Genomic DNA, 72,089 nt, shown 5'->3' with positions numbered 1-72,089 from the left:
AGATGGTAATAAGTTAGCTATGACTTATCAAAGATTATGACTTATCACAGATACTTATCAAATGCAACAAATAAAAACTCAGTAACTTTTTATTATCCTTTTATCCTGATAGTTCATGCTGGCTTCAAATCAAATTTTGAGAAGTATAGAGAAGATGATATCATTTTTTCAACCCCACTGTTCTTGGTAGTCACCAAATTTAAAGCCAGAGAAATCTATGCTTCAAAAACATGCACCCGGTGAGAGAAAACTAAGAGAAAATGTAGTGTTCTTTGCAGCTGTAAATACAATGACTGAAAGAAACGTGATGGTGATGTCATGTATCTGTGGAAGAGCCACAAACTGGGGGTGTAATCCAACGCAGTCATAGGAACATTGAATAATAGAAACTGTAAGGGACTTCTGGGGATTGTTGGGTGCAATCCCCATGCCCACAAAGCAGGGTCAGTTTAGACTTGGCTTTGCTTCCTGAGGAGATTGTACAGCCAAGTTATGAGTATCTCCAAGGACAGAGATTTCACAGACTCTCTAAGCAACCTCTCTCAAGTATTTAGCAACTTCCATGGCGAAACCAAATTTCACACTTACAACTTTTCCCTTTGTTTCACCAGTGTATTTCCCTAAGATTTCAATTCCATTCTCCTAAGAGCAGTGAAAGGTTGTGACGATGTTCACAGGGGTCTGAGAATGAGGGAAGAGACAAAGATCTGACTCCATGTTTCAGAAGGCTGATTTATTATTTTATGATATATATTACATTAAAACTATACTAAAAGAATAGAAGAAAGGATTTCATCAGAAGGCTGGCTAAGAATAGAAAAAGAAGGAATGATAACAAAGGCTTGTGTCTGGGACAGAGAGTCTGAGCCAGCTGACTGTGATTGGCCATTAATTAGAAACAACCACATGAGCCAATCCCAGATGCGCCTGTTGCATTCCACAGCAGCAGATAACCATTGGTTACATTTTGTTCCTGAGGCCTCTCAGCTTCTCAGGAGGAAAAAATCCTAAGGAAAGGATTTTCCATAAAAGATGCCTGTGACAGAAGGTAGCAATAGGATCCACCCTCAGACATCTCCATTCCTCTGAGTCTGTCCACCTTGTCCTAGAACATAACATGTGTGAGCTGCCTGCCCATGCAGCTGCCTCTTGCTCAAATGTGTCAATGTCCTTGTCACCCATGGAAACAGGGAGATGGACACTGCTCCTGATGGCCTGCCACAAGAGAGAAGCAGCATCCCTTAGCTCAATTTGCTGGATCAGTCTTGCTAACAGAGTCCAGAGTCACTGGCTGTGCTGTGGATGAGCTGACTGTGCTCTGTTTGTCCCCAGAACCCTCTCTCCCATTGCACAAAGGTCCTTTCTAGCCCAGCCTGGGTTGCCAGCAGCATAATTTAGGGTTGCCCTCAGATTCCTGCGTCCCCCTCAGAAGTGGCCTATTCTCTGCAGGTATATGCAGAGGCTGATCCCATGGCTTTAATTCATCTGTAAGAGCCTCAATGAGGGATGTGGGACTCCAGGAGCTCTCCAAAATGCAGTTTATTGTATCCAAGAGCTTACAGCAGCCCAGGGTCATGGGGGACAGAGCTGTGCCCACAGCTGTCAGCTCCAGCTGCACCCTTAGTTTAGGTTACAATGCTTTCTAGACTTTTCTTTGCTGAACATCTTCCTACAGTAGAACCAATCTATACCTTAACTATTACCTATAGCCTATCATAACTCCTGTAATTACCATATTCATGTCACTGTTCTCCAATCACCAACAGTCAGTACATTACAGTTTAAGCTAGAAGTTGGTTTTCAGTTTTCTTGCAGTGGAAAATTCTGAGACCTTTTTTCTACCTGCAGCATTTGCTGCCTTGTTTGCCTGTGCTCTCTTTGTGCTTGGTAAAAACATCTTCTTGTTTGGGGTGGGTTTATCCTTTGCTCTAAGCCATAAAAACCCCTTCTAACTAACACACCCTTTGCTCCTTGGTTATCCAGTGAGACTGGCTCAGCAATTCTTTTCTTCTGTATCAAAACTTGCTTCCATCTCTATTCCTTCTTCAGACTCTACATTCAAAAATCTTTCTGCCAAGCATCCATATCTGTGAGACTTTCTTGTCAAACCTTCATCCTTCCCACCACATCTGTTCTTTACAACTGTACCAAGCTATCAATGTTTTCATTATCAGAAGGGTCAAAGAGTGTGAAACTAATGTCTGGCTTCAAGGAAAATAAATTATTGTTGAGGAAGCTACTTGAACTGGCCCTGATTTTAACTGCTCTGTATCAGCCTGATTCAATCAACACTGGATGGGACTACCAATAACATTAGTGGGTTTGATTGAATTGCAATGCTTCAGACAATTGTGAAATACCTTCTGAGTAATAAAATGTTCTGCTTTTTCTCCTCTGCTTCATTTTAGTTTCATCTGTTTAAAAGGAAAATATTTTTTCTGTATCAAAAGGAAAGAAACAAGACTGCAAATTCATTAAATCTGGTTAAGTGACAAGGAAAAACAACTGGGAACTGGTATTAGATACGTATAGGTCTCTACCTACTTTTATAGTAGAGCAAGACTTGAAAACTCAAAACTATTACAAAACTAATAACTCACTGATTTTTTGTGAAAAAGGAAAAAAGCAGTAAAGGATAAGAATCTGATTTATTTTTGTTTCAGATGTGCTTTTTAATTTTCTTTTGTTTTCCTTATAACTAGGATGTACACAGCCTTGTGTCTTTCTGTCAATGTTCTTCCTGAAATTCTTAGACTAAATGCAGAAAGGGCTTTTTTCCTGTATGCTATAAACAGCAGTGTGACTAGAGTGAGAACAAATCTGCCACACTAGAACCATTTTGATCATGCTCAGGAATCCCAGTAGGCATTTTGGTTTTCTGTATCCTTTACTTGGAATGAGCAGGAATGAAGATGTCTATCTCATCAACCCAAATATATTTCCAATCTGATTCATCCTGCAAAGGAGATTAGAGCATCTTAATGCTCTGCTGCTGCTTTTCCTTCAGTGGAGAGAAGTAGATGATAAAATAGATGTTTAAATCCTCATTACTTAGTATCTAATAGTAATCAGCAATTTAAATAAGATTGTTCAAATATGTTACAGGTGGTACTTGTGCCTCCTGCCAACTCTCACTGCACATTAGGGTTTCAGTACTTTCTTTAAAATGCCAGTATTGAGATAAAATGCAGGATTTAATTTTGAAGCTTACAGTGTAATCCAATGTATTTATTGAAGCTAAATTTGTTCCAATCAATGCTCATTGGTTGTAGGTGCTCTTTGAAGTCAATAGAATTTCTGCTTTAATCCCAGACAGATTCAAGCATATAATCAAAATTAACTTTTAGATAACTTGAAACTTAAATCTACGCTATTAAAAGTGTATATATATATATGTGTGTGTGTGTGTGTGTGTGTGTGTATGTATATATATTTCCCCTTTTTTAACATGGCAACATTATTGGCGGTTTCTTTTAACAGCTGGGCCCCTGAATTCATAATCACTTCTGAGAATATCTACCTGAACAACTCCTATAAAATGTGTGGAGTTCTTTTCATAGTGAATGGTCTCCTTTGAAAGTCAGTGATTAAGCACAATTCACCTAAGGAAAATAAAAACCCCCTTATATCTTCCATGGTTGTGATGCACAAATTAACTTTTTTTTTTCCCAAGACACAACACTACTTTTAATATAAACATTAAGCACATACTTGATTTCTTAGGGTTTTTTAAAATATTCACAGAAATTGCTATTCTGCAACTCATGAACTGTTCTATGAAGAGTTCTGCTGGAAAGAAAAAAGACTTAGCATGCAACAAAGTGGGTTCTGTCTTTCTAACTAGTTAGTTAGGCTTTTGTTGTGGTTGATGTGTGAGAAATGCCGTGAAGCCTTATGTCCTGTAAAATACTAATAAAGGATTTTGAAAGTCTGTGTTGCTTTAAGAGACACAACTCAGGATCCTAATGGGTGCTTCTCTCTCTGAAAAAGATCCCTGCCTTTAGCTATTGATTAATTCTTTGTAATGAGAGCTGTGCTCAGTCAGGCTTTTGGGCTGTTAAAATTCACCATTTGATGGTACACATAACACTCTGTGTTGAACTGAGTGTGGAGTGAATTAAAATTATTAACAAGTCTCCCCTCTGCAGACCATTAGCTAGGTAATAAATCATGAAGGGACACCACAGCACGATGAAACTGTTACAGCCCACAGTTGTTGCAACACATGGGGCACTGTCAGAGCACTTTAATCTCCCTCACGAAGAATAATTTATTACAGCAACATCCTCTGAACTTCCCTCGTTGATATAAAAATTATTTGGATGAAGCATTTGGCAAAGCAATGTTAGCATTGCTAAGGAGGTTGCATATTTTAATTCCTTTCATTAGTACACATCAGTACCTTCAGTAGTGAATACAATTATCTGATTTTGAACCAAAAATACGGTGGAAGCAAAAATCTTGTATTTGAGGCAATTTGACAATCAACCTATTTCATTTTAATTTTAATGATGAGAGAGAAAAATGTGCATACTTGAATTCGTATAAAATTATTTATTTGACTTTAAGGACTGCTCCAGTTATCCCACTGTATACTTGAAACCATGCAAAACATGCTTCTGCAAGGCAGAATACTTCCCAGCTTGGGCAGAAGATGTGGAAGCGGGAATCTGATGGCACTTTGACACACCTCTGTTTCTCTGAGAACAGGTGGAAAGAATTTAGCTATTATATATACCTAAATTATATATAGCTATTATAAATAGCTATATATAGAATTTAGCTATGGGTTATATTTTTGCCCCTGACGAGGGGGAGAGAATGATGCATCTGACTCCATCTTATCAGAGGGCTGATTAATTACTTTATTATACTATATTATTCTATACTGTGTTACATTATATTACGTTACATCTGAACTGAATCTGCCGAGCACTCACCCTGCTCACAGTGCCCAGAATCTCGTGGCTGTCACCCACAGTCCCCACACACACACACACACACCTGGCCCTGGCAGGCCAAGGGACAGAACACCATCACTGTGGGTGAACAATCTCCACATTGCATTCTGCTGTGCCACAACACAGGCACAGCAAGTGATAAGAATTGTGTTTTTCCCTTTCTCTGAGGTTCAGAGATGTGAATCTCAGAAATATTCTTGGGAAGAATTGTGCCTTGCTTTTCTCTGTGAAGAGAAATAGGGTGACATTAAGCCATCCTTAAAAGACTCCAGTGTCACCCAGTGCCCAGACACTGCACTGAATGCAGCTGCCATGGGTGGTGTTCTGAGGTCCCCAGGATGAGGTGGAAGATGAGAATTTGACTCCAAGTTCTCAGAAGGCTGATTTGCTATTCTATTCTATTCTATTCTATTCTATTCTATTCTATTCTATTCTATTCTATTCTATTCTATTCTATTCATATACTAAAACTGTATTAAAGAAAGAGAAGGATACAGAGAGAAGGCTAGAAAAGAATGAAAACTAAAAACCCAGGACTGAACAGAGAGTCTGACACAGCTGGCTGGGATTGGTCATTAAGTTAAAACAATTCACATGCTGGGTAAACAATTCTCCAAATCACATTCCAAAGCAGCAAAACAGGGAGAAGCTGAAGCTTCCCAGGAGAAGACATCCTGGTGAAGGGATTTTTCAGAAAATATCACAGTGACAGCCATGGGTGGCTCAGTGCTGGATCCTTACAGATCCCCACAGAGATGCTCTTTGCCTGGGGATGGCAGAGACATTGATCTGTCAGGCCACAGAGTATGTGGGTCACTGTATTTGCTCTGTCTGGGCTGCAGGAATTGACTGCTTGGACGAGGAGAACATGGCAGCTGAGAGCACTGTGTCAAGAATTGCTCCTGGTGCCTGAGCAGTCAGGTTTCAAACAGCATCAAAATGGCTTGGACTGATATCTGTCCTGTATTATTTCCATATGTTGCCTCTGCTGAAGGGAAAAACCAGAATATCTGCTAGGCCTTTGGACAAGAAGAAAATTGGCTCAGAAATCTTTGCCACCTTTTTCAGTATTAGATGAAAAACTGAACCGCACTTCCTAAGTAGGCTGGCCAAGCTCAGATGTGATGAGGTATTAAGTAAAAAAAGCTCAATGTAGGCAACTGAGAAATTACTTTTGTAATCTAAATATGCAGTCTTTGATTGTACTGGGCTTTTTGCTTTGGTTTTTGGCTTTCTGTGGAGGGGTGAGTGTGGAGCATAGCACATTTGCTCCAAAAGGTGTACAGAAAATCAGATGGAAATTTTTTATCTCCTATATAACTTATAATTCCACAACTGAGTGGATTGACATTGACAGTTCTGCATAATCTTTTGAGTATAAGGAAATGCCAATAGTCTGTCCTGAAAATATTGAAGAGCCATGTATTGAAGAGTCTCTTTCCCCAGTTCCATGCCTACAGGGCATTTGTTATGTGGCCTAATGCAGACAGGCACCAGCATGCAGGGCATGGACACCAGGGCATGCAATAGTAAACATGCAATTATTTTCATTAATACATGTGTTTAAACAGTCTCATTCAATGATGCTGTGAGCACCTGTTCTGTCCAGGAATGTGGCATTTCAGGACCCTAAAGGCCAGACATGTTGGGCCTGAAGGGCTTCCAGGGAAGAAGGAATTGGAGATCAGTGTTGAACAACACTGGTGAGTCAGATCCAACACACAAACATAGCAAAGACATCCACATATTGCCAAATTTACTCATAAATGCTGTACTACTCATTTAAGTAAAGTTATACAAATATATGTCTGAGCAGTCATTTTTGTTCTTTTTTTCTCAAGTGGTCAGCTTCTAACAGTTTTATTTTCTTAAGTGATTATTTTAATAACCAAATGTCTCTTGCAACACCTAATTCTGTCTACAAAGGCATGTGTTTTTCAAATTCACAAGGAATTAATTTTTTAGAGCTTCTGGTTGCAAAGACCATTGGAATTCTTGGCCCCAACTCTCTCAAACAGACCCAGTTGGGCAAAACCCGAGAAGCAATTGTGTATGGATACTCAATCAGATTTTTTAACATAATGGCCAGGATATGCTTAACAGAAATACCAGAAACCTGTAAAAGAGTTACAGCTATTCCTGGTAGCAACAGTAAAACTTCAAAAAGCCTTTCGTCTACCCTTGTCCTATAATTTCATCTTCTCTTTCTCCTTTGTGTATATATCTCAGACAAAATGCTAACAGTAAAATCATTCCAGACATGTGTCTTCCATTAACTTGTTGAACTCAAGAAACTTACAACACTCCATTAAAATGATTTCCCCTCTCCCTAAGATGCCCTGTCACAAATCATAGAGCAACTGTAAGCATTACTAGCTTATTCCTGAAAATACTGTAGCCCTGAAAAAAACACTGAAAATCCCTTTCCAAAAAGAGAAGTTCAATTCTGAGCTGTAGCTCAGAGGCATTGCAGGCTCCTGCTCTAAATTATCTTAGATGAATTTGATAGCCTGGGGTTGTGTTAGTAGAGATTGATTGAAACATTAGTTGGGTTTAATCCTGCTGCTTGGGAAAAAGGAATATAAATTGCAAGCACAATGGTAGCCCTGAATAAGATGATCAATACATAAGGTCTCCCAGAAATCTGAGGTGTTACATTTTACATTAAATTATTCAATAGAATCTGTGCCAAAATTAATATGATCCATATCAGAAGGGAATGATTAATGTTTTTATGAAATTTTACTTGAGCAAGTTTAAGTTCATTTTTCAAAACTGTGATCACACTTGCTATTTTTATATGGCTCCTTGAAAGTATTTCCCCAGAATGAATCCCATGAATTTTCTTTTGTGTGAATGCAATAGAACCTTCTAGTTAAAAAATGATGAACAGTAATTAGGACATAAATTATTTAAAGGTCTTGTAGTTTAAGCAGACATAAAAACTGGCAGGCAATTAAATCCATGGTGAACTCCAGGGGATACTGGTGGAAACAGGTGGAAGCAAGTATTTTATGAGATCTTAGGACAAGCTTAGGGCTCAGGAGATGGTGACATGTGGATGAAAACTGGCATTTTTCAGTCTAATGCTGGCTTAACAAGATGTATAGGAAACCTTATTACACTGGTGTGGATGTCCCCTGTGGGCCAGAGTCAGGCTCCACGCTCAGAGCTCCAGATGGGAACAGCCAGCCCCCCTCTCCCAGTTTTCTCTGGCTTCCATCCCTTTATATGCACAAATATCTGTGCTGTGCAGTGGCTTTGGAGCCTGGCTTCACAGCCACTGTGAAACCAAGTGGAGCAGAGAGCATCCTGACAAATGAGCAAGGCTTGCAGCATCAAGGAATTTAGAGGAGGGGATGCTGTGGCTCTGATGCTTTGTACCCATGCTGCCCACATAAAAACAGGAAACTTAGGATAAGTAAATATTGCCAAAATCTCTCTGTCTAATCAAAAAGCAAACCTAATTTTAATATTTTACAGCAAAAATGTTTTCTCATATTCATTTTTTATGAATATTATGTTTTTATGTTATCTTTTTGTTAGAACATCTATTATTTAAAATTTCATTAAAAATTATTTTATACTAACTTGTATTTCTTTTAAATAAATGTTCAACCACAAATCTCTTTTTATTAGCTGCATGAACATACAGTGTGTACAAATCTATACACTTTTATTCTCCTTACATATGTTTTGCATTTGCAGTAAACGGCAGGAAATCATAGGTGTGGTCAAACAAGCTGGGTTAATAAACGTATACATATTTAATATTTTCTTTATACATTGAGGCAAAGGTTTCCTTAAGCTGCCTGCCTTTATTTGTGTGAGCAAGATGAAGATGTGCAAGAACTGACTACAAGATGCCATGAAGCTATACAATGATTCTCTTCAGATTGCTAAATCTGTCTTGTTATTTTAGAATATTTCAAGAACATCATCACTTGGTGGGTTTGTTTGTTTGTTTGTTTTCTGATCCTGGGCCTGCCAAACAACAAATATGACACAGATCTTGCAACTACCTTATGTGACAGCACTTTTGAAAGCATTATTGAGACTCTGCTGGATGTATTACTGCCTTAATGGTTTCTGTTGGTTTTTTTTTCATGCTCCCAGGAGAGTGGAAATTGCAGCTCAATAATACAGGTTTTTAATTACTTCTTAGCACACCAATCCAGTGAGGTTGTAGACCAAAGATGGTTGTTCTTTTCTGAGCAGGTGGAACACTCTAAATGCTACACAGAAGACTGAAAATTCAGCCTGTAGAAAAATGGAGACTTCAGCAGTTATTCCTGTTCAATTTAGGGAAAATGTATCTAAAATTCAGAATTTCTTAAATGAAAATCCTGGGAAAACAAATATTTTGAAACATTCTATTTTGTTTCCACTCGGTGTGTAAGAAAAACTACAAACTTTCAGATCAGAAGTGCCAAAACAGGTTGCTTTATTCTCGACACCTCTTTTGACTTTTAACTAAATGATATTTCAATGAAAGCAGAGTATTCCAGCTTTTGGCTGAGAAAGGCATTGTTAGGCAAAAATATTTTCTTTTTCTTAAAAGACAGCATTATTTCTATTTGGTTTAGTTGGCCTTGCTAGAAAATCCCTTCTCCGTCATGTCCGGACTCTGCTATTGGAAGCAAGCTGAAAAACCTTTGGGTCTGACTCCACAGAAAGGCTCTGTGGCAGGTGTCTTCAAAGGACTGCATAATTTCTCTGTATTTATCAGTTTCTCTGGGTCTGGATTGAAGGCACTTGAGACAGTAATTCATGTTTGGACTCAGGTGTTTATTATTTCTTATCAGTGAAACAGTCTCACTACAGTGAGTTCAGCAGCTTTTCATTAGAAGGCTCAAAATGGCCAACAATCTCTTGTTCCAAAGTCTTTTAAGACTAAACTATCCAATTAAGAACTGATACCTGGATTATTTTCCCTTTTAATCCAATGACTGATCCCAAAGAGCTGCAATGGGGACTTTTCTGCCCAATTACAAAATGCCACCCAAACCCATGGAGAAGAAGGAAGAAGAAGCATGAAGAAGAAACCCAGGATGACACCCTGTGCCCTCCATCTTGCTGCCATCCACAACATCCTAAAAATCCCAAACCTCAATTTCTCACCCAGTGATACACCTAAACTGCTCTCTATAATCTATTTCACACTTTGGTGGATTCCAGTCTGTCTTGAAGTCTGGGAAACTTTCTCCATGGATGAGGGTCAAAGTCAGTGCTGCCCTGGGGGTCAGGGCACCCCAGAGCAGACAGAGAAATATCCCCTGTGGTGCCCTGGATTTCCACATGTATTATTTGTGCGTGCCTGCCTACAAAGCTGCAGTCCTGAAGCATCTCTGTAGAACTCTGAAAATAATGAACTTTCCCTCCATAAAAAGCTTTTACCAGTCCTAGCATTTCTACAGCTTGCTGCATATCAGACATCCCCCCTGGTAGGCAGATGTGATAATACATCAGAGGCTCTGGACTCAGCTCTGGGAACACCCAAACTGGAGGCAGTTCAGGTCTCATCTCAGGGTGACCAAGAAGGGGTGGAACCCTAATGAAAGTGGTATGGCCTGAGCACATTCACCTTAGGAAACTGCAAGAGGCAGCACTGAGGTTCATTTGAACACCTTCTGCTGAACTGTCTGCAGTGCAGTGAAAATGGAACCATGCTTAGCAGTTTTGCTGAAAAAGAAGCCTTCTGATTCAGACAGTCCTGTGAGAGTCACCAACTTCTATTGAAAATAAAATGCCAGTTTCAAGTCCCCATACATCTGGAAGAAAGCTGGACAGCATAATGTAATGGCATTGTTATGGCCCAGAAAGTTAAAAGTGAAAAGTCTCATCACAGGCAAACAGCTGATTAACTAATATTTGACTCACAAAAATTTTTACTTTTTTCCCTGAAATCACTCAGATTTTCGTGCTTGACTAATGCTTTGTGAATGCTAAAGATTAAATATTAAATTCTGGATCCTCCGATCCTGTATGCTCAAACATTGTGCTAAAATATAATGATCCTTAATGTGGTGAGGGTTCTCAAAAGCAGTAATCCTTCCTTTAGCAGAACTGCCCTGGTCCATTTCCAGAAGGCCTCTCATCTTTGGAGCCAAAGGTGTACTTGGCCCCTTTGAAAACTTTGCTGTGTTGCATAGAATATTCTTATACTATACATGTCTTTGAAGTATGTTATAGCCCAAAAACATTTAAAGTCATTTTCTTCATGTTTTGAGGTACCTAAGCAATGATAAAATCGATGAGGACCTGTAGAAGGGCAGATTTAGGCACTATACTATGCACTATACACAATGAATTGCAAAATTTCATGATGCAAAATAACACTGTAAGCTATTGGGGCACTGTTTCCTGTTTATAATCCACATCTGATTGCTGTACTGCAGAAACAGACTTAAAAGCTCCAGAACCCCCTAAAGAATTTATTATTTTTAGGTCTTTGGAGGCTTTGTGATCTTTAAATCCAGCCATATTTTTTTAGCTAAATCTGGTTGTGTGTAACTGTTAGTAACAATGAAATATTTTTAATACCTAAAAGAAGCTTTTAGTTTGCATTACAGCTTAGCACAGCATGCACAACACATAGCTGAGCAAAAGTAGTTTTACCACTCATGAAAACAGTCCTATATTGGACAGGAATTCCAATGATAAAGTCAGTAGGCTTACCAGCACTTTTATTTCTTTGCTGTAAAATGAAAATACAGCTAAATACACAGATAAATAATGCTTAGTATTGCTGGGGAAACAATTTCCTTTTCAGCTTTTTATACATTGCCATAAATCTTAAGATATAGTTTTCAGAGTTGCACAGGGTATTTGACTATATCCTTCTTATTTAAATTGCAAATGAACATATAAATGCCAAAGGCCTGGATTTTTAAAGCACCTTGAGGGACTGCTAATCTTATTCATGATTCTTTTTCCCATTTAGGGAAGAAAATATTTGAAGTTAGGATACTAGCAGTGGTGTCCAGAAATATCACAATCTTGAAAGTATTTTTCTCTCTGTAAGACAGAAAAATATCATAAAAGTATATACTAGTGACTAAAAAGCCTCATTTATAAATTAAACAGTGGTCACTACATTGCTAAAGCTACTATGGCCTGTAACTGTGATTAGGACCCCCTACACCAAGAATTGTACATACAGTGTAGAATAAACCATACCCCCAAGAAAGCATAAAATCCCAGAGAAATGCAGAAATGAAACATGAATGAAAGCATTGCCCTGATAAGCTCACATATGGAAGACTGAATGAACTGCTGTGGAGGCTCCTAAAGCACCACATATTAAAAATACTTATTATGGCTTCATCCTTTGTGCCAAGATTTACTTCATTTGGGAATTTAAGTGCCACGTAAAAAAATTGGTTACTTTAAAAATAATGAGACATTTTATTTCTATTTAATAGGAATCCAATAAGTTTGACATCTTCACTGTTCAACAGAAAGCCATTTTATATTCAGTTCCACTTAGAGACTGCAGTGGCAAGGGTTCCTTGGGTCTCATGATGCCAGCCTGGCAGATCCTAACTTGTTTTCTTTGCCAATGTGTGGAAATCACAAAGTTACCTGGGACTGGCACACCACAAAAAAAAGTCAGGCTTAGTGACAATGTGCTGTGCAAAGGCAGAAGTACTGACCAAGGAGCTGTAAAATGCCAAGAGGAAATCATGATGAGAAAGACGTAGCTCGAACTCATGTCATTCCTGGGAATTAAAAAGATGACAGGCACACTGATGCATTGCTTCCCACAGTTCACTCCTGAACTCTCCATGGGAATCAGGCATTGCAGCTTTTGCTTTCTGACTTGAGGCCAATCTTCTTTCAGAACAGAGTAGAATCAGGTGCTCAAAAATTAATCTAATAACTCAGTATTAGTATTAAAAATTAATCTAATAACTACAACTAATGTAGGCTACAGACTTGAATTCCCTTCCTTCCTTCCTTCCTTCCTTCCTTCCTTCCTTCCTTCCTTCCTTCCTTCCTTCCTTCCTTCCTTCCTTCCTTCCTTCCTTCCTTCCTTCCTTCCTTCCTTCCTTCCTTCCTTCCTTCCTTCCTTCCTTCCTTCCTTCCTTCCTTCCTTCCTTCCTTCCTTCCTTCCTTCCTTCCTTCCTTCCTTCCTTCCTTCCTTCCTTCCTTCCTTCCTTCCTTCCTTCCTTCCTTCCTTCCTTCCTTCCTTCCTTCCTTCCTTCCTTTTTTCCCTCTCTTTGCTTCCCATTTCTCATTCCCCTTTCTGTTCCTCTCTCCCTCCCTCTCTCCCTTCTGTTTTTAGCCACCAGCCAGTAAAACCCTGTACAATAATCCATTGTCAGCCTCCGTTGCCTTTGCTGCCGCAAGCTGTGCTGAACAATTAAAAATTCATGGAGGTCTGCAAGAGAGAGGGCAGGTTTGAGACAAGGGGAGAGCCTACAGTCCAGTGAGAGCATTAAGTCAGGGAGGGTGAGATTTGCTTCTCCTTTCCAATCAATAAGTAATAAAAGAATTTAATTATTTATTGAAGTAGATATTAGGAAGCTGATCTCTCTTCTCCATGTGACACCGATATGTTACTATTTCTGGCCCTCATTTCTGGAGCGAATTATTTATATATATAAACTGCCTGTGAGACTTTGAGTTTATTTATGTGGTGTCACACGTAAGGGGAAGATTGTTCCACATTCATGTACGCTATGATGGGCTCAGAGATCAGCACTACCATTTAGAAACAAGGCATTGGAATCATAATATAGAGATGCATGCTATGTCCAGTGCTCAGCAAAGGTCAAAAAGAAAATCAAACATTTGAAATTACATTAATAGGAAAAGATAATGAAAGAAAACAGTATTAAACCATTGAATACATCCATGGTTCAATACCAGAAGTGTCATGAACAGTTATGGTCCTCTGACCTCACAAGATATATACTGGAGCTAGAAAACCTTCAGAGACAAGGAATTCTAAAGAATAGAATGACTCAAGCAGACAATGACCTTTAACATGGAAATTAGGGCAGCTAAATCAAGACAGAAGTCTTCAAAATCATGTGTAGGATAGTGAACTGTCATTTCTCTTATCCAACATAAGAAAATCAGGACCATCATATTAGGGTGGGAGAGGCTGACAAAAACCAACCAAACAAAAAACCTGAAACAAACAAAAAAATCCCAAAATATTAAAAGCAAGAAGGAAGTTATGGTTGTATTAGGCCTGTGAAATTGTTTGCTTTAGGGTATCTTGGATGACAAAATATATTTTGCCAAGAGGAGACTAACAAGCCTTTGGGAGGGAGATTAATTGATGATTACTAAGTGGACAAATACCAGCAGGTTTTGGGAATTTTCCAAGCTGAAAATTGTTGGAAGCTGGAAGAGTATGACCAGGGGAATTACTGCATATTCCTGCCTTCTTTGAGCTCTTCCACAGGAGCTCACTTTCTCCACTGTTGGAGTCGGAGCAGTAAGATGTGGTCTGACAAGGACAGCAATTCCTGTCCTCTGTGATCTTCCTTGTGCATGGATCTGCTTCAGCAGTAAAGATGAAAGAACTGGAAAAAAATATCCTCATATCCAGAAAAGAAAGGGTAGATGTCTTGCATCACACTTCAATGACCTTCAGGACATGCACAAGAACATACAAGAAGCCTATATAACTCTATGGAGCTCAGTTTCAATCTTTCAAATCTCAGAATAATTCTTTAGTCATTGTCCAGCAGAGTTTGTTACTGAAAATTCTGTGGAATAAACGACATAATTTTGTTACCTGATAATTTTGTAGCCTAAAAGCTAACAGCAGTAAAACTTTCTGGTGTACACCCATTGATTTGTTGAAATATGTGTGGGTCAAATGATTCATCTTGATCCTCACAGACGTTTCTCATACTCTTCAAACTCAGAGGATGCACTTGGTTATTTAGAGATTAAAACTTTTTTTTTCACCACCAGAAAACATATGGGCAAAAAAGAGAACAGATACTGTTGTACCTGCCAGTCTGAATCAGCAGTTATGGAAAGCTGCCTGCTGTTGCCATACTTGGTGTGGACCTGAAATCCAAATAAAGACATACACGTTGATTCCAAAGCACAAGCAGACCCAGTTTTAATAATCACTTGGTCAGAAACATTTGGAGCAAGCCCTATTTAGTCTGAAGATTAATTCTTAGGAATTCTACCTTATAAATTCACTGTAAAAGAAAGCCAAAGACTATAATTTCTTCAGCAGAATCCAGCTTGCTAAAGAAAACAATAATAGCATCACATTGTGGATGTGATGTTGAGAAGCCTGCATTAAGAATATTTCCCAAAAGTATCTTTTTCCTTTTAGAAGTAATCTCACATGTTGCAAGGACTAGAGATAAACTTGTGAATCCAGATATGTACTCTGGTGCTCTTCAGACAAACACATTGCATACTCACTTCCATTACATGATCAAGCTCCATCTTAAAAATATTAAGGTTTCTTTCCCTCAACAACCATACAGAAAATTGCTTTAGGATCTTGTTGGTCAGACAGTTGGACAACTGATTAACTTCTATTAATATAAACTAGTTTATAATTTAATTCTTATCTTGCACTGTTTCAGGCTTCAGACACTTCCCACATTTGTGTTGCTGCTAAAGGATATTGAGATACGATAGATTTTCAGATTTCTACAATGGTAGAATGTATTCCTAAACATCAGTAAGTGATGAAGGGAGGATCCCATTTACACTCATTTTTAACATAAATATTTAACCACTTTCTTCCTAAAGTCTTTAGTACCTTAATGTTCACTGTGGCTGATTTGAAAATCTTGTGTTATTTATAATCTTTGTAATCTTCATGGAGATTCCAAGATATATCTCTGTAGTGATCTGACTGATATTATTTCCATTCTTTTAAGAATTAATTTTGCACTAGGTGTAAACCAGTTGTTGTCAACATACAGAATCAACACACAATTTTAAAATACTTTAAAAAGTATTTTGAACTTACTGACATGCCTTCTGGTTTGGGTTTTTTTTTTTGTCAATTCCCCACTAGTTTAATGTTTAGTCATAACTACAATTTTTATTCTGGTAATTTGTGTCTGTCTATCATTCGAAGAGCTGGAATGAAATACTGATTATATCTGACATGCCAGTAGCATTTCCCCTTCACTGAGGGTTCTCAGTGTTGTTGTTCTTATTGGAGGACCTCATCTTTATTATACTCTCAGGTTTTTGACCAACTTATAAATTCTAATATCCTCAAAATTATCCTTGAATATCTCATTGCAATAGTAAATAGTTTGTGTTTTCTTCATCAAAGTCATTATATTCAATTTCTTTCACAATCTGCTTTGTGGTAAAGAAAGAAAGGGGCAAACCTCCAGAGGTGTTTTTCAAGAGCAGAGGAGGTTTTTCACATTGCAAACTGGCAGTGACATTATGCAGTGCTGTAGGAGGTGTTCTTTTCATGGACAATGCCCTGGTGGCACACACCAGTGGAGCAATGGCAGCAGCAGGGGCAGCTGAGGTAGTAGCATGTTTTTAGTGGATGAAACACAAGAACTTGCCAAAACTGTGAGAATGTGACCCACAGGAGAGCTTGTTGCCAGCTTCTTCTCTTTTCTAATTTTTTCTCTTTCTTCTTCGTTGTATTTGACATTTTCCTGAGACTCAGTTTTGTAACTCTGATATGGAAAACAGACAAAGAAAATAGGCCAAAAAAAAAGTTTCAAATACTGGAAAAAGCATTTGTGTAGTGCTTACGACCCTCCTTGTCTTCAGTTGCTGGTAGAAGCTGAAGCTCTCCAATTCTTGCACAGTTGTTTGTACACAGAACAAAATACTGTTGATTTCTATCCCTAATTAGAGTTGCTTTATTTTTCTCTCCCAGCCTTTGCTTGAAAACGAATATCAGCCTTGGCTCTTTGTAGAGAGCAGCAAAAGGCTACCCATGGACTTTGGTGCTCCCCGTGCTGTGAGCCATGCAAAAGCTCAGTACCTGCATTAGTGGAACAGCACATGTGGGGACATGGGTGAACAGCTATTTCCACACATGTAAGCAAATATTTAATGAAGCAGTTTTTATTTTGTCTGTCCTATCATGTCACACACCAGGCGTTTTCTCAGATCAGCCCAAATGAGAAGTTTAGAGAGAGTTTTCTGATAAAAGATTGCTTCACAGGTGAAGACAAGAGCTCTGTTCTCAGATGGTGAAGCAAGGGCTACCCCTTAGGTTGAAATGCTGTATTTTGTTTGAATAACTGGGGGGATTTTTTCACATGTGTTTAGGTTGTCACTGAAGACTAAAAAACGTTAGCTAATGAAAGTTATTACTTCCACATTTGAAAAAAAATCCAGAATTTCAAAATCAGATTCATTCTGCTGTTTCTCTGTGACTGAATGAGTTTATTTTAACACATGCAGACACCTTTTTACCCTGTCTGTCAAGTGCTTTCAGGCCTATTTTACAAAAGAAATAATTGGAGGTTTTTGTTACATTTATTTTCAAGGTATGAGCAATACTCTTTGCTCTGCTAAAGAAAAAAAAAATTCTGTCCTAAAATTTTAAAATCTAATTAATCATTTCTGCTCATTTAACTAGTTATGTGCAAATGTGTTTTCACTGTTACAGTTGTACAGCTTGAGAAGTCTTCACATAATTTTTTTCTCTGCTAACACTTTCACACCTGATGGAATTAAAGATGTACTGTACAAGGACACTTATCTAAAAATTATTATCTGTTAATTGTGTGCATCCATGCATGCCTCTTTAAGGAAATGCTCTGTATCTCTGCAACAGTTTCTGACTATCATGTGATGCAGGAATTACCATGGTAACTGCTTGGATGCATTTTTTATTGTACAGCACAATGAGAAGGCAAGAAAAGCTGTGAAAGTTGGTGGCAACACAAGTTACTGCTGCCCTTGGTTTGTGTAGCAAAGACCTTTTAGCACTCATTGTGATAAAAGCATTGCTATTATCTTAGGATAGAATGTTTCTGTTTTATACATGAAATCCAAATTAGGCATATTTTGTTGCAAAATTAATTTGATTTTTTGTACATTTGTGATTTATGGCTCCGAGAAACGCATTTGCTTGCATTTAGGAAAGAGAAAGTGAAGAGGTCCTTTGCTCATTAATCTCAAGGATAAACTATTAGGCTTTCTGTAGTCTTCTGTAACATTTGTATGGAAATTAATATATTTCTCAAGGAAGGAATTCACAGACTCCTATCCCTTAAGGGAAATATATATTTCATGTTTAATGCTCTTTAAGAAATATGAACGCAGAAAATTCAGTAAAATTGCATTTTCTTATATAGGATTACCATGCTTGATAAAGCATTTTTCTTTGAAATGCTGCATTTTGAGTGAGAGGTGTAGAACCTGAAATACAGATGTTGATTTTTAGGAGATAATGGCTGTATATGCCCCTAATAATATCATTTTAATATCTTGTAAGAGTTGCTTTGTGTGAGTGCTACCAGGACGGAGCAGCAGCCTGTGCATGTAATCTCATTCACTGGCAGTTGTTCTGATCCCTCGAGGAGCATTTGTTACTCACTCACTGCATAGCTGCAGAGCTAAGAAGCTCAAAGAGGTCTATTGAAGGGCCCAGTGAAATCGTGTTTCTTGCAATTCACTGCTGAAAGGAGAACAATAAAAATATTATAAATGGAAAAACAAATCTGTGCCTTAGAAGGGAGGCTCCAAAATGGAGACAGAGAAATAATTTTCCCCATTAAAACATTATTTAGAACTGGTTGTAAGTCCTGTGAATTGTTGAACATACCCAACACTCACAGCCTGATGTTACAGGAGTCCCATTTACAGAAATGAGTGTGGAGAATGTATTTCCCTGCAGCTCAACCACAGACTCTAATGGGTCAAGCGCTCTATGAGAATCAATAATTAAATTGGGCTGAAATTAATCAAACTTCAATCCAATTAATCCAAATATAGGTCTATATTTAATTCCTCATCAAAAACACAGTTCTCTAGTGCTAGAAACTGGGAACTGTCTCTAGCTCTGCCTACCACATAAATTTGTCCTGGTCCTTTCAGTTTGCAGTTTTCTGAGCTTAGTTTTTCCAACCCATGATGAATGCTGCTTTCACAGTGATTTGTGCTTGTACTGGTGTTTCATATCAAGATTGTTACAATTTCACATATGCTACTTGAAGGATATTGTCATAATAAAATTTAAATTTCACGGGTTCCACAGTTGCCACATCTGAAGGTAGAACCATTGCCTCCATGTAAATTCTAAACAGGCAGAGGGCAAAGAAAATGAAATAACAAAATATTACATCTTGCCTGAGTTTCAACAAAGAATTCTGATCTTAGAAGTAAGCTATCTTTTGCTCCCAGTGTTTCTCCCCGTCAATATCCCAGTCTGCCACCTGCTAGATTGAAAAGCCCCACAAAGCTGCATTATTTTCCAGTACTGAGCCATGAGCTGATGTCACTACTTGTATAAGACAACAATCAAGTGAGTTTTGTCATCAGTTAGTTCCAGTAATGAAATTATCTATGTTCACAGTACTCACTGGCAATGCACCTCTGCTCAGGGGGTCTCTACTCTGTATTTATTTCTATGAATTTTTTTTCCAAACTTGCGCTGATTTTTGTTTGGAGAAAAAGATTTTACTATTAGTTTATTAATATATGTCTTCTCCTCCCACTCAAGAACTGTTAGAGATAGTGACCTAAAGGGAAGTATTTGAGCATCAAGTTGCATACCCTATGTGCTGATGCTCTAGAGGGAAAAAGGAAGCTCCATGTGTCTGATGTTTTCTCCAGTATTGATCATTCTCTCAGTCTGCAGATCCTCTTGGGAGGTTCACAGTGATAAAAGCTTCTCTGGACAGAAATGCTTTTACTGAATATTATAAAACAATGTCAAAAAAAAAAAATTAAAAACTACCAAACAAAAACATATTAAAAATACTGTTTAAATAGTGATTTTTTAGGACTTAAAATATTTGAAAAAGCAGAACTTAAAATAGCTTTAGAGCTCTTAGCAATGTTGTTCTTCTGTACATTTTGTGGGTAAAATCAGCACCACATATATCAACTGATCCTTAAAAAAACCTTATCATACATGTATAGAAAGATATACACACTGACATTCCAGAAGCATGTCTACCTCATCTATTTCCTAAATATCAAGTGCTTAATTAAAACATTCTTTTAAGAACATTTCTACAATATATTTACTGTGTATCTGGTATCTTTAAAAGGAAAAAGGTGAGAAAATCTCGTATTGTGTGAGGTTTTAGCAGACTTTGCCTTGTACATTGTCAGGGGGGAAAAAATCCTTAGACAGTATGTTAGTGCCACTAAAAATGACAACATAAAATTCTGTATGTTGTAATCCTGAAAGGGGCTCAATCTGAGCCAAAAGCATTCAGCTTTCTCCATGTCTTGCTGAAGGAACAGTGCTCTGCCAAGCCAGGTAAGAAATTTTGCATATGGTCTTCATCAGATGACGAAAGGATAGAAATGTTTCCTGGTGATCTCACAGCATATCCTATTTCCCAGTCTTGACAGTGGCTCCCAGCAGCTTCCACAGGATCTCTGTACAGTATCTGATGTGGCTGGAGTCATTGTGCATATCTGTTTGCACACTGTCCATATAGTAGGACTCGTTGGCTAATTATGACACTTTTCAGTATTTTTTCCTGAGAAGAAAAGATTGCAGCAAAAAATTAGGATTTTATAACAGTGCAAGCTTTGGGTAGAAAGAATATAGAAATATATATATAGAATATAAAAAAATAATTTATGAACAAAGGAAATTAATTTGGTCCAAAGGTTTTCCTCTGTATGCAATTAATCTACTTCCTAATGGAAAATATTTTCAGAATATTAACAGAATGTTTTGGGTTGGAAGGAACATACAAGGATCATCAAGTCCAACTTTTAAGTGAATGGCTCCTACTGAACTCACAACCTTGGTGTTATTAGTACAATACTCTGACCAGCTGAGCCCATCTCAGGGCCATGACATATCACATACTAGTGACATTTTCTTTTTTATTATTATGTTTCATAACCTTTTCTAAAGATCGCTAAATGTTATTTCAGGTCCAACAATATATATTAAATATGTAATTTTGTTTTTACATATTTTCAGTCTGGTAATTCTGGAATAATAACAAAAGGAAATCACTTCACAGGGGTGGCATTCAACCACCTCAAGTAAAACATCATCCCCTTTTCCTAGCAACTTGCTAACAATCCTCTGCCTCAGCCAAAACACATTTGTCAATTAATGGAACTTTTAATTAATTAAAAGTTGGTTTTAATTAATTAAAAGTTGGTTTTTCTTCATCTACATGAACTGTTTTCTGTGTAATCAATTAGCCAATGATCTTTATGAGAGCACCAGTGCTACATTAAAGAGCACCCAACCAAAACTGAAACAGTGATGTACATGTAACAGCATAGCTATGCCATAAAGATCTCCAAGATGCATTTTGGAGATACATGTCTCAAGCTAATAACCTTTCATGTTTCCCCATTTCATCTGCATTTTGTCCTCACATCTGCCTCCACTGGGAGCAGTATTCATATTCCAAACCTGGGGCAGATGTTAGACCCTTCCCATTATTATGATTTTATTTTTAAAAAGGCAGCTTGCCATAAAACATGCCATGTATTTTAAAATTCTCATGTGAAGGGAGTGATGAGTAGCAGATACATGGTTTGAAGACACAGCTTTTGTAAGGAATCCTTAGTTCTCCCTCACTGCTCCATGACTAATTCTTTCTCCTCCAAATGCCAGATTTGTTACATGAGCAGAGCATATGACTAGGGGGACAGGGAAAAAGTCATGTATGCATGCCTAACTTTGGTGGTGAACATAAAAAAAATAGATTGCTGTTTATTTGCAAGGCCTTTTTGCGCCGGAGTCCTGACAGAAATATTTTGAAATGGAGAAAAGGGAGAAAGATCTGGTTTAATAAGCTTTTCTGATACAGGAGAAACAGGTGTTCATGAGAGAATAAAAATGAAACTCAACACACTTGCCATATTTGATGTTGAATTCTGTTTAAAATTTTCACTCAGGCAAATATTTTTCTTCTGAAAATCCCAAAAGTAATTAATTTTTCTGAAAGGAAAATCTCAATAGTTGCCATGTCAAGCTCCCATCATAGAAACAGAGAATGGCTTGGGTTGAAATGTCATCTAGTTCCAGCCCCCCTGTCATGGTGCTCGTTCTTAGTATATGGAATTCTGTATCTAACCAGCTTGACCCAGAGTGAGTAGATTAGCAACCTTCAGGAATCAGAGATAAAGGGTATGAGACACAAGTCAAAGTATGCAAAGTGTGAATAGCTAGAAGTACACAACTAGACTTTGGAGAGTTTGGCACATCGTGTTGCCAGCTCTTCTTTGATGTTATCAAATATAGTAGCCACAGTGCTAATTTTTGTACACTCAGAAAATGGAGCTAGTAGCCAAATTGTCTCTTTAAAAACAGGTGTTTGAAAAAAGAGATATTATTAACTAAAAGATGGGCAGGCAACTCAGAAACACCAGAGAAAGATAGATTACAAAATTCATACTCCTGCAAACATTTCATTTTTTATCCAAACAAAGGGCAACACCTTCAAACTCTATACTTCACCACTTCACCATCGCTGTGAGATAAAAAAAAAAATTTTATATTCTCAGTTACTATTTATTTTATATTCAGTATTTTTCTCAGTATTTGGTTGTCAAACTGCTCTTTGTCAGGTGTACAGTATGTACAATTTTCCCTCTTTCCTCAGAACCATTCATAATTCATTGCCTGGATTTGACTAACTGCATCTCTCATGAATTTACAAATAAGTGAAATTTCTTATACTCTAGTGGCTCCTTGTGGAGTTGCCTTTTTCAGACTAAACTGCGCATGATTCACTGTTTGTTTAAGGGGTTTTTCTTCTACATTTGCTATAATGTATATAGAGGTTTTGATTCTTAAGTAAATAGCTAGGAAAAATGGCCCAAATATTTGAAGACAGAAGTTCTTTATAAAGTAGTTCAGCAGTTTCATGATATGTATTTTTAAACTGATTTGTTACTTGGGGTTTTCCCTGACTTTTTATTCATTGTGTGTTAACTCATTAAATGTGCATAAATAACATTTTTGTAACTGCAGCTGATACGGGGTCTGTGTTGTAAACTTCAGTCATTTAATTTATCACAAATTGCCCTTAAACATCACAATTAAAATTCTCAAATTAATGCCCTATAAGTTAATTACAATTTTTGTGTTTTGATCTTGTTTTCTATTAAATATGCAGTCAAGGCCCTCCTGGTACATAGGTGCTGAGGAAATGTAGATCAAGGGCTGAAGTACTAGGACACTGTAGTGGTGAGTACTACTGAACTGTAGTCATGGAAAATAATAATTCTGTCTTCAAATTAGGATTTAAATGGGCCGATGACACTGAACAAGGAGAAGAAAATGTATTCATTAGTTTATGCTATTGCTTTGTGTACTGAGTGACATGGAGATGTCATGAAAAACTATATTAATTCATTGTGCATTTTTTCATCATATATGTGGAAAAGAGGCCAGTCAAGGTTGGACATGCAAATTTTAATTCTGATGTTTCCTGACTGCTAGCACTTGCCTTTACAGTCTTCAGTCTTCACACACACACATATAAACATACAGAGTAGCAACCAGAATTTCCAGTGACTCTGTTGCACATGCTCAGTTTGAGGTCTGAGCATCATCTGGGGGCAGCAGAAGACAGGAAGATTTAGAAGGCGGGTTTATTCTTCTGTCTGTGGACTTTAACCTCCTTTAAAGCCTCAAGGGGAAAAAGCGAGATTTTCTTTCCTTTAGGTTATAATAAATTCAACAACACTAAGTAGTAAGGCAATTGCAAGTGCTAATGCAAAGGGCATAAGGTGAGTTCACCTAGAATTAATAGAGTTTTAAAATCAGAACTGCTATTTCATGTAGGCATTTTCATTTCTTCCATTTAATACATAAATTATGTCACATTTTTTTTGTGCCGTATCAGAGTGGAGGATTACCTAAAATATCTTTTAGAATCAATTAAGTCAGAAAAGACTTCTGAGATCATCAGGTTCAGCCTATTACCAAACACCACCATGTCATTCCACTGGGAATTCCATGAAGAGGAATGACATGTCATTTCCAATATGGAAATACAATGACATGTCATTCCATGTCATTCCATTCCCATATTTCCACATGGAAATAAGTTCCACATCCAGTCTTTTCTTAAACACCTCCAGGGACTGTGAAGGTAGGATTGGTAAAAGAGGATCCTCCTGAAAGATGTAAAGTCTAGGATTGCTTGCTTGGCCCGGTACAGGTTAGTTCAAATCATGGGATCAAATCTTAATGGTAAAGTGTGCCTGTATTTTCTTAGTAAAGCATTTTATCTTCTGCAAATATAGTATGAGCATATTGCAAAATTTACCCCAAACTGTGATAACTGTCAAAGTTGCTACTGACAATCTATGTTCTTTCTACAGATAAAGACTGAGGAGAATGACATCTGCAAACCAAAGTGTCCTTTCACAAATGCCTTATTAGGAATATGATGCTGGTTTTTTGTCATACATTCTATTGATCACAAGAAAAACAGAGGCTTAATTAAATTTGTTTTTCTTACTGCAACAAGATAAAAAGTGCTTTTGAGATTAAACTGTAAACTTGTTCTTATTAGTGCCCAAAAGCAGATCAATAATTCATCTCTATTTCTTGCTGTACTTTGTTATTAATCACAAATTAATGGCCACACACACCAAATGAAGTGATGGACTGCAGTATTTTTCCTCAGGAGATCCACATAATTTCATTTCAGATGTCACCAGGTGGCCCCTGCATTGTCCATTCAGGCAACAGAGGCAAAGCCACAATGTCACACCAGGCTTCAACCTACTCTGTAAACACTTTTTGTTCATACATACTGTAACGTATGCTCATCAAAAAAAGGTTTTTAAAGAAAAAATTTTAATTCCTAATAAAAATTACACGGACCTTTTATTCTGGAAGTGAATGAAGTTGCCCAAAAGAGTTTTAATATGTGACAGGTTTATACCCTGTTATTAAAATAGTTAAAAATCAGCAATAGAATTTTGCTAATTGATTTTATTGTCTTCTCTGATGCTTGGTTTTGCATCCTGTTTTGATATTGACCTTTAAATCTCTCCTCTGAATCATCTGGAGTAATCTTTTCTGTCCTGTTCTTTCTCACACCTTCCTTTTTCTACATTTCTTTGTGAGATTTTTGTGAGATTATTCCAGGAAGAATCACATGGTATATGATTTCATTGTAAAGGAAGGGAAGCCAAAGCTGCTTGAAATGAAAGAAGCAATTCCACAGGGAATGGTTAAGCCATGCTACCAACATCCTGCTGTTAAAAACTTGTTTATGACTCCCTGTTTTATTTTTATAACATAATCGAAAGTGATATATTTTCAAGATTAAATCAATCAATAACAAAATAATAAATTAAGCATTTCCAGGCAGGGCCTTCAGATCACTTGTTAGTCAAACCAGGAGGCTTTTTTTCTGATATTTCTCTGGGCTGTTTAATTATTTATGGGATTGTCTTTCTCGCATGACTTACCTTTTTTACTACTGACACAAATTTAGGTGAGCGTTAAGGCAAATTACCTAAGTGATGCTGTAACCAAAACATCTGGAACATCTGTCATTTGGGCACCATGGCAAGTGGAGATGGAGACATCCCTTGGAGAGCAAGAGCCACACCTTCCCCTCTTTAGCTCTGTGTCACACAAACTTCTGTCTTCTTTGCTTCAGGTGCTCTCACCAGCTCATGCTGAGTAAGGAGTAGAGACAGGAGATTGCAGAAGATCAGTTCAGTGACAGAAGGATTTGAACATTTCTTGGAATGTGAGAGACTGATAGCTGAGGCTCTGGATTCACTGCAGCCACAGCCCCAGCCCAGGGGAACTCTCAAGCTGACCCACTTCACTGTGAAGTCCTGTGAAAATAAATCTTCCATTCTAACAGACAATTAACAAATTCCAGGCGCTTTGAATTTGAGGAAAATACATAGTTAGGGCCTTGTCTCTATTTCTTCTCTGTTAAAAGAGAGCGCAGAGTGGATTCTGGTGAGCAGAAGCACTGTGGAGACTCTCCTAGCTGGCGGTGACAGCTCTAGAACAGAATTTCAGAGCTTGCCCAGTGCCAGTTTCCAGCAGTGCTCGGTGTGACAGGGACAATTCTGAGGAACTCGGGTTATCTTCGTTGTAGTGACATCAAAACACACTGCCTACATAGGAGCAGAAGTGGGCATTTTGGCACTTGATTCTCCAAAGCGTCATAGTCTGTGCAATGAAGTATCAGTTAGGGAATTGATCTTAAATGAGTGCCAATAGTTAAATGTTAAATAGTTATTGTTAAATATTTTTTATTTAAAATTATGATAAATACATAAAATAAAATAAAATATATATGTTTTATTTAACATTAGAAACGCTGCTATTTCAACACAACTCAAATTATTTCAGCTTGTATGCTTTCTGTTAAGTAGTTTTTGTGTCCTCTCAAATTAAATTAATGCACAAGAACAAATAAGCCACTGATGTCCCAAAGGATTCTATTCTAAACAAAAAGTAGAGTATTTACATTTAGTAATATAAACAGTAAATTACTGTTGCATAAGGCTGGCATTGTATGAGCAAGTTTCTAGGCTAATAAAAATATTCTAAGGCAAGAAAATAAATGAAGTAGAAAGTGCTTTTAGAAAACTGCCTTTTCTTTTTACTTATATGAAACACATAGACACACAAAAATATCCTTTAAAATAATTTGCCTAAAAATTAAATTCTGATTTCTTAGATTTTCATTTCTGTCTTTTTCAAAGCTGAATGTCTTCACTATATAAAAATGATAGAGAAGTGTCTTTAATTGGGTATGATTGAGATATATGGAAAAAAATCAAAAGTATGTTTGCTCAAACACATATTTGGGAAGTAGATTTAATGTATATCATTTTTTATGTATTTCATTTTCAGGTTATTTAAAATGAGCAAAAAAATTTAGAGTTTTGTCTGAGATTATTATTATATTTTCATAATCATTGTTATATTTTATTTATTTTTTATTATTATATTTTAAAATTATATTTTATTGTCACAATAGGACACAAAATAAAATGACGCGGACACTGGAACTCCAAGGTAAGAAGAAGGGAAGTTTACTTTCTGACTCCAACATTTATAGATTTCCAAAAGTGACAGTGGATTGGAGGATGAAAGTGCCACCTCTTCAATGACACTGGACAAACCAACAGTCCATCAAGTTTCTCCTCCTCCAGAGGAGAATAATGAAATAATAATAATTTACATAAAAGTGCATGAGAAAGTTCATTACAAGAATGTAAACAGCAGAAGGCTTAGAAGAACTTAGAAGAACAGGGTGACATTATTATTATTATTATTATTATTATTATTATTATTATTATTATTATTATTATTATTATTATTATTATTATTATTATATTTTTGTAATTAAAGAGCATACATCAACAGTATTTTAATGTTCATGCAGTGGGCAATACTGTCTCCAAAGCTGAGCCACTTCTTCACAGTCCCATCACGCTTGCAGTCAAGAAAAAGCCACTGAGAGCCATCACCTTCAGGGTCCCTAAGCAGAGGCAGGTGGTCAGTGTTAACCCCACAGTGCTGCCTTGTGGTTTTCTGTGTGAAAAAACCCCACACATACACGTATGTGCCAACCAGCATCTTTTATACATGCATTCATCATATACATACACACAATATATATACATATACACATATATGCACATACACGTGATGTATACTGCACATCACATGCATCACAGTTCATTTGATGTTTCCTCTATGCAGGGTAAACTCTTTGTGCTTTATTGACTCTATGATCAGACATAACTCCACAGAAAAACACAACTGAGAAGAAAGTTGATCTTACCTTTACTTGATTCAATTTTAATTCCACTAAGCAACTTTACAAAAAAAGAAAAATATTGGAATTTTCTAGATTAAAAATAAAAAGAGTTTTGTTGATTGTTCTGATGTTTACCTTGAAGAAAATTATCATGTTCTCCTCACAAACTCTTTTAGTGCAGGCCCATTGGTGGCGTCTAGCCAGTGTTGGCACACTCAATGGATTATACAATAAAAACTCTAATTAAATGGCAACATTCCAATCTTAACAATGCAATACTTTATCTTTTATATGCTTTCTCATCATTCATTTTCTGCTTCCAAGCATCATTTTTGAAGAGGGTGCGAGTGCAAGGTGCTGAGGGCAGTTAAGGTCTGCAAGTGTCCCTGTGGCCCTGGCACAGAAATGTGTCAGGCACAAGGCTGGGTGCCACAGAATGTGGCAGTTTCTGAGCCCACCTTAACCTCAGGAGAGAGTGAACAGATATTTAGGTCTTTGCACTCAGGTTTTTTCTCCTCTCTGTCCCTTCCATTTCAAACCATTCTATGATTCTCTGTGAAAAACTGAGGAATTTTGTCATCTCCTCTGTAAGCTTTTCCTCAAGTTTCCTACAATGCTTTATTCCCTGTAATTTCTAACTTCTCCATGCATTTTATGTCTGACTTTAAGTCTGTTTCATCCTTATTTTTTACCTACTTTCTTACACATTAAACCGTTGCTAAAAATGTAATTTTGTATTGATTTCTAACCTCTCACCTGTGGTGTTTGAAAGAAACTGTTTCACCTGAACCAGAAATTGCAAGGATTATATGTTTCTAATGTTAAAATTTTACCAATGAGACATTTGCCAACAATAATTTTGAACATTAATTCCCAAACATGGCAGATTTTGTCTAAGCACTTGACTCAGTATAATTCAGCACACAGGCTTCTGTAGAGGCTCATAAGTAAACAGAAAATACTTTTCATTTTTGCTGTGCTTGGGGTTACAGCTGAGTGAAGAGACATCAAGCAAAGCTAGAATAGCAACATAAGACACACTAGCTGGATAGAGAGGACATCCATAGATAACTAATTAAAATATCTGATTGCAGTTCTAGGTCCTTTGATTATTTACTCTTGCATCTCCCAGCACAATGAAAATTATTAATGCAAAAGACACAAATTTCAAGTAGGTACAAAAGCAGCTGCTGTTAAGTAGTTAATCTAGACTTATACTAGCCTTTAAACTGCTTCACAGCTTATCATGAAAGGAACAAAGCATTTCATCTCTCAGAGGCAGCAACTGAGACTGTGATGCTATCTTTCTTACGGTGCAGCTTTGAACTGTGACATTTATTCTGACTTTCACCCTCATTCCTATTCCTAGCTTCATGCTGAAAGAGAATTTAATTCATATTTGCAGATATTCTTTTGTAACTTTTATTCAACCTTTACCTTGAGGCTTTCTTTTTCCCCTTAGGCAAGTTTTTTTAAAATTTGATCAATTGAATTTCATGATCACTTTTGAAAGTAAAGAACACTTTATGATAGCTTTATCTCTGCAACAAAGAGTATGTGTTAACAGGAGGGATCCCACTGAGGGAGATTCAAATATTTTAAGACTTGTCAATTTGACCGATTCTGTCTATATGGAATCATTTGAGGACATGAAGATGAACATCTGAGGTGTTATTGTAGCCCATCTAAATGCAAAGTTTCCTAACAATTTAAATGGAGCCTGGATTCCACCCCTTCCTTCTACTTACCTCGTTGAAAAGATAACCAAGCAACAAATAAAAATGTGAGGAACAATTCAATTTTTTTTTTTTAACATATTAAGTGAGCAGGGAGTACCAGATGGGGAGCAGAACAGAAATTGGTGACAAGACCAAACCATGAGGTGACTGTGACCATGGTCTGATGGACAAACAGGGGCGATTTGAGCTTCTGAGATTTCCAAAAGGGGAGGACTTTACCACACATGTGCAACAGGCCTGCAGAGCAAGCCTTTGAACCTCTGCAGAGGAGAAACCTCTGAGCAGAAAGAGCACAGCTCAGAAGAGGCTGAGGAGGTACATTTTAGCAATGCTACTTTATAAAAAATGAAGTGGCAAGAGAAAAACATAAACCTATTTACTGAGAAGAAATACAGAAGAAATATCTAAGTGAAGGGTCATGTCCCCTCAACTCTCCTTTTTCCTAAAGCAGACAGAGCTGCTGATGCTTGTCTTTGAAGAACCGAATTATTTTCTCCATTTCCCCCTTCTTCCTTCTCTGTCATGTTCCTGATAATTGCTTCCTGCATTTGCACATGAGTAGGAGTCTGTGAAGAAGCAAAAACCTTAGGACCTATCATGCTCCTTCTTCTTCCCAAAAGAATGGATTCTTCTACTCTGCCATTGAAAGAGGAAGTGAAGGAGACAAAGCAGAAGCAGAGAGCTAAAATAAGAATGTGGAGATTCCTTGAGTAATGTAGCACTCATGGGCAATTGTCAGGTCCTTACTGAGGTGTAGCTGGCTGAACAGTGCAGTGTCTAATGCCTGGATTAAAGTCTCTCTTTGTTCCACATAATTCAAAGGTCTCAAGCTAAGAAAAAAACCCTGCCTATATTTAATGAAAGGAAATGATTTAAATAATTCTAAGATAGAGAACCTGTAAGATTCTGAAAATTAAGAAAAATTGATTTTTAGTTAGTTTGTATTTTCTGAGCTGTCCATTTACCACAATAAATACAACAGTAATTTTGAAGCCCCTTGTTATCCTACTTATCCTACTTTTGAATCTTTCAGGTGAAAAGCACTGGGCCTGTTACTGCTCTGGTTAGTGTTCTGAAGCCCTGTGCTCAGTTTGATGTTTCTGAATTATTCTACTTGGTGAAAGAAAATTATTGAAAAGCAAAAAATTTTATTAGAAAAATACTTATTATTTAATATAGGGTTTCTTAAAGTTACTGATTGCTGTGGGGTTTATGTAAAAAATGGATGGAAAGTAGTATGTTTCAGTTAAGGAGCCTTGTTGGGTAATCAAGAAAAGGAAAAATTCCACAAACAGCAATATGTACCTTTTAATTTTCTTTCATCTGTGCCATCTTTTTCACTAACACAGATTCATCTGTCCTTCCTGGGTTCACTGCATCTCTCACACTGATCCTCCTGCTCCTTTCCCTTGCACATCCATGCCAGCCATCCTTTTGAGAGCACAAACATCTGGAGACAGGTGCCTCTCTCACCAGAGCAAGAACAGAAAATGTGAGAGGCTGGGTGTGGAGCAGAGCTCCCAGCTGAGAGACTCTGTCCATGTCAATAGCAGAATTTGTTCTGCAGTCACTATAACTGTAGCCATCTACATTAAAACACATTTAAAAATTACAAGAAACTCTAGTGGTCCTTTTTATATAAAAGGATAAATAGAGCATTTTATTAACACTTTTTGCAGCAACAAAAGTGACACAGTCCACATCTTTTCATTAAACACAGCAAAAGCTATGGTCACGTTTTACATCACTTTGAGGCACAAAGCAAAGTACTTCTTTTCTTAAGGTCAAGGTATGATTTGCATTAAAAAAAAGGAGAAAAAACAATCCTCAAGTTGTATATTGCGGTAGCAGGGTTTCCAATCACTAGCACAATACAATGAACAGACCAAGAATCCAGAATGGATTGTTACATACAATAATATTCATTTGGTTGAATTAAGAAATGGATCATTGTTGTCATTTTAGAGTATTAAGAAGTGGTCTGGTGTTGCTAACTTCAGTTGGTTCAGTTTGGTTCAATCCCAACAACCCCAAGTATATACAACAAGCTAAATGTAGGTTAATATATCATCTAGAAGGTTATGCACTTCATAATGCATTGCACTTATTGCTTGGTACACTAATGTTGCAGTCACTGTTGAGTTATGCTCAAAGGACAAGCGTGATGCTTGTTGGCTTCTTTCATCCAACACTAGTTATTTACCACTTTGGTTTATTGTGAGATTTTATGTTACTCATATTCAGTGTCCATTATTATTACTAGGTTTGATTGAAAGACAAATACATCTTTTATTTCAGGGATTTCTAAAATAACAACATTTTCTATAATTACAGTATCTTCAATAAACATATCTATGTATACAACTGTGGCACAATGTGTAAAAATATGAAAGCTATTAAGGGAAGAATAAGGGTTAAATTATTCTCTGTTTCTTCTATTGGTTTCAAAATATCCTGCAAAACAAATGCATCCTTTTTATAGGGCCTATTTGCTCATAGTAAACTTCTCTTTGGAATTTTGTAAAAGACTATATTCTTTTCTATGTTATATTGGGGTATTTTTTTCTCTTTCTAAAGACACAAGTACAAATTCAGAATATACTGCAAAGAATAGAATAATAAAGCTTGTATTTTGATAAAAGGATTTTCCAGGCTGCCTGAAAAGTCAGACTCAATATTTTATATTGTTTTTATATTAGTTGATAAATGCAGGGAAGAACATGACAATGTCTATATTTTCATGAGATTCTGTAAAGGATAGAAATAAGGATTTGTGCCCAAAACATTCAGTATAAAACTCCTAAATAATTCCTTTATTTATCACAGAGTAGCCTGCAGCATGTAATCACCATAAACATACAATATGCCCTATTTGTTCTTTAGGCTTGATACCAGTAAGGGAACTGGATCAATCCTCATCAACACCTGGGACTCAACCTTTCTTCTTCAAGAAAGCTCTTGTCCTAGACTAAACACACAACTCCTACATTGCACTGAGTAAATGTGTGTCTTTAACACAACCTCAATACAGTGTAACAAATATATAAGTGCATTTTTAATGATCAAGTAATTTTGGCTTCTAAAAAGAGCATTAGATGTGCCAACTTGGTTGCTTAGTTGTGCTTTAATCTGTAATTATGAGTTTTAGCTCTTGTATACTGTAAAGTATTTACTTGCCTCTATAGTTTTGACCAGTAAACCCTTAAAACTCTAATGTTTATAGAACAAATATAACTTAATGAAAGTGATAACATCACAACTCATACAGATTGCACTTTGATGTATTTTTTTTACAGTAAGACCTTCCTGTTTGATATGTGTTTACATGTTTATACCACATTTTATTTCTGTGTGCAAACAATCACAATGAATTTAATCACAAACACTACAAAATATACCAAATATTTAGGTTTGTTATGAATAATCTCTTTCCTTGTAGTTGTATGAGTCTTGTACTTCCTCTTGTACAAATTCCTCTTTTTTCTCCCAGCCATTAGGCCAGCCACCATTGACCTGGGTTGTAGCACCGTAAGACTTGGTGGTACCATAATTTACATAATTCTGAGTAATGTCCCCTGTCTCCTCAGCAAGTTCATCTTCATGAATAAAGCCACATTTCTCTTCACTTGTCTGTTCAGGGTCTGCCCAGGGCTGTTTCTCTCCCGAAGCAAATATGCCATAGAAGATCACACCTCCATAGTGCACCAAAGCAGCAATGAGGAAGACATACTGCCACTCTTCACGTGTCTGCAAAGAAGAAATTAAAGCAGAAATGAGGAAGACATACTGCCACTCTTCACGTGTCTGCAAAGAGGAAATTTGCCCAATCAGAGTAGCACATAGATTTACCTAATTCTTCTGAGCTGCAAGATTTAAATTATGGATTGAGGTTGTGAGAGCACAGCTAAAACATTCGTGTGTCCATTTCAGAAATTTTTATATCCATCTTTCTTTGAAAAATTTATCAGCCCACAAAAGCATCAACCTAATGGGCATATAGTGAAGCATGCCTCAAATTTGCATCCCTGGATGCAAGTCCCAGATTCCAGTATGGATATCCTGGCAAGTTGTATTATAGAAAGGTCTTTCTCTTGAAACCAGTTGTACCGAACTGGAAGATTTGAAAATGGTATTTCCATTTACCTTGTTCTTTGTCATTGCTCCAACAATTATAGGGCAAACCATTCCAGACAAGGTCCCGACTCCATTAGAAATGCCCATTAAAATGCTAGCATACCTTGGGGCAATGTCTAAGTGGTTGACATTGAATCCTGCAATAGAAAGGTCAGTGAGTGTTCACACCAAGAGCAGAGCAGTACTTCAGTTGAGAAAAGTGACGTGGCATTTTTACTATAACATATCTGGGCTGTTTAATTGCATTTCATTATCTCTAAAAGACTTACAATGCTTAAATACTCCTAGAGAGACTCTGGGTTTTCATTTCCTTTTGAGAAAATATTTTAAAGGGATACCAGGTTAATTTTCTCCCAAAACTGCAGCTTAAGAAAACCCCAAAACCTCCCAGCAGTGTCTGTGTGGAGTAGAGAACTCAGTAGATATTTAGGCAGGGAAAGAATTTGCATTTCACAGTCCCTTCCATGACCATTTCATGCTGTAAATAGCATGTCTTTTCTTCTTCCAGTATGTAACATCCTCTCTTCCTATTGCCCACATTTTTCTTTTTGTCACACAGACCAGCAGAAGGGAGTTATTTTCTATTCTTCAGTGTTAAATTGGAGAAAAAAACAGTATCTATAACTGAATTACTAATCGATTTTGAAGGATATTTACTTGTTCTCTTGCATTTTCAGCAGCACAATTCTGTTGAAAATGTATGCAGTAACTATTTAAATAATCTAGAGAGACAGAATGAATTGTTCCCGAAATAAATACTTAAATAAGTGAAAACAGAATCCAACCCTTTGGATACAGACAGTATAATGGAAAGGGCAGGCAGTGTGATATGGCCAGCTTGGGGAAAGTGCAACACACTTCCCAAATTGTACAAAAAAGGAATGATACCTTGCAGAATGCGTGACATTAAGGACAGATTTGATTAGAGGAGATTTGAGATGTTTGGCACAAATGAAAGAGAGCCTGTTTGAGACATAAGGAAGCAGCATGGGAGAGGATGCTAAAATCACAGTGGGAAAACAAGGGGAGGCCAGGTGACTTGTGTTTGGGACGGGGAAAGGCAAGGGGTTGATGAATCAGCAGGAAAGGGGAATAGCTGAACTTTAATTCAGAAAAGAAATCCCAATAGTTAGGCCCCAAATAATATAATACTAACAGGCCCCAAATTAATAAAATAATACAATATTAACAAAGAAATAACCAGTATACAGTGGAAAAAAATAAAAGGCTTCTATTTAAACAAAATTATGTAAATTTAGGTATCATTATGTAATACCAGTCCATTTGTCTTCTATGTTTGATTTCAAGAAAAATCTGTCATGTACATTAGCATCCTAATGAGAAGAGGGTCTAATTTACTGCAATGAACATGGAAAAGATTGAAGTATTCAAACAGAAATAAGCTAATATAAAATCTGTAATACCAAATGTACATTCCTTTATAATGATCATAAATAATACCTATTTAAATAAATAATATCTATAATAAAATCTATATTATATTTATATTATCTATCTATAATATAATATTTAAATATTATATATATATTTAAATAAATATATATTTAAATAAATAATGTCCTTTGGGAATTCCAGAGTGAGTGGGCTTTTTAATTACTTTCCATGAATAAAAGCAAAGATAGATGTTTTGTCTCCTAAGATAAAATAGTTTAGTGTTAATAGTAATGGAATCTTACCAGATATGGCAAATCCACTAAAGCCTACAGCAAGCACTAAGAATGAAATAGCCACTCCTTTGCTGTGTGAATATCCCACCACGAGAAGAAGAGTTGCTTCCATACCAAAACCTGGTGAAATAATAAATAGATATTGAGTTACATTCCCTCTCAAACACTGCAGGCCTTAGGATGCCATGATGTTCCATAGGAAAACAAATAAAACACTACCTCAGAGTGGGATACAATCAGGTATTTCTTTCATCTCTAAAAACCACATGTTCTACCTTTCTCAAATGATACTTATTTTACTCTTTATATGCTAATTTATTGCCACTGTCTGTCATTTTTAAGATGAAAATAAACACTTGTGATGGGGTTAGGTCATTCCAGTCAACTCCCATGGGTAACCTGCTTGTGAATTTTCCAGCCCTTACCACAGCTAATGTGGCTTTGACGCCTCAGAAGTCAAGGATGAAATCTCAGGTTGTTGTCTGGGCTTTCTTAGTTCAGAGGGTGTTCAGATGAGGAGCTAAGGCTGAGTAAGTAGCTAAGAGTAGGCAAATTCCCCTCCAAAACCTCATGTATTTCTTTAATAGTCTAAATGGTTTTCCAAATACCAAATAACTCTATGGAAATGGCCAATGAGAGCACCTGTGTTTTCTTTTATTTAGTAACCACATCTGCACTGCATAAAAAATGCAGAAAGTATTGCCCCCTGAGAACATACAACTGTGCAGTTTGTCTCTTTATTCTATACAGAACACAAGATGAACATCAAATCCCTTCAAGAAACGTTTAAATAAAACAGAAAGGCTTACCTCCACAGTTCATTATCTTTCTGACATTAGTCGTTGAAACAATCTGCCTGCTTCTTAAAAAGTCAGCAATTTGTCCCCCAATAGGAACAATAATTGTCATCACTAAATGTGGCACAGCAGATAAGATTCCCACCTAAAATTAAAATTAGAATTAGCAAAGTATAAACCATAAGAAATTGTGATTCTTCATTTTCTGAAGCATTCAGCAGCTAATTAATTATTTCTTTTCAATGTCACACTCTGTGTTAAAGCTTAAAGTCTTGGGCTATGAAATGAACAATGTGATCTGAAGATTTTATTTTATTTTATTTATTTATTTATTTATTTATTTTATTTATTCATTTTATGAAGTACAGTGATGATTTTTAAGAACTTCTGATGCCATGACACTTGTTTTTTTATAGATTGTTTTCATAGTTTATATTTAAGCTAAGGCTTTTTCCCCTCACTTACAGTCCCTGTGACAGAATTTTCAGAAAATTCACGATCAAAAGTGTAAAACTGAATTGCTGCATTTCTTTCAGTGTTTAGTGCAGCTTTGCAGCAAGCCTCACATGCCCAGACAGATTCCCTGTGGATCATCATCATGTGCACAATGGCCATTTTTCTTTGATTTCTGACCAAGCTGCAAAGTGTACGTGGGCAAAAGATGTGTGTGAAAAGCTTTGTAGATAGTGAAAGATAAAATACTGAATATCCACTGGTGGTATTCAAAGTGCTCAGCGTACATGGCAAAACAAGAGGTAGTTCTTTTGTGATGACTTCTCCAATAGATTTTATAGATTTCTTCTCCAATAGATTATTCATATTTACCTCCCAAGTCTGATCCAAACTTCACATGAACGCCATGGAGCCTCAGATCAGCCCTACATATCACACTTTGCCTCTGTCTTTGCTCCTTTCTGAATGAGAAAGGGGGAGCAGCTCTCACCACATTAAAGGTGCATATAGAAAGGTGACAAATTTATTGTAATATCCTTCCTGGAACAAGATGGCCCTGCTTTTTAAAAGGCACCTGGAAAAATCCATTTGTCAGTGTTTTCTATAAGCTTTGGTGGGATTCTGCAACCCCTGGGGCATCATGGATAGAGTGTGATGGGTCTGCTGACACATTTCTAATACCAAGCATGATCTGGTTTTGAGCACTCAGCTTGCAATGTAGCCTCAAATAAATCATCACTAAATCTCAGCCTGCTTCCACCTTTCCCTATCCCATCCTTTGACACAGTTGTTACTTCACTTATTCGTGCTGGTCAAGGAAACAGGAACTGGGATGAGTAAGATTTAAGATGTAAATCCATGCTAAAGATGTGTCACACTTTTCTTTCCTGTTCTTAATAAATCCTACAATACTTAATTGTAGTAATACGACAATACTTAATACAATACTTCTTAATAAATACTACAAATACTAGCTCTGGTATTTACTTAGTTAAGATAGAAGCTTCACATTCTTTTTACATACCTTGCTTATTTCAAATCCAAACACTTCCTCAAAGTAAGCAGGCTGACTAATTAGCAGCAAGTAAAAAGTCCAGCTTCTACAGAAGTTTGCAACTATTATTGCATAGACTGGCATAGATGTAAAAAATTTTCTCCATGGTGTTTTGTATTTCTGAAACACAGGAAGGGGATCCAGTTACTGTCTTGGTCATTATCAACTCTGCATCTTTCCTTACCCTTTTCTTCAGCTGTGGTCCAACAAGCACATCTCTGCACAGCATATAAACGTTACCACAAAATGCACAAATGGAGAAACTCGGTGATGCTTAATTGTATCACAACACTCATGCACAAGTGCTTTTATCTCAGTCATATAAATACGTACATGGACACAAGACCAAAATAGTAATGTCTTTAAATAATAATGTCTTTAAAAGAAAATGTTGCTGTATGTAAGGAAACAGTTAGATTTGACACTAACTACATGATTCCTTTCAGATTTACTGCAAACAGGCATTTTAGCATTTAAATCTTAATTGCAGTCTTCCACCTTTCTTTTTTTTTAATCAAGTCTCAGCTGAAACTGCTTGGTCAATATATTTTTTGTTTGTATTATTGTATTTTAAAAATAAATTGCAGAAAGAAAAAAAACCCGAAAGACAGATGGACAACCCTGCTGAGTCCCAGCACCTGTCCACAAGCCCAGGCTTCCACCCATCTGTGTTGATCCAAGCACAGGATCCATACCCAGATAAGTGCTTGAAAATCACTTCAGCAAGAATTCAGGCTCAATTCAGTCTACTATTGATTTGAATACTGGCTTTTCTTTAAAAAACAAACAAAAACCCAGCCTATAGATAGATATGTGCAACACCTTGTATACCTATTAAATTACATTTAAGTGAGAGGTAAGGATTGAGTGACTTAGTTACTGAGAAGCCAGCCAGAAAATCTAACTTGATGGTATGGGAAGAATTTCAGCTTAAATATTTTAGAAGCAACTGAACTATTGATACAAGATAATCACTTTGGAAAAAAAATGTTTAATTAAAAAGCCACAGTAAAAAATAGAAATTGTACAGTCCAAATTAGAATTGTATGGACATCCTTCAAAGTAACTCGTTTCACATCAGATTTTCAAAACCATGAGCCCTACTGGATGCTGTTGAATATCAACTGAGACAGGCCCTCAATAGCACCCAAAAGTTTCAGCTATCAAAAAATGACTCCATCATATTTTCAGTTGCTTATTTAATACTAAACCAAGTTTTGACTAAGTCAAAAATTGTTAATTCCTCAGTTCAGTCAAGAACCGGTGTTCTGACCAAATAGGAAATATAATGAGGGTCTACTGGGAATGGATGGTGTAAAAATTTAAGCAGATGAAGTGAGGCTTAAACAATTTTTTTTTTATTTTCCTGAGTGAGTGAGCACACATGCCAATAGTTTCTTTAAAACTTTTCAGCAGTTACAGAAATAAGATGATTATTAGTTAGCACAGTTGGAATGCTAAGTGGCTGGAAAATTCAGAGTTCATACATGGTTTTTAGGTCATACATGGTTCGTGAGAACTAAACCACTACACAACCAACATTATGAGAGGCTTTTTAACATGTCTCCAGCAAAATGAGAAATAAAGGGAATTGTTCTGAATTGTTCCCTGCAATAATGGGAAATGTTCTTATGGATCTCGAAACATGCTCTATTGCAACTTGCAGTTTTTCTGGCAGACAAAACATAAAATAATAATGATGGGCATTTTCTGGTGTTCTGGGGACCTCAAGAGACACTGAGCAGTGCTTTTCCTGCAGTTTGCTTTTAGGAAGAGGAAAACCTTCCATAAATTACTTATATAGGAAGGAAACTGACGTTTTCAGCTCAAGATATAAGAAAAGTCTAAATAAAGTTGCAGTTTCAAACGTAGCTGTACCTCTTTTTTATAATTTGAAGTAGACAAAGAGGCATAAATTCCATGAGTCATCTGCTAGAAGAACTGTGTTCTCTTAGTGCAAAAGTAGAATCCACCCAGAAATCCACCAGCAGATTTAAAAACTTCCCGTGCCCCAGGAACACATTTGTTCAAGTTGTTCAAAATGCACTTTTCAATCTTAAGGTGAGTGTTTGATTTTTTTGTTGTTGCCTTTTTTTGGTTGCTGGGATGCTTATTTTTCTTACTATCTCATTGGAAACCAGTGTGTGGGTAATGTTCTTACTTCCATTGCACCTAGGAGGTTGGCACTCTCTCCAATGCTTTCTTCTATGTATCTCCTTTCTTCATCTGTGATTGTAGGATGCTTTGCAGGACTCTCATATGAAACCAAAAGCCAAAACATGTACCAGACTATACCAAAGCTCCCTTTGGAACAGAAAGAAAGACTTTAAAAAGAAATGCACAATAAAGCAGCAAACAAGGAAGAAAAATCTGTGAAGCATTACAACAAGTTTAAATGGCAATTGTTGTCAGTGCTTCTTTACTGAGTTTTCTCAGTAGACATAACTCTACAACAGAGAGTTTGGTCCTGTGAATAATACTTGTGCAAAATGCATGCAGAACTATAGCACAGTGAAGTAGTCTCTGCTTTGTTTACAGAATTATTTCACTGCAAGTGAATATTCACTGATCTTAACATCAATTTGTACAATGAAGCAGCTTCCATTTCATTTCACCAAACTGTAAATGAAGGCCCATCCAGCTTTAAGATGCTGATGTTTGATTACTGCATTAAATTTTTACCTGCAGAATAGAAGACTCTGCCAACTTTTTCAACATAGCAACGCACTTCCTGAGTAGTTTATTAAATTTCTATAATGCTTCCACTTAATTCCCATAAACACAGTCTGAATTCCCTTGGGGCATTCTTTTCTGTCAGTGTAGGTTAACATAACTGGTGTGGATAAAGTTATGTAGGTCTTCAGGTAAAAATCAGGACAACTTATTCAGGGCAGGTACTCTAAATTTGCAGTTTTACCAGTGTGAGAGGTGTTAATGTGAGCAGAGATACATAGATCTGCCCAGAAGTTTGCACTGCTTGTGCTAAAAGTAATGGAGGTTTCAAGGTGAGCTAGCTTTTCTTATTTTATTATCTTGCTTTCTTACATACTCTTTTTAAATTCTATTCTCTCATTGCTCTTTTCTCTAGACTGTATTTTTAGATTAAAAGTCCCAGTTCTCTGGGTTTTTTTTGTCCTCCTAACAGTAGCTGTTACATTTTTAGAAGAGGTGGAGGAAGGTGAGACAATCCTGGAGTGAGAGGAGCAGAAATGCATACCATACACATAGAACACAGAAGACCACCCAGTATATTGCACTAGAATCCCAGCTAGAGGCATTGCAATCACAGCTCCTGCATAGGAACCTACAAAACAAGACATGTGGGTGAGCAGGGGGGAATAAACCAGTTTCAACACTCTCGTGCATTACAAGTGGAGGGAAGGCAGGAGGACAAAGTTACTCACCACAAAAGGAGGTGGTTGCCAACCTACTCCTCTCTAATGGGGGGGCCCACTTGCTCCAGATGCCGTGGCAGGCAGGGTAGGTGACCCCCTGGGAAATGGGGGTACCACAGGTTAGCTAAGGCTGGTCAGGCACTCACTTAATTGTCTTTGCATGAGCTTTTGTCTTTAGTTGCTATAAACAAGAGGTTGAGAATGCTTTGCACCTTTACAGCAAAATCTGAACACAGCCACAGAAAAACGTCAATATTCGAGTTGGGTTTTGTGTATCACTTCAAATCATTACAGAGACTGTATGAAACAAATATAAAACATGTTTCCTTTTGTTCCCCCTCCCCTCCCCTCCCAGGAAAGAATTCCAAATCGTTAAAGAGTATTAGTGCACAAGAACCAGAGTCAAAGGAAGGAGGACAACACAGATTCTTGAAGTCTTTCTAATGCAGGACTGATTTATCCAGCCCTTATTTTTTTTTAACCTAACATTTAAAGCAAAATTTAGGTAATATTGATTAAAGTGACACTGCTCTAAAACTAGAAAATAAGATCTATAACCATTTAGAAATATGCTCTTTAGAGAAGTTTTTCACTCTGTCTTCAATGAACCTACTTGAGCATATAAAGTAAGTATTTGAATGATATTATTTGACTTTATTTTAAACCAGCTACCTTTTAGATCTCTCTTCAAAACCAGCCTTTAACTTAGCAATAGAAAAATTAAACCTGCAGTGTTGAAATTTTTAAAGGTGTTGCACGAAATATACAGTAATTTCTGATTAAGATGTCCAAAAGTACACAAATTTGTGATTAGAAATTATGGTATATGCATATACACCATATATGTATTTTTATATAGGTCATATAAAATAACCTATATAAAGGTTATATAAAAAAAGGAAAAGGAAAGGTGAAGGGGAAGGGAAGGGAAGGGAAGGGAAGGGAAGGGAAGGGAAGGGAAGGGAAGGGAAGGGAAGGGAAGGGAAGGGAAGGGAAGGGAAGGGAAGGGAAGGGAAGGGAAGGGAAGGGAAGGGAAGGGAAGGGAAGGGAAGGGAAGGGAAGGGAAGGGAAGGGAAGGGAAGGGAAGGGAAGGGAAGGGAAGGGAAGGGAAGGGAAGGGGAAGGAAGGAAAAAAGGAAAAAGGAAAAAGGAAAAAGGAAAAAGGAAAAAGGAAAAAAGGAAAAAGGCTCAATTATTTTTTCCCTCTTTTAAATTATGGTAAGTCTCTTATTCATTCCAACAAAAACATGGCATGGTCAGGACTTAAGATATAACCTTAGGTTTTTGTTAAATATTTGCCCTGTGATGCTGACCAACAAGTAATTGTTGAGAATTACACCAGTCTAAGCCTTATGCAGTATAGGAGTTCAGTGAAACATCAGTGCTAAATGCATACCTCACTGGCTTCTCATTTTGCCATGACATTTTATAGCTGAAGGAAAACCAAATAGCAATAATTCATACATTGAAATCCTTTACACTGAACATCAGTAATAAATTTAAGACCATTTCTATCTTCCTTGCAGAGCTACAGTTGCTAGTTAAAGGCTAACTAACACCATGACATTCACTACTTTTACAGTTTTCCACACCTCTACAAGGCCCTGCAGGATCCTCACGAAGATGACACATCCATAGTGCACCCTGGCTGCAGATGGGATTAGCATGTTCAGGGAAGATGTCAGCAGTATAGCAGCACCAAACACTCTGCAAAGGCAGCAAAAAAGGGGAAAGTAAGTGACCTCAGTGCTCTCCCAACTGATTTGCTCTCCATACATATGCTCATGTATCAATGTAGGTGTTCCCTACGTGTCTTCTTTATATGGGGAATATGCTGACTGCACTGGAAAAGTGTCTGCTTCCATCTAGTGTAATAATCTGTCTGTAAGACCCAGAGCAAACATGGATGTGTTCATCTATTTAGCATCATTTCCTAAGGAAATATATCTTATGCAATCACAGGTATAGATATTAATTTCCCTATAAACACCCACTTTAATTTTCACACTAATTTCAACCAAATCCGATTGAATTCTCCACCCTCTGGAAACAAAGTTAGAATTTGTCTCCAAAGGGGGTGCTAAAAGAGATTGTCAGTAAAAGAGTTCCTCATGTGCTTTAATTGTAAGAAAGTGACACCATACATTTACTCCTCATAAAGCAGAAGAGAATTCACTTTCATACAAGCCAAAAGCATGGGGAGGAATTTCAGAGCTGGGATTTCCTTAGGGGATAATCAATCTGGAAACATATATCTGTAGAAACCAGATAATTCTTACTGCTGTTTTTTCAGAGGCTACTCACTGAAAAGTTCTCATTTTGATTCCACAGCACCCTAATTTGAAATAAAGCACCTTACAAAGTCTAAATAAATGCATGAAGTGGTGATTCATTTTCAATTCCACTGATTTGATGGGATTTTTATTTGATCGATTAATATCCACCTCTTGTAGGAGGAAACCTTTTGCCAGCATTATTGTGTCTTCTTTTTTTGTCTAAAGCTGCATAATGCAAATATAAATCTGATGACATATGACATCACAGTATCTGATGTGGAACTGATTTGACAGAAACCTTTGACCTCCACTTGTGTTCTTCAGAAACTGGTACAGTGCCATAAGTCACTGAGAAACAGACCTTGGGCTAAAGATGCAGGATGAAAATCCTCCTCAAAGACACAATGTTCCACATTCTGTATTGTGAAAAATGCATGCATTTTATGATTGGCTTTTCACAAATATTGAAATGAATATTATATGTGTTGTGTTAGAAAGTGATGCTGTATTAATTCTTTTAAGTAGTGTGCTAAATATAGTTTTAGGTTATAAAAAATGTTCAAATAGAAACTGTGCTATGTAGGATACTTTTTTTACAGAAAGGACTCGCAGTGAGATTGCAGCCACAGGACACCTGAATCCTTCAGAGAAAGAGAATTTATTGCTCCATTATCAGGACAAACGAACTTCTTCCTACCTCGAAGGCGCTGTCAGGATTGAGAGGAAGAAGCTGACAGTGCCCAGACAGAATCCTGTGTTTGAATGGAATTTATGCATCATGGATGAGGTGTATGAATATGCAACAGGCTGTTGCTTTTAAGGGTTAATCCTCTGTTAACGTGGGGCCTTTTTCAGGCTCGTGCTGCCCAGAAAGAGGTACCCGGACGTCCGTAACTCTTTGTCTCTATTGTCTCATATTGTCCTAATCCAAATTGTCCAAATTATTATTACTCTAATTGTATTACTATTTTTATAACCATTTTATTACTATTAAACTTTTAACATTTTAAAAACAAGTGATTGGCGTTTTTCACATATATGTAGAATCACAGTCTGAAACAAATCTTCAAATAGCAAGCTGAGGATATGCCACTTTTGTTTGACCCATATTGAAGGGCATGGTAAGGAATCTTCAATAAAAAGCCCTAAATCTCCTCTCCTCATTGTGCTCCCTTTGATCTCTGTCTCAAGTTAAACAACATTTATCTGTCTGTACCGCATATTTCTGGCTCTGCTTGTTAGCATGTTCAATACATTTGCTGGGACTGACTGGGCACCTGATTGTGTTGCATTGTGAGGACTATTTTGACCTGAATTGTCTTCTACTCTTGATTTCCTAACATGTAAGTAGGTAACTGTTCCTCCAAGGAACAGTTTTTTAATCCTGTATCTGAAATCAGCCTCTACTTGCACACAGCTGAAAGCTAATTTTTCCCAGAACTGCCTCTGTCCTCATGTTTACTGAAGAGAAGCTGTTTCCTTGAGTCTGGTCCTTCTCAAGACAAGGAAAATGCAACTGAAGGAATGATCAGAGACATGCTTCTCCCAGACTGAAATCTGGCCTGCATTTAGACACACGAGCGCTGGGGAATACTCCCTTACACCAGGGTGTAGATGATGAAATAATTCTGCAGCACCGCTTGTGAGCCAATTCTCTGTCTGAACTATGCTTCATAAGAATGATTTCCTCTCCCTCCCCAGAAATCGAAGGATTTAAAAGTGGAATAAGTTAAATTATGATTCTTGCAAGAAATGGCTTTTTTATGCTTTTTGTGAGTCCCTATTAGAAGTGATGTCATGCATGGCTATTTTAGTGAGTCCATTTCCTCTATAGCTCAATCAAGAGCAAATAAACCTTTCTATATTTGCTTTGTATCTCTCAGCACACAATCATAAATATCATAAGCATTTCTCCTTAAGGCCCCTTAATCTTCTTAGGTTTATTTCCACAAATACTAAATTCTACCTAACAAAATACTGTCATATAGTGGTGTTTTTTATAAAACCTTACTGTTTTATTGCTTTAAATATCTCACTTAGCAATATTTATTATTATTTATATAAAATAAAACTTATTTTGAGCTATAGCAATCAAAATATGCAGCTCACATTTGAATATATTTAGTTTAGGAACATTCTGATTGTTCCTAGGGCATTTCTAAACTATTTTGCTGACTCACACATCAAACCCTCAAATTGTACAATCCTTTTTTTTTTTTTTTGCTTACATTTTTTCCTGTCTATTAAGCTAGTGATTTATGATCCTTTATGTTTAATTTCTGCACCTTGCTCAATTTTTCTACAACACTAACTCCAGCAATGGGTTAGAAAGTTTAGATTTCTGATGTTGCCATGGCAAATTAAATGTGTGTGTGGTTCCACTGTCATTTCCAGCTTGTTTAGGAGTGTTAGTTCCTCTCCACACCCCACTGCATTTTTGTACAGTTTTCTACAAGTGTAGTTGTACACTTTCTACTTGCACAGTTTTGTACAAGTGCCACTTTGCCCTCTTGGTGTTCTGGTGTCACACTGAGTGAAGAGCTGTGGCCCTTGCTGGACACACATTTTTAAAGCTGCTGTGCCCTTGGTGCCTCCCCAGTTGTTTGCACAGCTGGGCTCTGGAGTGAGCCCAGCCTTGCTGCCGGGAGTCCCTGGGCTGAGCTCAGCCTTGGAAATCCAGGTGGCTGCACTTTCATTCTGAGGTATCCTTGCAAATCCATTGCATTCTGGGCACACTCCAAACCCCACAAAAGCTTTTAATGCCATGGCACAAAGTGAAACCTTTAGCAGACTGAAGGTAAACTCTGGGAAAAGGGAGTTATAGCACAGAGATGGAGCAGGTGAGCCCAATGGCACTGCCATAATTCTGGGCCCTTGCCTTAGGATGGAATTAAAATGTCATGACAAGTCTTCAGCAGCCCCTAGCCTTGCAAAAAAATTCCTTTCTGACTCAAAATCAGCAACTACATCTGTAAGAAAATAAACACATACAGAGAAGACAATAAATACAGTAGTAGTGTGTCAAAGAGATGGGAAAAACCCCAATAAATTCTGGTCCTCATAAGTGACCAGAAGCAGTCCTGAAACAAAAAATTATGCTTTATTTATCTATTTCTATTTCTAGACTGAGTAGTTCTATTTCTATAGCTTATCTATTTCTATTTCTAGACTGAGTAGACTCAGTCCCAAAAATCCGAATCTAACATTGATCTTCAGTGTTTTGCTGACCCTGGCCTCAAAGATCATGAACTGTGACTTAATCCTCCTGCAATATAAGGAGCAATAATAGTAAAATCATATTTGAATGCGAGACATTTGGGATAGGAGAAGAGAAAGAAAATTACTTTGACAGCTCAGGAGCAGTGCTTAGAATGGAATGAGGTTGCATGGGGAATTAATCTGTTTGGGTTCCAAGTCAGTTGGCTCATTTTTCTCTTTTAAACTAAAGAAAAATAAGTGTATTTTTGGATTTCTAATCTCTGCATCTTTGCAGCAGCCCTATTGTCATCCACCTTTGTCGGGAAATTCACATTCCATGAGCATTCTGCAGTGTTACAGATATTCTGCAGTGTTTTACAGATATTGTTACACAGCTGGAAGCAGAGTCAGCTCCAGAAGTGATCTGAGCACAGAGCACAGGCAGATGGATGGCATATCCAGTTACACACAGGATAACTGAAAGTGAGGAGTCCTCATTAGAGGCATCCTTTTACCCCAGGGACTGGGAATGAAAATTGCTGCAAAGGATTCATGGAACATAAAACTAAAGGCCCTTTTAGGCGTGTACGCGGTGGAATCAATTCCTCATCTGAGCCTCCTGTATTTTTATTTATGTCAATTTTTTAATAGATTTGATAAATTCCACAATTATTGATGTCTCTATTCTCTGGATAATGACAAAACACTGAAGATCAATGTTAGATTCTGATTTTTGGGACCGAGTCCACTCAGTCTAGAAATAGAAAAAGAATGGATCTTTTCTAAAGCATATGAAGTACCTTAACTAAATTTGTCCTTTAAAAAAGATTGAAAAGTAACTCTGTATATTTAAAATGAATTTTTAAACATTTGTTTAAACAAGAAAATGCTGTACTTTTAAGATGTGTAAATATATGCTGTATCAGTGAATTATTAACATAATTTCATTACAATTCAAAATCAATAAAGAACAGTAAGTCTCGGTCACTTACAACTACAAAACACCATTGCATGTATTTAAACAGATTTGCATTGAAAAGTACAAAGGTATGGAAAGTGTTCAATGGCTTACATAGAAAATTAACTCAGGACTGTAACTGAATAGTTTTTCCCTCCAAAGTGCCACTGATCATCATTTCATGGAAGATCTATCTGCTGAATAGGAAAGTTTGACTGTTTTGTTTGTTTTCTAGGGAATCAGAGGGTGTGGGTGGGTGTGTGGGGATGTGTGTGAAAGCATTTTGCACCACTACAATAAATTAAATTCAAAATATTATAAATTGGTTTATTCTGACTGTAAACAGGAACCTATGGAAAATATAAACCATGGTCCTTTCTGAAAAACCTCTGATTTGACAATTTCACAATTTCAATATTGATCATATTCTAGAGGACATTGTTTTCATTGGATGAAGTGTGTGTTTTGATCAAATACTTGATTTGTAAACAGTGATAGGACATTTTCCCTAGTCATAGTTACAAATTCATTAGGTAAGTTTGTTAGGTACATAGGGTGGAAAACAAAGAGGATTGAAAACACAAGCTTTCTTCTGAAGTTTTCCCAACCTAGTTTAAAGATTAGACTAAAAAACCCGCCATTATAAAACAAATTTAATTTATTTGGATTCAAGCCGGTGAGTTGGTTTGCCATTTTCCTTACAGAAATCACATGAAATATGTCGAAGAAAGACTTACTTTCATGAATCAGATAGAAAAGTTAAAGCTGGGTTTTGACTATCCTTTGCTGTTCTTTCTTGAACAGTGCTTTTTTGGGAGAGTGCTCGTGGGCAGCAGCTCTGAGCAGCAGAACATGTGTCACATAATGCGACTTTTTGGACTATTCTGTCAGCTCGAGCTTTCTGAAATGTATTATTTCACTTTGACTCTACCTATTGTCTTTATCTGTGACACACCTTCTCCTGCAAAGGGCAGCAACACAACACAGACGTGGCTCTGCTGTACTTTCATACCATCCAAACCATATTCTGTCTGAGAGGCACTGCAAGGCTCGCTGCTGCACTGGATGCTTCATTTTGTCCACTAAAACACAATGTCCACAAAGAAGGAAGACAGGACCTAACTGGAATGTCTGTGGGCTTACAGCAGCTTTTCAGAATCTTTTCTTCTGTGACAATGACACTTTGTGATCCACACCTCAACTTAGATTTTTCTTTGAATCTACAGAAATTTCAGGTCTTAACTGGCACTTAATATTTCCCTCCTTACAAAGCATATCTCTACCTGTACCAGCTGTGATGATCAGGGCCTTCTAAGACTTTGATACAGAAAATGTGCATTTTGATGACCTGAATTTGCTATGGTTCAATCTGCCAGGTTGGAAGATAAAAAAATCCCAAAATATTAATGAGATTTTTAGCAAAACAGAGGATTCAAGGGACTGGATCAAGCACTGATGTGGAATGCCATGCAAAGATTAAATCCATGTGTATCAGCAAGCCAGAAGAAGTCCTTTACATTTCTGCCTTCTTCAAAGCCCACTGATGCCACAGACTCATACCAAAACCACAAACAGTTTTCAGGCTGTGCCTTCCCTTGCCTGTTCACAGGCCTGGTTTTTGATATGTCAGTGTATATTTTATAAAAACTTGGGCACTGTTGGATGACAGCATCACTGGAATGGATGCTAAATGTAAAAGAATCCTGGGTCATTAAATTCAAATTATTGTTCTTACCAGCAAGTGCATTTACATTATCCTTTCATAAACAGATCTGTTTCCATCTGAGAAGTTACAAGCATTTGGCCTACTTAGTAGTTTTTCTTTTTCAACTTTTCACTTCATATATCCAGTATATATCTTCTACATATAGAAAACAGATATATAGATATATATATAGATATATATATATATAGAGATATATATAAAAGACATATATCCAGTCTATGTCTTCTACCCTTGTTGTTTTATTTTAATGGTTTTAATCCCTTCAGTTTCCACAACCTCAATCCTGTTTTCTTTCTTTTACATCACTAAGCAAATCAGATCCTCCAGATCCTGTCTTGCTTTTTTCCTTCATTCATTTGCTCACTCTGCTAATCCTCTCTTTCCTGTCTGAATTCAGCTGGGGAATCTCTCAACCTGTGGTTTTGTTTTACAACTCATTCTATCTATATATGTCTAGATAAAGCTCTGACTCATTCCTTCTAGCTCATTAGCTTTGGGACAGCTTGCTCTTTAAATATGTAATCTGCTAAATAATGTTTCAAACCAGGACTGTCTCTTTCAAATCAGCTTACCAACATGCTGTGGTTCAGCTGTCTCTGCTGATTTAGGGATATGTAACACACTTATCACAGCAATCACCTGTAGGTTTAATTCTAAAATGCTTTGTGGAGTTATTTGGGAGGATAACTACTATGTGTTGGACTCAAAAGCTGGACATCTGTACTGCTTTTTGGGGTGTTTTCTGGTTTATGGGGCACAGGTTACAGCTGATTGTATCAGGACTGCTCAGAGCAAAGGCAGATTCCTTCAGAGCACAATGACAGTGACATTAGTGGTTTTATGCAAACAACCTAAATAACATTTTGTTGCATCAAACCCGGTGTACAAATTGTTTTGGACTGAAGTAACAAAGCAAATAGAGGTGGTTAAGGATACTTGTTGCACAGAGTGTGTGCAATTAATGCTCTGAAGCATCCCTGGGTTTTGTTTCAGAGACAGATTATTATTATTATTATTATTATTATTATTATTATTATTATTATTATTATTATTATTATTATTATTATTATTATTATTATTATTATTATTATTATTATTATTTAGATACCACTGTAAATCCAGTGAGGATTTGTGGAAACTCGGGACCAGAAGAGAACTGGGGGCAAAGTTATTTGACAGCATTGACATATCTGGATGATACAATCCTAATAAATAAGAAGTTTCTTAATCAGCTGGTTCTGAAAGGGGTGTCCTGACATGGGGGTTGGAACTGGGGGATCTTTAAGGTCCCTTCCAACCCAAACCATTCTAGGATTTTCTGAAAGTATCTGGTGTAATTTTATGAAAACTGTGTAGTGGATTTTATGCAAATAAAGATTTCAAAGGATTTTCATCAGTGGAGGATGGAATGCAAAAAATAAGCTGGAATTTCAAACATAACCCTACTTTTGTAGTTATATCTCAACAAGGACGGTTAAATTCAGAAAACTTTAGATTTAGTCCTGAAAAAATTAGTCAAGGATAAATGTGGTTCTCTGCATTTTGTGTCATGAGGATTACTTCCCTTCTGTATTTAATTAGTTCCAAAATGCCACAGTTGTCAGTGCAGTGTTATACAGCTGCTTCTCAGCACCAGAGAAAATAACATTTTAGCCTATAACAGTCTTGCATGAGGTGCCTTGAAAGCTAAAAGTTAAGCACCATTAATGATGGTTTACCTGTATCCAACGTAGGTAAATATAAACTGTGCCCTTGCTGACTCTGAAAAGGTTATTTTTGCTTAATAAATAATCAAGGAAAAATAATCTTTCACTGACTGTGAAAAGATTAATTTTGCTTGATAATAGTGTGTTTTTTTTCTTTTTTTTTTTTTTCTTCAGCTGTTCCACATGCATTTTCTGCTTTTCTTCATATTCATCTCCTTGACTGCAAACTGTGAGTAACCACTCATTTGGAAGACTCACACTACCTGTATTGATTTTTAAAAATTATATACCTATCATCTCACTTGTTCATTTCCTTTGTAACCTAAATACTCCTGATAATATTTGTCTTAGTCTAGTTGTCTTTTTCAGTCTGTAATCACTCTGAGAACCCTGTGGTAATCACATATCCTCTGAACAGAGAGAGACAAAGCTGTTCCAGGATTTTCCTGGGAAGCTGGGAGAAAGCTCAGGGAAAGAAATTAAAAAAAAATATTATCTCTGTTTCTGTAATTGTTGTTTATAGATATGATTCTCTGGTGGTGTTCACAGGGGTCCCAGGACGAGGGAAGAGGTGAGAATCTTGACTCCATGGTTCAGAAGGCTGATTTATTATTTTATGATATATATTATATTAAAAGAAAATTATATACTAAAACTATACTAAAGAAAGAGAAAGGAGACATCAGAAAGCTAGCAAAGAAAGGAAGTGAATGATAATAAAATCTTGTGACTGACCAGAGTCCAACACAGCTGGACCTGTGATTGGTCATCAAGTAGAAACAACTCGCTGGAGTTGTTGGACCAATCACAGATGCACCTGTTGCATTCCACAGCAGCAAATAATTATTGTTTTTCTTTTCCTCTGGGGCCTCTCACCTTCTCAGGAGAAAAAATCCTGGCAAAAGAATTTTTCATGAAATATGTCAGTGACGTGGTTCTCCAGAGTGTGCTACTCATAGCTCACCAATAGGTGAGAGAAGATTCCTAAAGGCCAATCAGGTCTTAGGTCCACCACTGTTTCTATAAGAACTGTAGATTTCTGATAATAAAGTGCCTTTTCATGCCTCCTGATGATGGAGTCTCTGTGTCACCTTTGGCTGCCCCAATATCCCTTTGGTGATAATAACCCTGCCTCTGTTAACTTTTACTTATGTTTATATTTCAAATTAACTAAGTGGAACTGAAGCCATTGTGGGGAGACACTGTTTAGCTGTTCTGTGGCACATACAGTCATTCTGACTGGTACAGGCTCTTTCCTGATGACTCTGTTGACCCATCTCCTGTAAACATCTCCCTGTGAAATGCTCACCCTGACAATTTATGTTTTCCTAGATGATAGACAGAATGCAGTGTTCTATTCTGATTTGGGCCTTTAATTTGCATAAAACAGCACAGGGATAACAAAACTGGGATTGTGCCATGAATATTGGAGTGGTAGATGAACTCAGACACCCAAAAAACCAGAGACAATAATCTGCCTCTGCCATTAGAGATGAACACTTGTTCCCTAGGCTGAACGTGCTTCATAGGACAATTGCTGAAAACTGAACTTCTTTCAAAACAGTCTGTGGCCAGAAGCCATAGTAGAACAGCTTTATTTGGCTTTCTTAAATCAAGATAAAGCAGGTTATTTTCATTCCTCTGTGTGTATGGGAGGAGGGGGATGTGTCTCTGTGCTCCTCACACTAAATCCTATTACGAGCCCTTCATGAAGCATTAATATGTAAGAGCCGACCTCCCGCCATCTAATCCAGTTTAATAAGGGCTTGGATACATTATTAATTTTTGTCACACATCTGAGGCCCCCTTTTATCAAGCACAACCCCCACCCAAATCCCTTGTTGCATCATTAAATTGTGAAAACAGCTTCATCACTCACGACAGAAAAATGGAAGGTCCCTGAACCATATGGCAGAGGGAGCAGCAGCACCAGCACCAGTTTCCCCAGTGCCCTTCTTGGACAGACCGGGACTCAAAGGAGCCTGCAATGCAGCAGGGTGACAGAAGCATCCTGGGGGCTTTTTGTGCAATTTTGGCTTCTTTGCCTGGGAACAGATGAGCCCCACAGCAGTGCCAGGGTCAGAGAGCAGCTCAGCCTGCAGGATTTGGGGCTGGATGTGAAAGGTGGGGTTGGCAAGTGCAGCTCTGGGGGTTCCCTCACAATGCAAGGTCAGCTCTAGTCCTCAGAAGTTCAGAAGTTGGCACTTGTTTAATCAGCCACTAATCCCCTGCTCGTGCTGTGAATTAATCATTGTTTGCAAATCAGAAAACACACAATACGCCTGCCTGCTGAAAGAATGGAACAGTTTCTCTTTTTAAAATAGGGAAATGTAAAGATGTGGACTTCTGGACATCTTTCTACTTGTATTTCTAAAACAATACCTTACCTTAAATGTTTATGCTTGTTGTAATTAAGGCAGAGTTAGGGAGATTCTGATTCCACTGACATGCCAATGACAGTTTCAGGGGAAATCTGTGGGACTCTGAGACAAGATGCACTGACAGTTGTCTGAAATATCATTCATTTTATTCATACAAATAATCCTATCAGATTACTTGCTGGGAAGAAGGACTTAGCCTTTAATAACACGAGGAATGGCACTTGAGAAACAAAGATTAATTTGAAGTGAAATGTTAATTTGCATAATTTCATTCGGATTAGAATGACAATGATTAAGAGTTCGGCATAGATGAGAGATGATTACATTGTGGAGAAATGCAGTATAGTCATGTAGTTACATTTTTTATTGTGAATACTGCCAGGATTTGAGATTTGACAGATAATAGGAAATATATGTCATTACCACAGGTGATTTTAATTTTTAAATATTGGCATTCTATTCTGCCCTTTGGGTCTCTGTGTCAGAAGGTTCTCATGTTTGACTACACACAAATGAGCTAAAATGGCTACTCAGCTTCATTGTATAAAAAATACCCTGTGATTATTGCAGATTTACTTTTGAAAAAATGCTTGGCACATACAGTCAAAACTGATATTTCTATTTTAAATTTGTAACTGCATCGGGAATAAATTCTCTATTGCATAACCTAACAATGCCCTATTAATTTCAAAGAATCTTTCCTGATTTACAGCAAATCTTTAAACAGTTCACTTAGGAAATCAGTGAGGAAATACTGCCACAGCATTTCAGTACTGCTTTTGGTAGGGCAAGGGGTTTGTTATAGATTTCCAACCTAAAGGATATTTAAAGGGTGGATCAGAAATTTAAAATATAATGATAGTCAAATTATCTTGAGATGAGGTGATAAAACTGAGCACGGTTTCACACCTTCCCATATGTGTGTGACAGCACAGCAGATAATTTATTCACAGACAGCTGCAATAGCATGAATGTGAAATAGGGAATATTAATTTCAATTTATTAAATTTCTAGATTATAAACAAAACATGTGCTTACTTATGGGACCATGTAGCCTAAAATTCACTGTAGCAACAGCCCTCAACACTTGTTTATCCCTCATATTTTGCTTATTTATCCCTCTACTGCAAACATTTCACAATAGCTAAAACATAACTTCCATTATAGGAATTTCAAACCCAATGAAAAAGACTACAACATAATTTCTCTGGTTGGGCCAGTGGTGGGTAGTCACTATTGTTACTATTTGGGCTTTTTTCATTTGCATGGCTGTCAATTGCTGATTCTTGACATTTCTTTCCAGAGGACTAAAGCATACACTTATACCAAGCAATTCTTCCAGTGGAATTATTATGCATACTTCCAATCAGATTACCTCCTTGTAATCTTTTTATATACATGTATCCTTAATGCATAGTTCTTGCTGTTTATTTCACTAAGCATCTCTTTATACTGTCATTTTTGAAGCAATTAAAGATCTCTAAAGCAATCTCTAATTTTTCAACACCCATGCTACTACTGTATACTGTTTCTACTGTGGATCTGTCTAAAAGCTATTTATCTTGAGGAGGCCATTTTTGCTTCAGCCACACTCTCTCCTTCCTCTCAGTCTCAAGCACACAAAAGCCATTTTAAAAGCAATTGCAGATCTCTAAAGCAATCTCTAATTTTCCCACACCCATACTGATATGAATGTGTCCAAATTACCCACAAACATCCAAGGCCAACATCACTGACTTAAACACACTCATTGCACTAAGTAAAGAAAAACAAACATTCTGGGATGACACTGATTACTTTAGTAGAGTCATGTTGGAAGCTTGTGATGTGTTTCTATTCCCACATGGCCCAAGATCCCACTCAGTGAGGCTCCTTTTCAGAGGGGTCCCTCCCTCCCTGATGTTACCTTGCACTCAAGTGTCATCTGTTGAACAGAATTCAGCCAACCAAAGGTTTAATATATCATCTGAACAACTGGATCCTTTGGGACCCACAAGTTTATCAGCACTTCTGCTTATTCCCCAAATGATGGAATGTGAAGACCACAGCAAGTATCAGCAGTATCATGATGGAATCTGAATTTTGAGAGGTTCATAAACTCTAGATAATCAGATAATCATCAGTCTCCCAACGTGAAAAACATCACTAGTCCAGTTACAGTCTCTGACTTGGCTGTGGAAAACACAAAAAGAAGGGAAGGTGTTCCATCACCCCACGTGGGGCAGACACCCCGGGCAACCTGGGCTCCCCTCAGGATATTTGGGCAGTGAGATGCCTGGGAATGATAAAATACACCTGAATCATGGATGCTTCCACAGGAATAATACCTAACTAGATAAAATACACCTACCTTAACTGGAATAGTCCTCAGTTACTGTCATAAATGTAAATGTTTGTGAAGAAGAGAAAAATCTGATTCGATATGACAACTTGTGTGCTTCTGCTACTGACTTTTCCTGGCAGTGTCCCCACCATTGTCTTGCAAATCTCTGTAGCTGCATCACTTTACATCTGAATTGGTTCAAATGGGTGTCCTGGTGTTGTTTGGGGGAATGAAGACAGCTTTGATTCTCTGGGTCAGATTCTGCAGCCTTTACTCAACCAAAACTCCAATTAATCCTGAGTAGTTACAGACTGTGTAAAGATGCGGAAATGATTAAAGGAGGAAAAAAAGGTAAATAACCCTTTAAATGGCTGTTAATGGCTATTTGGGAAAGTCTTTTAGATTTCTGAACCATTATCTTGTAAACAGAAAGACAATGGACACCCCAGTTTAAAAATTATGTTTTGATTTATTTGTTTTTAAGGGTAGGATATTGGTGTTTCCTCAGTTACAGAGCATCTCTGTGTTTGTAAATACTCGTTTCTACTGTAGATCTGTCTAGAAGCTATTTATTTATTTATTTATTTATTTATTTAGGAGACCATGTTTTGCTATAGCCACACTCTCTCCTTCCTCTCAGTCTCAAGCACACCCAAACCATCCTGTTCGCCAGGCTGAGCCTCTCTGCCCATGCAGCCTACCCTTCATGCTGCCCACCCCCGAGAAGAGCTAAGGCTGTGTATGGCTTAGTTTAGAGTTTAGCATCCATTTGCACTTAGTGCCGTGCTGGTTTGAAGAGTGGCACTAGGACCTTTGCTGCTTCTGCAAACGATGAGCCCGTGGCATTAAGCAGGGATGTGAAAGCCTCATGTGTCTCGAATACTCAGTGGATCTAATTAACAGGTAGAATCGCACCCTGGGTGCTTGAAAAAATGCCAGACACCATAGAAACGAGTCCTTAAGTCCCCGGACCATCTGCACTTTCTTTTCATTGTGGAAGTCTCATTTAAGCATGTTTTTCGACCATTCTAAATTCATTTATGCTTTAATGAAAAATTCCCACTGACGGTTTTCCTTTTCATTAAAACAAAAATCATAAAATTCTTTAATTCAGTCACAGGAGAAAAAAAAAAACCCAACAAAAAACCTCTCAAGCTTTGATGGAATAATGAATCTTTGAATTTGCCTCTGAACACGTGTTGTTTGAATATCGTTGCCGCAACCTCCTTAAGTGACCGTCTAAAGGAAAAGGAAACCAGCATGAGAATATCCCCCGCAAAGCCGAGGGGCTGCTGGAAGGAGCACTGAGCAATATTGATGAAATGTGAAGCATGACACCATCACAGAGGAGCTCCCGGATGGCTTGCAGGCTGTCCGTCCCTCCCTAAGCGGGGTTGAGTTTGGGATGCGGGGGAGCCCCGGCTGTGCGGGGTTAAATTGGGGTGCAGGGGAGCCCCGGCTGCGCGGGCTCAGCCCCTCTCGCATCCCTTTAGGCACTATTTTTAGTTGCTGTTACCTGTTCGCTGCCAGCCGGGATGAGATGTACCCTCCGGGGATCTGCGTGATGATGTACCCCCAGAAAAAAGAGCCGTGGATCATGCCGACCGTTTCAGGATCCCAGTTAAACTTCGCTTTCTTCCAACGCAAGGCAGGGGGACAGAAGGAGAGAAAGACAAGAGGAAGCTGTAATTGTGCCCCTCGGGAGCTTTCACCCGCAGCGCCATCCAAGGTGTCCCAGTGCCCCGTGCCAGGTCAGCAAACAAACCCAGAACAGCGATGGAACCGGCACTGCCCGTGGCTCCGGGGACACCAGAGGGGCCCGTGAGCCCCGAGCCGCTCGGATGGGCTCGGATGGGCACGGATGGGCGCTGGCACGGCTGGGCACGGCCGGGCAGCGCTGGCACGGCCCGCACTCACCTCCTGCCAGCCCTGCGGGGCTCGTCGGAGGGGTTTGGGTGTTTAAGACTCATCCGCGTTTGCCGCATCTTTCTCAGCGCTCTTTAACTCGCTTTAAACCGGCTCTGATCATTTAACGCCTTTTGAGAAAGCCAATTCGCCCCGGTGTTTTCAAACATTCCTGCTAAACCTCCCCGCCTCCTTTACGAAGAGATGCACCCGCTAACAGCCCCTTATTCGATGCCCTCCTTCTCCCATCCCCTACGTTTATTTTAGGAGATATCTCCGGTTTTCAAGGCTGTGTGGGACAGGCACGGCGTGGGGCGAATTGTTCGCACAATAATAGCACAAACTGGGGCTAGGAACTGAAATGGAAAAGCGGGAATAATCGGTAGAAATTGTTTCTGCGTCAGGAACGGGATTTCCGTCCTTGGAGGGGCAGCGGCAGGAGGAGGGACCGGGGCTCAGGTGGGGAAATGCCGCGGAACCACCCAGAGCCCGTCCCCACCTGTGCTCAGGTGTTGGACTGCGAGTTGTACTGGGGAGGACGTGGGATTTACGAGGGAAAAGTCCCCACCTCTTTTATAATTTTTCCTCCTCGGTGTATGGTGCTGTTATTGACCATATCCACGATGGCCACTCCCAAGTTACAGCGGATCCCGAAGGAAATGCAGAATCCCAGTCCGCTCATGATGGCAATGATGTACCTCCGGGGCAGCCCGAAGCACGTACAGTCGCACAGCGGGGCTTTCTTTTCGGGCACTTCCATGGGCTTCCCATCTTCCGTCAGCTCGATGGTGTCTCCGGGCTTCTGCCTCTTCTCTAGGACTCTGCCCGACACAAGAAGGGAAAGTCAAGGCCCGGCCGCCTGAAGGCACAACAATTTCGGGGAGCTGCAGGCTTAAAATTCACCGTTCCCCTCGCTCCTCTGGCTTGGAGATTGATTCGAGGATTTATTCCCCGCTTCCCATTCACCTTCAACTGTTCTTTAGCAATGACCTGTGGGAGTGAGGATTAGTCATCCCCAGCTCCCCCCAGCCCTCCGCAGCAGCCCAGGGAGGAGCTCTGGCTGGGAATTGCTCATCTATCATTAAAGACTTCTGCTGAAATATGTAGGGCGCACCAAGCAGACATCATCTGTAACCACTGCAGAGGCGCCATGTTGGGCAGCCAGAGGCACAGACACAGAAAAAGGAGGTTTTGTTGCCTCCTGGAGGTTTTATTGCCTCCTCGCTGTGCTAGAAGCGCCAAGGGGGTGATCTCGGGGCGCACCTCGCTCCAGGTCTGCGAACAAAAGAAATGTTAAGAGAGAAAGACGGGAGGGAGGAGCGAGGAGGAGAGGGCGATGTTGCTGTTTACTTTACATTTGCAAAATGGCTGTCAGTGAAAAAAAAACCAGCAGGACCGAGAGCTGGCATCGCCGGAGGAGGCTTCCCCAAAGATCTGCACGCTGGGAGCGTGTGAGCGCTCCGCAGGTTTGACCTTCCCAGAGCAGCTTTAAGCACCATCGCCTTGCCCTCACTCCCTCGGTTTTACTGGGAAACTGTGTCTCCTAGAGAACGATCTGAAGGAATCTGAAGGTTGTTTGCAGCTGTTTCCAATCAGCTGGAAAAATGCCACGAAAGGTGATTTAGAACATTCAGATTTTTTTTTTTTTAATCTTTTTAAATGCTGGGTCGGTAGCAAGAAAAATCAGGTTTATAGAGCAAGTATCCCATATTGAATCCCTTAATCTTCTTCTGAAATCACTGAGATATTTAAAAACCAGAAAAGCTAACCAATTTTGTCGTCTTGAGAAGCAATTACGTGACACTGTGGACTCTACAACCGCTGCCTCCCAACTCTGCTGTAGAAGCGTTTTCCCACTCGAAGGAGCATCTCTTTCACGTTAACTCATCCGGCTGATAGGGCAGTAACAATTAGCAGAATAAGGCTTAAAAGGTTATCCGTGTTCGGGAGAAAATACAGGGATTTTCTCCATAAACTACTCAGCTGAAATTCTCCTGATTTTTCTTTTTTGGGCGTGTTATTTCCATGCTTAAAGATCGCGGCATTAAGAAATGTGTTAAAGTTGTGAATAAAATAAACTACCGTGGGTTTCTGTTCAAAATTCGTTCGTATGGATAAAGGGTAGGAGTGTTTTCTCCCTGAATGGGCGTCTTGTCTTCGGAAATAGGCTGGAAATCAATGTGTAAGAGGCAAGAAAATGGTTTAGATTCTAAGAAAAATAAACAAAGTACTTAATTGCCGGGAGCTGGCAAAGATTAGCAAATCACGCGTTTATTAGTCGAGGTGTGAATTCAAACGGAGTTTTGCTGGAAAATACAAACACCGTTTCTCCATTATTCACTGTATAAGTAGTAGGGATAATAGCTTTATTTAAATGTTGTAGACTCTATAAGAACGAAAAAAAGGTGTATTTCCTAAATTATATTTTAAGCAGTTATTCTGGATTATCCTTTTTTATTATTATTAATTTTCAACTATTGAAAATGACTTAAATGTAAACCAAAAACCGTAGGAAATTAATTGCATTGTTGATGACTTTAATTTTGCTTCTGGCTTTTCTCAATGGTACACTTCCTATGAAAATGGAAGCCTTAATTTTGTCTATATCACTTCACTGATATGTCCCCTTCCCTTAAAATGGCAGCAGAAGTTGTGACTCATGCTGTGAAACAGCCTGGTGTCTGTGCCCAGCACTGCCGCATAGATATGGAAAAAAGATTTTTACGTGACCTACCCTGGGCAGACAAATCCGCAGTTACCTTATAGCTGCAATTCGGAAAAAAAAACCCTAAACCAAAAAACCAAACAAACGTAAAAAACCAACACTAAAACAAAACAAAACAAAAACCCCAAACAAACAACCAAAAACCGAACCAAACTAACCAAATACCCCAAGCCAAATATTTCGGGGTCATTTCTAGCAGACGGAACAATCGAAAATTGTTGGAATTTCACAGACTATTCTCAAACGTTGTGGAGGTCACTAAAGTCACCAGATTGGATGGAGAACGATGTGTGAACTTTAGTGCATGCACTTCATAGGCATGCAAGAATCTGGGTTTATTTATCTGTGTGCACAAGGCTCAGATAGAAGTGTTCTTTACACACATAAATATAGAGAAGTGATGCTTTTGAGTTTAGCAATTGCAGCTGTATATAATTTATAGGACAAACAGATGCTTCTAAAGGCAGATGGATAAATAATTAAACACATTCCTCTATATGTTTCAGCTTCAGGAGAAAAAAAAAATCGTTCGGATATCAATTATTTATACATCTCCATGTTTTCCTTCATCCGACGAGGAATTACACAAAGGACAAGACTAATTAAAACCAGAATTTTTTAAAAATATATTTGTTAAGGGCAGGAGGCAAGATCCTGTGGGTGCATTGGGAAATTAAGATGGAACAAAAATACAGGTTGCTGCTCTCTCCTGATTAGGATTTCAAGATGGGATCCCGTTTTTGTGGAAGAAAGGTGGGGTAATCTTTTGCTGCATCTTTACTGACACCATCTACGAGTCAGATAGGGAAGTTACGAGGGTGCCATATTGAGCAGCTTCAGCACTAGTTTCCAGGATCTAGATTATATTCAGCAGAAGCAGAACAGCTCCCAGCCCTGCCACCGTTAACCTCAAAGCATTCCACCTCCTGCAGCAACGGGCGCTTACGGAAAGCTTCCAATTTTTTCTGGGAAGTAGAATCCTGTAAGAGATATCGCTCTTACCTGTAGAGTTGACCAAGGGATTTTCCAGCAAAATTCTTCAATCCCTCCTTGCCGGGAGTCAAAATCCTTTGTTTTACGGACTCCATTCCTTTGGGGATGCTCGCCGGATAATGCTCTGCTCTGGATACGGCACCGCTACGAGCAACGATGGTTCATATTGGTTTAACCTCTTAACTTTTCGTCCTCATTCAATGGCTATCGGTTCACCTGCGGCTAAAGGCAGAGCGAGAGGAGAGTGCGCGTGTGTGTGTGTGAGTGAGCGAGGTGGAGACGGCGTGCGGAGCCGGGGGGGAGGGCGAGGAGCGCGCCTGTGTGCGGCAGCGACAGGGGCGGCGGGGAGGGCGCGCTGCGGGCGGCCCCGGGGCTTCCGCCGGCGCGGAGCTGCCGGGCACGGTCACAAACTCTCCTGGGCCTGGCAGGGCTCGGCAGCGGCGGCCGGAGGCAGAGCCATGCCCGGCACGGAGCGTTCCGAGGCGGTGCGGGCGGTGCGCGTCTCTGGCGGGGGCGGGGTGCGCTCGCCGCCCTGGGCAGGCGCTGCCAACTCCCCGGAGCCGCGGCCGAGCTGCGCCGAGCCGAGCGGAGCCGCGGCGTGCCCGCTGCCCCCTCCCTCCCTCCCTCCCTCCCTCCCTCCCTCCCTCCGTCTGCCCCTCCGTCCGTCTGTCTGTCCGTCCGCGCAGCGCTGCCCCCGGCGCGGCCGCGGCTCCGCTATGCCCGGGCGCTCCGGCCCTTCAGCACCGCGGACAGCGCCGCGCCCGCCCCGCTCCGCGTTCAGCTCCGAGGACAGCTCCGCGTACAGCCCCGAGTACAGCCCCGAGTACAGCCCCGAGTACAGCCCCGCGTACAGCCCCGAGTACAGCGCGGTGCTCCGCGTACAGCCCCGAGTACAGCCCCGCTGCCCTCGTACAGCCCCGCGTACAGCGCGGTGCTCGCGTACAGCCCCGCGTACAGCCCCGAGTACAGCCCCGAGTACAGCGCGGTGCTCCGCGTACAGCCCCGCGTACAGCCCCGCGTACAGCCCCGAGTACAGCCCCGAGTACAGCCCCGCGTACAGCCCCGCGTACAGCCCCGAGTACAGCCCCGCGTACAGCCCCGAGTACAGCCCCGAGTACAGCGCGGTGCTCCGCGTACAGCCCCGCGTACAGCCCCGCGTACAGCCCCGCTGCCCTCGTACAGCCCCGCGTACAGCCCCGCGTACAGCCCCGCGTACAGCCCTGCTGTCTGAGGACAGCCCCGCGTACAGCCCCGCTGCCCTCGGGCAGCGCGGGGCGCAGGCAGAACGAGGCCTTGTGCAGGCAGCCCCGCTCCTGGGCACGGCGGGCTCTGCCGCAATAAAGCTGCTGTGGTGCCATAAACAGATAACACCCGCTGTCTGCTTAGACAGATACAGGTTTATACTGGTGTATAGGTGTAGGTTTCTATAGGTATAGAGGTACAGGTTTATATATTGGTATAGGTCTATGTAGGTCTAGGTTTATATGGGTATAGATATAGCTTTATATAGGTATAGGTTTATATAGATATAGGTTTATATGGGTATATAGGTACAGGTATAGGTTTTTATAGGTATATAGATAGAGGTATAGGTTCATATAGATACAGGTATAAGTTCCTATAGGTATAGGCTAATATCAGTATGTAGATACAGGTATAGGTTTATATAGATACTGGTATAGGTTTATATAGGTATAGGGGTATATAGATTCAGGTATAGGTTTATACAGATATAGGTATAGGTTTATATAGATACAGGTACAGGTTTATATAGGTATATGGGTATAGGTTTATATATGTATATAGATACAGGTACAGGTTTATATAGATACAGGTACAGGTTTATATAGGTATATGGGTATAGGTTTATATATGTATATAGATACAGGTATAGGTTTATATAGATACAGGTACAGGTTTATATAGGTATATGGGTATAGGTTTATATATGTATATAGATACAGGTACAGGTTTATATAGATACAGGTACAGGTTTATATAGGTATATGGGTATAGGTTTATATATGTATATAGATACAGGTATAGGTTTATATAGATACAGGTACAGGTTTATATAGGTATATGGGTATAGGTTTATATATGTATATAGATACAGGTATAGGTTTATATAGGTATATAGATATATAGGTATAGGTTCCTCTAAGTATAAGTATAACCCATAGGTTTATATATAACCTTCCTCTAGGTATAGGTTTATATCAGTATATAGATACAGGTATAGGTTTATATAGGTATACAGATATAGGTATAGATTTAGGTATAGATTTATATAGGTATAGATTTATATAGATATTGGTATAGGTTTATATAGGTATATAGATACAGGTTTATGTGGGTATATTTACCTCTGGACCTGACATTTACTCACACATCTTATTTTAAAAGTCATGTTAGGAATCCATCAGTGACTGCTTTCTGGAAAGCAATTTAATGTTTTCCACCTCTTTTTTGGTCCTCTGTTTTTGTACCTCTGAGTAGGCCACTGCAACACTCAATCTTGGTCTGTGGTGTTTACAGCACTGGAATGAACTGAGCATATTCTGAAGAGAATTATTTTTCCTTTCAGAATCTAATAATAATAAACTTTTATCTCTTTGGAGAAAATGTAAGATGCAAAATTCGGTATTTCTAAGTCGTAGCCATTATATTTCTCTTATTTCATTTTAAAGTTTCTGTAATGTGCTACTTAAAAAAATTAAAATTTGTGTTTTAAGCAAGTCCTTCTGATATTATTAAGCTCTTTCACTTGCCCAATGGGTAACCAAATGCAAACTGTATTTTCAAAGGAAGATTCCCTGATGAAAACATATGTTGTAGCTGCAATATCCGAAAGGGAGCTGCTCTTTGGGTTTATAGAAATATTTCTTTCAGATGTTGCCCTCTGCTGGAGGGTGAATGAAGTTTTACAGCGCCAAAGCACATTTATACAAGACCAATTATTTTAATATTGAAATTCCCATAACGGCTGATCCACGTAGAATTTCAAGAATTCCTTTCAAAATTGTAAAAGAATGACAAAGTACTAGAATAGAAAATAAATTATCAATAAACCATGTGAAATGGAAACGTTGCTAATTAGCATCACAGCACAGCCCTGATTTCTGCATCCCAGTAGCTACGGGATGTGGTTTGCAGCATTGTCACAGCCCTTGCAAACCTGGAAGGTTTTTCCCAGAAGAGGAAAAAGGAAAAGCTGCACAGTTACATAAGCACTTCTTCCCAGCGCCTCGTGGCTCCACTGTGCCATTGCAGATGCTCAAAGGAAACCCAGATTAATAGATTTTCCTGAGAGGCAGCAGGAACAGAATATTGTTTCGCAGGGATGCATTAAATGGGATTGGATTCTGTAATTCAAGCCTTTCAGAAAGGTACTGAGTCCTTTTCTGAGCTCGAATTCGAGGCTCTAAAGCCTGCTGGGCTTTGTTTATTTATGCTGTGCAAGGAGCTCTGGCCCTTTTTTTAGAAAGCTCATCCCTGGCATGGCTTTGATGCTATGGCTACTAAGTATTAGCAAAACAATAGCATTTAATAAATAAATGATGATTGATTTGAGAAAGATAAATGATTTATCATATCACACCAAAATGGAAAAGAGAAGTCCAGATGGCACATTCCTGCTTATTTCTCTTACTAGAGGAGAATTAGATAGTCCTTAATGGCATAAAATATGCAAAACATCAAGCAACCCTGATACAGTGAAATCCTATAGTGACGAGGCTCTGCTGCTGTAGGTGTCTGAAAAAGAAATTTTTTGTCTATCAGATGGTACCTCCAGATATTACTGAGTCATGTCCTGATCAATCTCAGCTGGTTTGGCTTCACATGAGAGCAGTGAACGAATCTCATTAGTTCTACAAAACTTGCACAGTCTTCTCAGCTTTTAAAACGTAATATATTGAGTATTTAACCTTGGTAGAATAAGCCATTTCTAGAAGAAACAGCACATAACATTAATCAAAATTGCTATGGGTAGTTGTTTTTATAACTAATACCTGTCCTAGACAGACCACTCACAAAAGTGCACTCAAACTTCAGTGAAATCACAATGAGTCCTTCCACTGGTGTCAGTGGTAAAGGGAAATAGGAAGCTATGCAGAATATATATATAAATATATATTAAAAATATATATATAAATAGGAAGTAGTGCAGAATGTTCTAGTCCAGGTGATCACTGCTGAATGTTCCCATATTGACCAGGGGGAAAGAAATTCAGCCAAAAGTTGCTGAGTAAAAACTGTGGTTCTGAAATGGCTCTAACAATATCTGGGGGATGACATGGTGCAATCCAAGATGCTGCAGATGTCTGTGGTTTTCACATAGAGCAGAAAATTTATTGTTTCATCTGAAATCCTGCAATTAAACACAATTTTCTTCATGTCATTGGATTTTCTTTAACTCTTGCTCATGTGAAGGGTAAAGGATTGAATCTTTACCTGTATTTTTATTTCTGTAAATAGATATTTTTGCAAATTTTGAACCAAATTATTTCAAGAATTTAATCTCTTTCAGTGGTGAAGAATTACAGATATGGTTCTTAGCTCATTTTTTCTTATTGCCATGTATCTAATCTCAAAATTTTCTACAATGACCCTCAGAATAGTGCCTAAATATTGTATAGCTCTCTTAGAGAAGTTCAAAGTCAATACTCCAATATAAATCCCTTCTCTTTTAGTCTTTCTGAAGAGAACTACACAGTAAGCTAAAATTTTCATCATGGTACCTACCCAGTGATTTAAACCCAGTAATCATTTAAATTCTATTTTTGACCTTATCTTTGCTGTTGATTCACTGCAAAATGAATTTTCTCTTTCCCAAGTGTCATGCAAGCAGAATTTATAAATGGACATTCATTTTATGATTCATTTTGAAAAACAAGCAAAGATGTGTTCCTTTAACTTCATATGATCATACATACAAGGTCTGAGACATTTTGTTCTTCCTGTTGACAGAAAGGTGACAGAATATTGCTCTCAATAATGCAGTGTCATCTTCAGGAAAAAAATCATGTGCTCAAAATCTTAGTTATGCCATTAAACCCCTGTGTGTAATACAGACCTCTGGTACTGAGGATAGCATAGACATGCCTCAAAAATATGAATTATGATCTAATTATTACTCCTGTTTATGGTAGCAGTCCACTAAATCCAATGGAATTTGATGTCAGCTGAAAAACAAAGCAATTTTTTACCTTCTTTGGGACTATGGAACTGCAAAATCACAGAGCAATGCCAAAATAATCATCATGCTTGCCAGGCCACCAGAAAGGAGGTTTTCTGGAAGAAGCAGGAGCTTTGTAAACTCTTTTTTAGTAAACTGCTTATATAAACTGTTTATGATAGAAAAAAATTCTACCATTAAAAGAAAAGATTGAAATAAAATCTTGTGCCAAATCTTGACTTAAGACGCAGAAAAAGGTGTCCAAAAGATTGGTTTAAATCAGGAATTTTTCTATTCTCCCTGAAAATTTGCAAGGATCACTTCCTGAACAACTTTGGTGGGATTTCTCTTATTCTCCTGAGTCAGGACCATTCACTGCTGGACAATCCCTTGAAAAACTGCCCAATACATCATTTGAGGATTTAGAAAAAACTGCCCAATACATTATTTGAGGATTTAGGTGTAGTGTCCATGAGCTGACATATTAAAGAGGTGTCTATGCTGAATTCTGCATGCCAAGCTGTAAAGATTCCTGAATCCAAGTTAAAACCGCATGAAGTTGGGTTCACAACACTTTATAGATAATTTTGCCTTTTGGAGGCCCGTCCATCAGTGTCTGTATTTTATGAGAGGGGCTGTGCCTACGGCCACAGAGCACACAGGCTTGAGCACAGAGTGGCTCTGATGTCCTGGTGGGAAGTGTTTCACACCAGTGTCAAAAGGAAGAGCTGTCACCTGCTGCAACACTCACAGAACTTCCTTCTCCTTCCTCACAATCTGTGATATTTACATCTTGAGTGGTGCCTTAATCTCCTGACCTGCAGGCTGGTTTATGTGTCATACAACAAACATGGCAGAAGCTGAACTGTGGGGTCAGACTCTGGCTCTGCATTTCCACAGCAGCACAATTATCCTTCTTGTTTTGTGTCTGAAAGTGAGCATGCTTGGGCTGAAACATGCTGAAGGATGGATGTGTCTGGGCAGAACTTACACATCCACATGCTCCCTCTCAACCGGACTGTGCATTTTTGAAGTAAAAATCTGGAATTTCAGGCTACCATCACAGGGAAAAATGGATAAATCCAGCAGGAAGCTGGCCACAGATGCAACATGAAAGTGGCTGTGGACTTTGTCAAGCAAAGCAGCTTTTCCACTGCTTCAGCTGTGGCTGATGTTCGGCAGCTCAGTGCTTGCAAACTGGGCTACTCCTTTCAATGCCCTTATGCAGTTGCTAGAATGTTCTTACGTTGCTTTGACAGTGGTCTAATAGCACCAGAAATGAAATGTGGTAGGGTACAGGAGTTTCACACATTTTCCAGGGCAGTTTCTAGTTTTAAACCAAACTGGAGGTAATTTGCTCAGGGATCTGTGCACTAACAGAGATTATTAAATATTCTAAAGATATGCTACATAATTTTTTTGTTTTGTTTTTGGTTTTGGTTTTTTTTGTTTTGCTTTGTTTTTTTTTGTTGTTTTTTTTTTGGGGCTTTTTTTTTGTTTTGTTTTTTTGTTTTGTTGTTTGTTTTTTTTTTTGGTTTTGTTTGTTTGTTTGTTTGTTTTTTAGTTTAGGAAAATCTTGTTTCTAAGCATGTAAAATCTCAGTGTTCATTCTAATAGTGCCTAATTATCAGCTACTCTAGCTCATGTTGAAGCTGTTCCTTCAGCCCTCTAGTGGTAAAAGGACTTAGGTAAATGACTAGAACTGCAGTCGATTTTTATGTTCTATTGGCATTGCAGATTTCACCATGGAAAAAAAAATCACTAGCTGATTTGTAGTTACTATATAGGACTACTCCATGGCTGGAAATTTTTCTGTTGTGTTACAAAAAGATTCGTTTATTTCCTCCATCCTGCCTTTCCTGTCTAAAGCCTAGCTCAATTTTAGTATAAGTATTTTTATTGTTAAAAACGCCCCAACAAACTGATAAAATCCACCCAGCAGCAAATGCCTTTTAAATCATGAAAGCAACGATAATACTTTTTTTTTTTTTATTATTATTATTTTTCTGGTATATCTGTGGACAAATTTAACAGCATTGAATACATTTATCTTAAAAGTAAATGGAGACGCTTACATTCTTCCTACATATTACAGGAACATCTGTTCCTCTGAATTCCAGTGCTGCTCCATGAGTTACATGCAGAGGATCCCAAAGGGCTGGAAGCCATCTGTCATTCTGCACAGACAGAAATGCTCCCACCTCTGGGGCTCAGGCACAGCTCTCCCAGTGCCCAAGACAAACATGCAACACTTGGTGAGTGGGATGCAATTACCCATCACAAAATTCAGCCAAGGATTTGTGATTGCAGCACATTTTCCTGTCTTTTATTACCATGATGATTAATGGTTAATACCATTAATCTGTCATTACATTGTTATTCCAGGATCACCATCGCTGGATTGTTTAACAGCTTTTATGCTAGAGTCAGTTTGGTCTTAGTGACAGTCAGGTCTCTGTTCATTGCATGGGAAACCTTGTGAGAAATGTAGACATTGAAGACTGTTATGGTGGCTTTCTATTGCAAGAATTAGAAAATCAGAAGCAGATTTTATAAGGCTGGAGTAGTCCTCCATTTTCTGTTGACTTGTCTCTTAACATTATTTTAAAATGTATTAAGGAAAGTTTGGGGAGGAATTTCCATTGATTCAGATCACAAGTTGCCCTGATCCGAACAGGGCTTAAATCTACTGTATGCTTTCATTTGCTAGAACACTACAAGAGATACCAAAAGCAGCATCAGATACATCATTTGATCAAGAAACTATTCCTGGTGAGGGAAAACAACCCAAGAAAACTCACAATAGATATTTGGGAAATAACTGTGCTTAGTACAACAGCAGACTGATGCCTGAGGTGGTGGAGCAGGTTCTGGACTCCCATGTTGGGTCTGAGACTGATATTGCAACCCAAATTTGTCACTCAGCTTTAATGTGCCTCAATTTTTGGGGGGTTATTCTTCTTTAGGATAAATATTGATTTTTCAGTAGACTAAAATACATTTACAAAACGCAGTAAATGCTGTGTAGGGAGACTGCATGTAGATTCTTTTACATATAGAGTTGTTTCCCTAAAGAGAAAGACATACATATTAGAATCTGTACCTACAAAAATAATTTACTACTGGACAATTGTGTATTTTCACATCTAAGCCATAACTTTTCTCTGTAGAAGGATATTGAGACAATGAGCAGAGCTCATTGTAGCAAAAATCAAATAAGGAGGAAATACATGTTTAGTGGATGTTTGTGGTTAGTGGAGTCTGTATGAGGGAAGCTTTCATCCATCCCATATTTTCTTCTTTGGTTTCATTTCTTGACAAGCTGACAACCATCACACAAAGTCAAGACTGAAAGCAATTCATTTATTCTCTTGAATTTTCTTGGAATAAGCATAGAATTATTGTCTCCAGTATGGATCCAAAAGAGGAGAATATGAAATCTGTGCAGATCTCTCATGTCAAACATTTGCATCTGCATTAGATAACACTAACCCACGTTAACAATGCTACCACGTCTTCAAATGACTAATACTTTATTAAAAACACCCCATCATTGTATTCATAATACAAAATCAGATATTAGCACAGGAACATAGAATCATTAAGGTTGGAAAAAACCTCTAAGGTAATTGAGTCCAGCTGTTAATGAGTGCATCTGACTCTGAGGCTTCCTGTCCTCAGTAACCCTGGTCAGGATCTGGGAGATCCCAGGGCTCCCCTGCATGTTCTCCAATGCTTTCTTGTCAGCAAACTTAGTTGCTGTCATGTCATCAACATGCCTCTTCCTTCTTCCTTACTGTGCCTCTCTTATTTTCCTTTAGAATACTGCTTCTGATAAAGTTTTATTTATTTTTTTTAATTGTAGGGAGCTTGTAGTGTTGGCATGTTCATATTTCTGCCAAATGGGACCAAAATGGGTTCAACAGTGATCATGAAAGGAAATGAACACACACACACACACACACACACACACACACACAAAGAAATGTAAGTCTCATTTTGTTAGAAAATAGGACTGAACCCATCAGTGTTAGATGCTGTTGTGTTGATCTCATGTTTCATTAATAGCAGAAGCAATCTTTGATATTGCTGCATCTTTTGGGGGACAATGTGTGTGTCTTCTCTAAACCACAAGGTCTTACCTCTTCCATAAATACTTCACAAGTGCTAGATACCTTCTTTGGAGAGCATGGCCATGGGTTTGAAGGGAGAAATGTCCAAGTGTTCTTGTTCTTAAAGGAAAACCAAAGACTGTAAAAGATTTTAAGGGAATCAAAAGACATAAATGCTGTTCTTGTTGATATGTGGAATACTTAAGGTGTTCCTTCTCCCCCAGAAATATTAGAGCAGCACATAAATTAAGAGGGCAGGAAAACATCTGCTTTATTTTAGGGCACTGCTATTGACCTCAGTGGTGGTTGCATTGAGGGAGGTGGGAAGATGAGGATGTCACATAGACAGATTACTTCAGGCCAAAGCACTCAACCTATCCATTTAAAAATACCTGGGATCTCTAAATGTGGCTAAAAATACCAAGTTCTCGATTCAGACATCTTTTCTAAATGTCAGCATTGAGCTCAGATTTCATACGCATTTAATTTTATAATCTGGTGTTTAAGAGTAAATATTTTACAACTATTTTTTCTTCTTGCTTGTTATAAATAAATCATCACAGATCTGGTAGATCAAGTCAGTGATTCCCCTGGAGAAAGTCTGCTGATTTTTGTGTGACTCAGTCTCTGTGTGACCAGTTCAAACATTTTTAGCTATTCCAGTGTTTCTTCTGTGGGGGAGGTGAATTTTAATTACCTGTTCTGGGCCTGTTTGCAAGACTTGGAAGTTCAAAGAGTTGAAGAGACTTGTGCTGAACCTTCATCCCTCCCCAGGCTCAGGGTTTCCTTGTCTGTCTCTTACGCTGCTGTTTTCATCCAGGACAAGCATTTCTGTCCTCTGGTTTTCTTTCCAACAACCCTCATCTTAATAGTTGACATCTGCTGGGCCTCCACCACGGACTTTTATTGAATTATGTCTGATTATTACAACTCATTCTGTACTCTAGTGGCTTTGTGACTCCTCTTGGGCCAAAGATTTGCTGTTGCTTCCCTTTTTCTACCCAAGGGACCCTCTTTTCTGGGCAATTCTTCCCTGGCTTTTTCCCTTTCCGGAGCTGGAGGAGTGCTCAGCAGCAGCTCCTGTGCTGTCCCTGTGTGAGGAGTGATCAGAATTTCCATCAGTGCTGTCTCTGTCTGCCTGGTGTGTGATCCAGGGATCCCATTCTGTTTGCCAAAGCCAAATACTAAAGTGCAGATAGAAAGCTCTGACAAGACAATGCTATTTATTCTGTTCCAGTGCTACAGAAACTTCTCAATCTATCAGAAAAATAACAGCTGGAAGGAGCAAAGAGACAAATGCCAAAGTCTCTGCTTGGACTGTGTTCCTACCTAGGTGAGCAAGAGGAATATCTCTGCATAATATTCAGAGGAGTATGCAAAGGAATAATATGCAAAGGAATTCTGGATCTGCCCATCTGTATGGAACTAATTTAAATGTGCCCATGGCATTCTACCAGCTGAGAAAGATTCCACAGAATTTTCAGATCCT

The 72,089-nt window shown here is 38.4% G+C and overlaps 1 protein-coding gene across 2 annotated transcripts; it reads right to left on the bottom strand.

Annotated features, from left to right (window-relative positions):
* Positions 1 to 31,229: 31,229 nt before the first annotated feature.
* On the bottom strand, positions 31,230 to 61,812 carry SLC17A6 (solute carrier family 17 member 6). 2 transcript variants are annotated; one of them, XM_036383265.2, is made up of 12 exons: positions 61,319 to 61,812; positions 58,160 to 58,412; positions 57,203 to 57,321; positions 42,711 to 42,825; positions 41,129 to 41,216; positions 40,942 to 41,028; positions 39,886 to 40,028; positions 37,695 to 37,844; positions 36,230 to 36,362; positions 35,430 to 35,540; positions 33,742 to 33,869; positions 31,230 to 33,402 (listed from the first exon to the last, which is right to left on the bottom strand). In XM_036383265.2, the coding sequence occupies exons 1-12, from the start codon at positions 61,402 to 61,404 to the stop codon at positions 33,013 to 33,015; spliced, it is 1,803 nt and encodes a 600-aa protein (XP_036239158.1). In that variant the 5' UTR covers positions 61,405 to 61,812; the 3' UTR covers positions 31,230 to 33,012. The 2 variants fall into 2 exon arrangements, with proteins under 2 accessions (XP_036239158.1, XP_036239159.1); XM_036383266.2 differs by having other exon boundaries at positions 31,230 to 33,345; positions 61,319 to 61,809.
* Between the last annotated feature and the right edge of the window lie 10,277 nt (positions 61,813 to 72,089).

Source organism: Molothrus ater, chromosome 6 (genome assembly GCF_012460135.2).
Source record: "Molothrus ater isolate BHLD 08-10-18 breed brown headed cowbird chromosome 6, BPBGC_Mater_1.1, whole genome shotgun sequence".
NCBI lineage: Eukaryota > Metazoa > Chordata > Aves > Passeriformes > Icteridae > Molothrus > Molothrus ater.
This window is presented reverse-complemented; position numbering and strand designations above follow the sequence as displayed.

Coding starts and splice junctions, on each gene's coding strand:
- SLC17A6 (XM_036383265.2), bottom strand. CDS start 61,404: ATGGAGTCCGTAAAACAAAGGATTTTGACTCCCGGCAAGGAGGGATTG. Junction 41,217..42,710: donor TCCTGCAGGGCCTTGTAGAG/GTGTGGAAAACT, acceptor CCCATTTCCCAG/GGGGTCACCTACCCTGCCTG. Junction 33,403..33,741: donor GAGCAATGACAAAGAACAAG/GTAAATGGAAAT, acceptor TCCTCTTTGCAG/ACACGTGAAGAGTGGCAGTA.